Raw genomic sequence first — 72,089 nt, forward strand, 5'->3', positions numbered from 1 at the left:
TACGCTCAACTCACGTGATGATCGGATTTGAGTTAGTGAATTTGGATAATGCCACACTCAAGTAACTAGAGGGATGTCTATTTGAGTGGGAGTTTATTAGTAATTTGATTAGTTAAAATCTAATTATCTTGAACATATTCTAAGTCCACTTTGCAATATTTTATGTTGTAGATCTATGGCTCATGCAGTAGCAACCCTGAATTACAATATGTTCCTAGAGAAAGCTAAGCTGAAAGATGATGGTACAAACTTTGTAGAATGGGCTCGTAATCTTAGGCTCATCCTACAAGCTGGGAAAAAGAATTATGTCCTTGATGCTGCGCTAGGAGATGAACTACCCGCTACGTCTGACCAAGATGTTTTGAACGCTTGGCAATCGCGTAAGGAGGACTACTCAGTAGTTCAATGTGCATTCTTGTATGGCTTGGAACCGGGGCTTCAACGACGCTTTGAACGTCACGGAGCACATGAGATATTCCAGGAGTTGAAGTCTATCTTTCAGAAGAACGCCCGGATCGAGAGGTATGAGACCTTCGATAAATTCTATGCTTGCAAGATGGAGGAGAATTCGTGTATCAGTGAACATGTGCTAAAAATGTCTAGGTACTTAAACCGTCTAGATGAGCTGGGGATTGAACTCCCGCAAGATACTATCGCTGACAGAATTCTTCAATCACGGCCACCTAGCTATAGGAGCTTTGTGTTGAACTATAACATGCAAGGTATGAACAAGTCACCCGGCGAGTTATTCGAGATGCTGAAAGTCGCAGAGTCAGAACTCCGGAAAGAGCATCAAGTGCTGATGGTCAATAAGACCACTAGTTTCAAGAAAAACGTCAAAGGCAAGAAGGGTAACTCCAAGAAGAGCGGCAAGACTATTGCCAATCCGACGAAGAAACGCAAGGTTGGACCTAAGCCGGAAATAGAGTGCTATTATTGCAAGGGGATGGGTCACTGGAAGCGCAACTGCCCCAAGTATTTGGGTGATAAGAAGGCGGCCAACGCCAAACCAGGTATATGTGATATACATGTTATTGATGTGTACTTAACCAGCTCTCGTAGTAGTGCCTGGGTATTTGATACCCGTTCTGTTGCTCATATTTGCAACTCGAAGGAGGGACTGCGGAATAAACGAAGGCTGGCAAAGGATGAAGTGATGATGCGCGTGGGAAATGGTTCCAAGGTTGATGCAATCGCCGTCGACACAATGTCACTTCCGTTACCATCAGGATTATTTATGAACTTAAATAATTGTTTTTTTAAGGGAAACCCCCCACAACGAGTTTTTTTTGAAATAATAAGAACTCAAATTCACGCCCGTGGGGACTTGAACTTAAATAATTGTTATTTAGTGTGTGCGTTAAGCATGAACATTATATCTGCATCTTGTTTATTGCGAGACAGTTACTCATTTAATTCAGAGAATAATGGTTGTTATACTTTTATGAGTAATATCTTTTATGGTCATGCACCCAATGTGAGGGGTTTGTTCATATTGAATCTTGATTGTGACGACACACATATACATAACATTGAGACCAAAAGATGTAGAGTTAGCAATGATAGCGCCACATTTATGTGGCACTGCCGCTTAGGTCATATTGATGTAAAGCGCATGAAGAAACTCCATGTTGATGGGCTTTTGGAGTCATTTGATTTCGAATCACTTGACACGTGTGTTGGGGATATTACCTGCGGTGTAACCCACCCTAGATGGGCCGGGTCATTAAAGGGGCGACTCAACCATTGGTAATACAGGCCTTGGCCCAGGAGTCGGATGGCGGTTCAGTAGCTATACAGAAGATAGACCGTCAGGGAGGTTTCCAGTCTTGGAAGGCATGGCGACTTAGAGATAGGGAAAGCTACGATTTGTAGCATAGCCAGGACTCTTGTAAATCCTAGGGCCTCGACCTGTATATAAAGGCGAGTCTCCGGGGAAGATAGGGCAAGTTAGAAATCATCGAGAGCTAGGTCAGGCGAGTTACGCCCTCCTTGTAATCGAAACCATCATCAATCTACACAAAGGAGGACGTAGGCTTTTACCTCCACACGAGTGGCCGAACCTGGGTAAATCTGAGTCTCGCTTTCGCTCACCCCCTTTGAGTCGCCACCAAGGTGCAATGGCTCCATCCTTAAGTCCTTTCATGAGGACATCTGCCGTGACAAAACCACGACAGTTGGCGCCCACCGTGGGGCTAGCGCATGGTGGAGTTGAGTTTTCAAAGGGAGCCCTACCAGGGCCAGAGAGCTATGCGGTCGGCATCATGACAAAGAGCCGCCGCGGAAGGCACTACATCGACAAATCGCTATGGGGGCCAGAAGCCAATTCAGTCGAATCTGGTAACAGAGTCCCTTTCGGCAAGATCAACATCTTCATCGGAATGATTGGAACAACGGTGCCTGACTCGGACACCTCCACCGACATCGTCGAGCCGGCCAGGTACGTCCTCCCCATCACGCGACAGGAGGAGAGACGCCACGTTTTTGTCGTTTTTACGCAAGGAGCGAGCATACAACACGAACCGGCAGTCCAGGAGGTCACCGCCGTCAACTCTGACGGCGAGTCATCCATGGGCGAGACGGATTCAATTCATCCTCTTCATGAAGGACAACTCGGGGGGTTGTCTCTAGCCATGGACCCCGAGATTCTTGAAAGATCCCGTCGACAAATCGCCATCTATATGGCACGAGCGGCGCAACCTCGGCAAAACATCACCGGCAACAATGAAACCGGCGGGACGTCGAAGACCCCGGCTCAAAACATGGCGGACTTAACGGCGGAAGTCACCAGGCTCATGACAACCGTTGTGACGCCAGAGAATCAAGAATCGATCAATACTGAGCTGGCGAAGCTGCAGGAGGCGATGGCCAAGGCCCAGCGAGACATGGAAGCGGAAGCCGACAAGATAGAGACGCAAGAGGCCATGATCGCTGCAAGAAACGCTTCCAAACACTGCCTCAACCAATGGATGCCCATGCAACTCGCTTCCAAACACCGCGAGGCCACTTCTCAAAAACCGTGGATAACGTGCTGTCGGCAACCCGCCACCTGGAGTCCCTCCCCATCTATGGAAACACCCCGGCCGAGCTAGAAGCAAGAAACGCCATCGAGATGCTGAAGACAGCAGTGGTCCAACATGTGCAATACTCACACAGCCTTGACCGGTTACACTCCACGCCCCAGGCGAGTCACACCAAGAGTCGCCACGAGGACCAACCCGTAGTGACCAACGGGCAACGACGTTCCCTCAGGCCAACCCGCTCGGGATGCCCGATACGCGAGCCCAAGACATTGTGAACGCACCGCGAGCCGCGCGTCAGGTGGAGACGGCAGCCGCGGCGGGTCAGGGTCATCCGGCTTATACACAGACACCTCCCGCACCACTCGATGCCGGAGGGAGGCACATTAGGGTCTCGTGTCTCATGCCCGCTCTACACAATGAGCAGATGCCTAAGGATTTCAAAGGACCCAGGAAGGTACCCAATTACACACCAGATCTCGAACCAGGGTCATGGATCGAGAGCTACGAGCTTGCAATGGACATGCTCGACGTAAATGAGGCGGTTTGCGCCAAGTATTTCACTATGATGCTCGAAGGAACATCGCGTGCGTGGTTGAAAAGCTTGCCGCCTAATCCCGACAATACTTGGGCAGAGTTGAAGGAGCGCTTCATCAAAAATTTCAGAGCGACTTGCAAACGCCCAATGCCCATCGTCGACCTACAGCACTGCATCCAGCGGCCGGATGAGTCGGCCCACCACTGGACTCGGCGAGTCACAGAAGTTATTCGTTCATCGGATGGCATCTCGGCGGCTCAGGCAGTACTGATTCTGGAGAAAAACTGCCATTACGAGCCTCTGGTGCTGAAGCTGGGGTGACTCAAGCGTAGAGTGCACGACATGGGTGAGTTGATGGATACCCTCACCAGATATGCCGAGTCAGATGACACCAAGGATCCTGGAGAGGACAATGACAAGGCTAGCACCGCCAGGAGGGGCGAGTCGTCGAAAGGTCACTCTCAGTTTCAAAGCTGGGGCAACCACCACCATGGGGGGCAAGGTAAAAATAGACAACAGGGAGGTCCCACAAATTTCGTTGCTAACACCAATACCGACAACGGAAACCAGCGCCAGAAGAAGCGGGGTTTCAGTGGGAAGAAACCGTGCAACTATCATGAGATGCTCAAAGGCCCCTGCCCACAGCACGCTACGGCTGAGGGGCCGGCGACTCACTCTTGCGAGGATTGCTACGTGATGCAGGAGTTCCGAGCTGAGGCGCTCAAGAAATGCCAAGGAGGTGATCAGATCCAGCGGCAGGAACAGTTCGACACGCCCGGGTCACGCCACAGCCCGTTCAGCAGTTTTCCTAACCCGGGTCCGCAGGGCGGGCCACAACCCAACAACGGATAGTATCAAGTTCACAACCAACAACAGTATAACCCGCCGGACAGTGGGCAGTATCATGTGTTCACCACCAGCACCTGCAAACGGGATCAGAAGGTGAAACATAGAACTTTCAGCGTGGCTAAGCCTGCGCTCCCCAGGAACCTTCACTAGTCTGAACAACCTATAATCCGGAGTAGGGAGGATCACCCGCCATGAGTTTATAACCCTGGCGACTTAGCTCTGGTCGTGGCTCCCCAAGTCGGAGGATACACCCTTTCCAAAGTCCTTATGGATGGAGGCAGCAGCATTAACATCCTATATTTCGATACCTTTCGAAGGATGAATCTTTTGGAGAAAGACTTGATGCCATCATCCACGGTTTTCCACGACATTGTTCTGGGTAAGTCGGCGTATCCAATTGGGTGGAACATAGCTTTTGGCACAAAGTCTAATTACAGGAGCGAGTCACTCATGTTCGAGGTGGTCAAAATCAAGAGCCCTTACCATGCATTGTTTGGAAGGCTGACTTACGCCCGATTCATGGCTCGCGCATGCTATTTTTACCTCAATCTCAAAATGCCTGGTCCCAAGGGGCCTATCACAATCAGTGGGGATAGGAAGATAGCCCAGGAGTGCGAAGAAGGAGACGCAGCCTATGCCGAGACGGCTTGCGAGGCCGAGGAGCTTAAGTTTCACCAAGCCAACGTTGATCCGGCAGATATGACGCCACTCAAGAGGCCAACAACCGACTCCGAGCCACCCCTCAAGTTTAAACTACCGGATGACACCAAGGTTATAGACTTCACGCCTGGCGACTCAACTAAGCAGTTCACTATTGGGAGGGATATGGATCCCATATAGGAAAGCACGCTCGTCGAATTCATCTTCACGTGGAACCCTTCTGACATGCCAGGTGTACCGAGAGAATTTGCTGAGCACCACCTTAATACTGACCCCAAAGTAAAGCCAGTTCGACAGTACCTTTGCAGGTTTAATGAGGAGCGTCGTAAGGAAACCGGAGAGGAAGTCGCCCAGCTCTTGGCCGCCACGTTCATCATCGAGGTTTTCCATCATGAATGGTTGGATAACCCGGTCTTGGTTCTCAAAAAGAATGGCACCTTCCGCATGTGCATCGACTACACCGACCTCAACAGAGTCTGTCTGAAGGATCCCTTCGCCCTTCCCTGCATTGATCAAATCATTGACTCAACGGCGGGTGATACGTCTCCAACGTATCTACTTTTCCAAACTCTTTTGCCCTTGTTTTGGACTATAATTTGCATGATTTGAATGGAACTAACCTGGACTGACGCAGTTTTCAGCAGAATTGCCTTGGTGTTATTTTTGTGCAGAAATCAAAGTTCTCCAAACGTCCTGAAAATTTACGGGGAGCAGTTTTGGAAAATATCAAAAATATCTGTGCCAAGTTCCACCTCAGGGGGTGAGCTAGTGGGCCAGAAGCCCCTGCTCCGCCACCACCCCCTGGTGGCGGTGGGCAGGCTTGTGGGGCCCACAGGCACCTGCCGCCCCCAACTCGAGCTCTATAAGTTGCCTTTCGTCCCAAAAAAATAAAAAGAGAAGTTTTCGTCGCGTTTTCGATACGGAGGCGCCGCCACCTCTTGTTCTTCATCTGGAGGGCAGATGTGGAGTCTGTCTTGCACTCCAGAGAGGGGAAATCGTCACCATCGTCATCATCAACCTTCTTCCCTCTCCAATTCCATGAAGCTCTTCGTCGTTCCTGAGTAATCTATTCATAGGCTCGCTGGACGGTGATGAGTAGGATGAGATCTATCATGTAATCGAGTTAGTTTTGATGGGGATTGATCCCGAGTATCTACTATGTTTTGAGATTGATGTTGCTACTACTTTGCCATGCTTAATGCTTGTCACTAGGGCCCGAGTGCCATGATTTCAGATCTGAAATTATTATGTTGTCACCAATATATGTGTGTTTTAGATCCGATCTTGCAAGTTGTAGTTACCTACTATGTGTTATGATCCGGCAACCCCGGAGTGAAAATAACCGGAACCACTCCTGGTGATGACCATAGTTTGAGGAGTTCATGTGTTCACCAAGTGCTAATGCGTTGGTCCGGTTCTTTATTAAAAGGAGAACCTTAATATCCCGTAGTTTCCTTTTGGACCCCGCTGCCACGGGAGGGATGGACAATAGATGTCATGCAAGTTCTTTTCCCTAAGCACGTATGACGACACACGGAATGCATGCCTACATCAGATTGACGAACTGGAGCTAGCCACATATCTCTCCGTGTTATAGCTGTTGCATGATGAATATCGTCCAAACAAATCACCGACCCATTGCCTACGAGTTTGTCCTACTGTTGCTACTGCTGTTACTTGTCTTGCTCTGCTGCTACTACTGTTGCTACCGTCGTTACTTGTCTTGCTCTGCTACTGCTACCACTGTTGTTACTGTTGTTACTTGTCTTGCTCTGCTGCTACTGTTGCTATTACTGTCGCTTGCTACTGTTGCTACTTGCTACTGCTATCACTACTGCTGTTCCTTGCCGCTGCTATTGCTCGTTACACTGCTACTACCTGCTACACTAATGATTCGCTGACCGTTGACGGGAATTGACAACTTCCGTCAACGCGACAACTAGGCGCCATTGATACAATTGTTAGGAATAGTCTGCCGTCAACTGATCGTTTCGGACACCGTTGTTATCATACTACTTTGCTGTTACTACTGTGCTTGCAGATACTAATCTTTCAGGTGTTGTCGAATCCGACAAATTCAGCTGCTAATACTCGAGAGTATTCTCTCACCTCCTTTAGGCGATCTACAAATTTGGGTCGAATACTCTACCCTCGAAAACTGCTGCGAACCCACGCGCTGGTGGGCCATCAACAACATTCTTCTATTTCCATTGTCGGGGAGTGCTAGCAGCATTCTGCTGGTGCCGTTGCAGGAGAAGGTTCGTTGTCATAAGCATTCGTCTAGCTAACACTAGAGATTGCAGGATCGTCACTTTTCTGGCGCCATTGCCGGGGAAGCACAGCTGATGTCAGCGGGTTGCGAGCGTTTGTGTTTCTTGGATGCTTATTCAGGATACCACCAGATCAAGATGGCGGTGGCAGACCAGGAGAAAACGTCCTTTATAACCCCCTTCAGAGCCATATGTTATGTGTCTATGCCGTTCGGGCTCAAGAGTGCAGGGGTCACTTATCAGCGTTGCATCCAAAATTGTTTGCATAACCAGATAGGTCGCAATGTCCACACTTATGTGAATGACATCATATTAAGATCTCAGAAGAAAGAGTCGCTCCTGTAGGATCTCTAGGAGACTTTCGAAAATTTGCATGTATACCAGATGAGGCTTAACCCCACCAAGTACGTGTTTGGTGTTCCTGCAGGAAAGTTATTGGGTTTTTTGGTATCAGAACGCGGCATTGAAGCTAACCCGGACCAAATTGCAGCGATTACTTTGCTAGGAAAGCCGTCTAATATTAACCAGGTCCAGCGCATGGCGGGTCGTATCGCGGCTCTAAGTCGTTTTATAAGTCGCCTTGGGGAGAAGGCCATCCCCCTTTATCAGCTGCTCAAGAAAACTGATCAATTCGTATGGACGGATGAAGCCAACGAAACCTTTGAAGCCTTGAAGCGACAACTGGTTAAGCCACCACTGCTGGCGGCTCCGACGGACAAGGAGCCTATGCTTTTGTACACCGCGGCCAATTCCAAGGAAGTGAGTGTGGCAGTGGTTGTCGACGGAAGGAAGAAGGGAAGGAATACCTGGTTCAGCAACCAGCATATTTTATCAGCAAAGTCCTGACCCGCTCCAAAAAACGCTACCCGCATTTGCAGAAGCTGGTCTTTGGGGCGTTTATGGTGAGTCAGAAGCTGAAGCACTACTTCCAAGAGCACCCCATCACGGTAGTCAGTTCTGCCCCCTTGGTGACATTATACAAAATCGAGAGGCAACAGGACGGATTGCTAAGTGGGCCATTGAGTTGGGGCCTCATCACGTGCGATACACTGCCCGTACGGCCATTAAGTCTCAAGCACTAGTGGATTTCATCAACAATTGGACCGAGTTGCAAATTCCAAAGGATAGGCCCGATCACACCTATTGGACCATCTATTTCGACGGATCCAAACAATTGGAAGGCTTGGGGGCTGGTGTGGTGATAACCACGCCTCAAGGTGACAAATTTTGCTATGTCCTCCGGCTCATGTTACCATGTACCAACAACGCAACAGAGTATGAAGCCTTGCTCCATGGATTGCGACTCGCCAAAGAGATGAATCTCATGCGAGTGAGATGTTTGGGCGACTCAGATTTGGTGGCACAACAGGTTTCTGGCACCTAGGATTCTAGAGATCCCTTGATGGCGGCTTACAGGCGAGCTGTGTTGAATGTAGTGGGTCACTTTCATGATTATCAAGTGGATCACATTGACCGATGACTCAATGAAGCAGCAGATGCTCTTTCCCGTATTGGTTCACAACGTAAGCCGGTTCCTTCCAATGTCTTTTTGGATGTATTACATAACCCTTTGGTGAGGCTACCTTCAGAGGAAGACTTGGAGGTGCCGGACCCCGAGTCTCAACTTGTGGCGGCTCTTCGTGCCACTCCGGATTGGGAGATTCCCTACATGGCGTATCTCACACGAGGCAAGTTACCCGCGGATGAGTTATTGGCTCGCCAAATTGTCCTTCGGTGCAAATCCATGGTCATACACAATGGCGAGTTGCACAAGCGAAGCAACTCAGGGGTATTTCAAAGGTGTGTCTCTTCTGAAGAAGGATGCATGATCCTCAATCAAATTCATGCAGGCGAATGTGGCCATCATGTCGGGTCATGATCCTTGGTCTCTAAGGCTTTTCGACATGGGTTTTACTGGTTGACGGCTCATGCAGACGCGGAAGAGATAGTTCGCCGATGTGATGGTTGCCAGAAATTTGGACGTCAGATGCACGTACCGGCTCACGAGTTGCGGATGATCCCAATCACTTGGCCGTTTGCAGTCTAGGGGTTAGACATGGTTGGCCCTTTCAAGATGTCGTCCAACAAAAAGACTCACCTATTGCTGGCGGTTGACAAGTTTACTAAGTGGGTCGAGGCAGAGCCCGTTAGATACGGCTGTCAAATTCTTGAAAAAATTGATTTTTCGGTTTGGATACCCTCATAGTATCATTACTGACAATGGTACTAATCTATCGAAGGGTGCAATGCAAGAGTTTTGTAGTCGAGAGCATATCCGGCTTGACGTTTTTGCAGTTGCACATCCCGAGTCTAATGGGCAGGCAGAAAGGACGAATCAGGAAATACTGCGGGGAATCAAGCCCCGGCTTATGGTGCCTTTGGAGCATACTCCAGGATGTTGGGTGGAAGAGTTGCCCTCGGTATTACGGAGCATCAGGACCACCCCAACCGCTCCACGGGTTTTCCTCCTTTCTTTCTGGTCTACGGGGTAGAAGCAGTGTTGCCAAGTGACATTTGACACGATTCACCGCGAGTCACCGCCTATGTTGAGCAGGACAATGAGTTGACACGACAAGATTCATTGGACGCTTTGGAGGAAGAGCGAGACTTGGCTGCGTCGCGATCGGCGATCTATCAACAAGAATTGCAACGCTACCACAGCCGCCGCGTCAAGAGCCGGACTTTTCAAGAGGGCGACTTAGTGCTCCGGTTGATTCAAGATCACACTTGTATGCATAAGTTATCACCTCCATGGGAAGGATTGTTTGTCATCAGCAAGAATCTTTGGATCGGCTCATACTACTTGGTGGACCTTTGCCCAGATAGGCCAACTACAGAGGTTGAGACAACTCGCCCCTGGAATATAGCCCACCTGTGGCCTTAATACACCTAGATCCATGGGCTCCTTTCTTTTTTACAGATCCCAGAACTTGTAATCTTTTATTTATAAAGCAATAAAGCCGACACCCACGAACTTCGGGGTACTTTGCCGTTTCAGCTTCTGGAAAGCATGAGTCTTTATTGTTCTCTGAGTCGTTCAAACATGGACGCTATCAGTACCAAAGAGCGTAAGTCGCCATGATGAACTTATTTCAAAATTGGGTACTGATAAGCCAAAGAGGACCAGTCGCCACGTTGCACGGTTCAAACATGGGCGCCTTATATGATTTTGAGAATTAAGCCGGCTTACTTGGGGGCTGCAAGTCCCCAAGTCGTTTTGCAGTAATAGCGCACACGCTTCTGCAATCCTATGTCCGACTTTTCCCTAATCATAGGTCACTTGGGGGCTTCCACTCACTGAGTTCAGCCTGAATACCCTCTTGGCTAGCGAAAATTACCGCATTACAAATGGTTATACTGGACTATGTGTTGGACAAGTCGCCACATGGACCTATGTACTCTGGGCGAGTCAATCCGTTATTTGGACCCTGAACTCGCCTTGGTTAAAACATACAAGGTACCAGCCGGAGTGTGGTGACCCCGACTAGCAAGTCGAGTTCGCCGTGCCCAGTGACCCCAAGGATTAATGTTCACTGAACACAGATACTGAATAATAGAGTCTTACATCCAAGTACCGAAATTATTACATCGAACGACCAGAAGGTCGGGTTCAAGAGCGAGGCCTAAGGCCAAATTAAACAGATACATCGAGTAGCGGAAACTCGTAAGGGCTAAGCGGTGCCAATGCCATCAAGCCTACACCGACAGGCATTCTGACTTGGAAGCGTGCTAGATCGCAGGTTCATCTCCAACGGCGTATTCGTCGCCAAACTCCGGTCCTTCCATGTCTGGTCAATAATATAACCAGTGGCAAGCCAATGAGTACTTTGAATGTACTCGCAAACAGCCCATGAAATGAATGTATAGTAAGGAATAACAGGAATATGTATCTATAGTGGAATGCAATGTGGGACATGATCAGGTATATGCAACAGGTTAAAGAATTACTCTTTAAGAACAGGTTACAGATATCGACATATCTGACAAGGGTTTAACACACCGGGTTCACCCTATATGCCAAGTCATCGGACTTGTCATAACCTCAAGGTTTTAATAAGGGCTAAACCATCTGGGTTTACCCTATATGCCAAGTCACCGAACTTGATCATATTCTTGTGATTATCATAACAACACCTTTTTAACACCACACACATGCACTCTTGGTTTATGCGGAAACACTAGACGTAGTTTAAGCAGAACCACCCAACTGTCCTTGACCGTGGACACGGCTATTCGAATAGTTTGACACTCTGCAGAGGTAGTACGCTGGACCCACGAGAAACGGGAAACTTCCGTGTCATCCACGACTCGCGGTATATCACATATACCCGAGGTAAGTACCCGATCATCATCTTTCCCCTAACGATACTAGACAAAGAGGTCCACTCGATTGGTACCCATCCCACATGTTGTACGTCTTACGAGCACCGACTCTGGACCGTATCAACCATGCAGGGACCAACGGTGTGCCTGGAACTCATAATAATGGCATAGTCGTCCTACCTGGCACGACCCCATCACGAGAGTGACATCGATCACTCCCACCACTAGTAATGTGGCTCTTTGCTAGTACCGACCAGAGTAATCAACAAAGCCCCGTCCCATAAAGGGGTATCGTGGTTGTACTGGTAAGGTTGGGACGGTCGACACATCATAAATCTAATCCCATTTCCGAAACCACACTCACACAAAATCACCGGTGCATCACTTCACCAAAAGTGATCACCAACTCATCATCACCCTGGGGCAATAGTGGCACCCGACGGGGTTTTCATAAACTCTTTATTTAACTCAACATCATGCTTGTGATAATATGCTCTATCTTTACTTGTGAATATGGTAATAACACGACCCTCACGGGGTAGGGTCAAGCTCAATGCAATGATCTTGCTCTACTAGTCAACATGACAGTAGCATGATCCTCATAGACAGTAGGGTCAGCTCATCATGTTTGTGCTCCGAGGAGCCATGTGAATATCATTATCAACATGCAAGTGCTTCGAAGAAGCCTCCGGTACCATCACATCAATGATGAACCGGCACTGTGATCACATGCAACGGGAAAAGTACTTGCTATTCTAGCATGCATCATTTCATATGCTCAAGTCATGGTCAAAGGGTTGCTTGCCTTGGTCAGCTAGGTATCCGGGGTCTTCGAGGTCTTCCGCTCCGGATCCTCCATCACTCGGTAACTCTCCCGTCGAGAAAGGAATAAATAAATACTAGCTCTCACTAAAGCAGATCACAAAGTGCCTTTAAAAATGTTGCAAGGCTTGAATAAATTCAGTTTATTATTTTGGAAAATGTTACCTATAGTTTTTTAGCTAGGCATATTTATTTAAAAGCAAACAGAAGTAAATAAGTGCTTTTTAATATCATTTTATTGTATCAAAATAGTTTCTGTTTTTGATAAATGTCAACTAATACAGAATCAAATACTACTCATTTTTAGAAAATTACTGGTGGAAGAATCATATTTTTCTACTGGCTAAATCTTTATATAAAAATCATTTAAGTTACTGGATTAAAACAAAAGAAAAAGGCCAGGGGAACATATCCAGCCGGCCCAGCCAGCAGGACTGGCCACCAGGCGCGCGCGGGCCAGGTTCAAACCTGACCTGCGGGCCCCTGGGGTCAGCGTTAACGGCTGCGCGCGCTGGCTGCCCCAGGACACCGACAGGTGGGCTCCACCTGTCGGGTCCTTCTCCTACCTCCAGCCAGAGAGGTGGAGATGGACGCCGGCGAGGCTGCCGTTGTCCTCAGGCCGATCTAGGAACGGGAACGGGTCCCTCATGCCTCCGCCAACCTGTTCGTGGTCGGGACGTCATCGGAGGTGGTCTGGGTCGCCGGCGACGAGGTGCCCGTGGCGGAAGGGTTTCGGGTTGGTGTTGAACTAGGGGCTAGGGGCACGGATTTGCTCGGGGAAGTTAGGGGAAATGTTCCTGGTGTCAAGGGGAGTGTAATGGGAGGTCGGGCAGCGCAGGAGCCGACGTGTAGCCGGAGATCGACCGGAGCTCCGAGGTGGAGGGGCCTCGGTCGATCTCGAGCACCGGGGCTCTACGAGCTCGACTAGGTGGCTAGGGAGTGTCTACTGGTCGTGCTGAAGCTGCTTGGAGGGTGCTGGGGTGCCGGGGGGACCTATTTATAGGCCAACGAAGGTGACCCGACTCGGGTGCGCAGGTGACTCACCGTGGCGTGCGTGCGAGCACAGTGAGGTGCTGGCCGTGAAACCACGGGTTCGGGATGTGGTTTAGAACCTCCTGGTGCAATGGCCGCAGAGGGAAAGCAAGTGGGGTCGAGCCGCAGCGACCGTGCATGCTCGGCCGCGTCGGGCGCGCACGGGCACGCGTCGCCTGAGCTCTTGCGCGAGGGGGAGAGGGTCCCTGGGGTAGCTTTGCACTGAATGGTTGTCGGGGGAGTGTTTGGACATAACTAGGGAGGTTGGGACCGACCGGAGCGTCGTCCCCTTACTGATGGCTCTCTGCAGCGCGCCCAGAGCGCAGTTTTGGCATGCCACGGCATGCTGGCTCGCTCTGGGGCACTTGGGACGTGTCCTCCATGTCCTGAGTGTTGCTGGGAGTGAGCCTAGCCGTTGTGGCTTAGTGGGAGCTCGACCTGGTCTAGCGAGCAAGGAACACTAGTGTTGCCAGTACTGCCCTGCGGCTTAAATTGGAGTTCTTGTCACTTGTGCTTGGAGTTGGGGAGGGGCTGATTGACTGGGTGCTCAGGGTATTCTGGTGCTCTATCCCACCAAGTTTGGGGCCTTGACATTGGGTAAAACAGTGGCTAGGAGGGTTTTTACTTTCCTGTCAGTAGGTGTTCGACAGTGACTTGGGGTGCTTCCACCCCACCACTGGAAATGAAACTTAACAGGTTTGGTCTTGGGGTAAAAACATGGGGTTCCACCAAATCCGAGCTCCATTGAACAAGTTTGGTTTTGTAAACTTGAAAATGTCTCAAAATGACCAGTATTGTCCTTTATAAAGGGAGTGTGGCCAAACAGAGTCTCACAAATCCCATCTTTGGTGTGGAGTCCTCATTTGGGGTGTCAAACACCTGTGCAAAGTTTCAGCTCCATTGGAGAAACTTTACAATGTAGAGTTGTTCCAACTCTACTCTGGATAGAGAGGGTTTTGGTCTCATTAGGTGCACTTCCCCACCTTGGATCAAGGTGAGATATTAGGTGAGCACCTAATATGGCTTGGGAGGGCTCCTGAAATTTTAAGGGATTTTATTGAGACAATTTCCTTTGGAAACATCTCAAAAAGCTAAAACAGACAGAAATGGTTTTCAGGGTTTTACTCAAATAATATTAATATAAAATAGGGTATAAAATCTTACATATGGAAAATATATTTCCTTCTGAGCTTCCATGAATTTACTCAGAATTTTCTAAGGCAGGAAAGCAATTTTCCTTGTGGGAATATCCTTACTGGCCTTAGAATCACACATAGTTATAAAATAGGAAAATAATATTTTAAATCACAAATTAGAGTTTTTAATGAATGAAAATAATATTTGGATCAGACCACCAACTTTGGTTGGAAGTTCCACTTGGCTTCATGAGCTAGTAGTGTATCCCAACATGATGAAGGTGATCATGATATAAAGGAAAAAGGGTTTTTGAAGAGAGCAAAATAATAAGTTTTCATAGGTTTGAGTCATCAAACAAACAAGCATACACTCAAACAAGGGTTCACATTGCACTCACAACATTATTTGAAAAAGTTTTAACAAGCTTTGATTTTTGCAACATAAAATACTTGTGGTGAAAAATAGGGTGTGACAGACCTATCCCTCTTACAAGAATCTCGTCCCCGAGATTCCTAAGCTAAGCGCTAAATAGCTCGGGAAATTCTGATCGGAGATAGTCTTCACGTTCCCATGTGGCTTCTGCTTCGGTATGGTTGCTCCACTGAACCTTGAAAAACTTGATGGTGCGGCTTCTGGTACAACGTTCGGCTTCATCCAAAATGCGGATCGGTCTCTCGCGGTAGGTAAGATCTGGTTGAAGGTCAATAGCTTGATGATCAATGTCCTTGTACAGATCGGGACGGTTCGGCACTTGCAAACACTTCCGGAGCTTTGACACATGGAACACGTTGTGCACACCCGAAAGCTCAGGAGGTAGCTCCAACTGATAAGCTACTTCCCCGCGCCTTGACGTGATCTTGAAGGGTCCAATGAACCTTGGAGCTAGCTTCCCCTTGACGGGGAAACGCTTGGTCCCCTTGAGAGGCATGACTCGCAAGTACACCTGGTCTCCGGGAACAAACTCCACGTTTCTGCGGCGAGGGTCAGCGTAACTCTTCTGCCTTGACTTAGCTGCCTCCAAGTTCTCTCGGACAAGTTGAACCTTGTCCCCTGCTTCCTGCAGTGCTTCTGGTCCAAAGACTAGTCCTTCACCGGTTTCGGTCCAATTGAGCGGGGTGCGGCACTTCCGCCCATATAACGCTTCGAATGGGGCCATTTGAAGACTGTACTGGTAGCTGTTGTTGTAAGAAAACTCAGCAAACGGCAGGCAGTCTTCCCACTTGGCACCATGGGCCAAAACACAAGCGCGGAGCATGTCCTCAAGTATCTGGTTTACCCTCTCGGTCTGTCCGCCCGTTTGCGGGTGGAAAGCCGTACTGAAGGAGAGTTTGGTCCCGAGAGCTTCTTGAAACTTCTTCCAGAATCTTGAGGTGAATTGCGTGCCGCGGTCGGACACGATCTCTTTGGGAACTCCATGGAGACTCACCACTCGATGAATGTATAGACTGGCCAGCTGGCTGCCATCATAGGTGGTGTTGACGCGGATGAAATGGGCCACCTTGGTCAAATGATCGACGATGACCCAAATGGAGTTATGACCCTTATTCGACCGGGGCAACCCGGTGATGAAATCCATGCCGACTTTATCCCACTTCCATTCCGGCACTTGAAGAGGTTGTAGCAATCCAGTAGGTCGCTGGTGTTCAGCCTTGACTCGCTGACTTACATCGCATTTAGCGACATAGGAGCCGATTTCCCTCTTCATGCCATGCCACCAGAATCATTCTCGGATGTGTTGGTACATCTTGGTACCACCTGGATGGATAGAGTACGGTGTGTCATGAGCCTCTTGCAGGATCAAGTCCTTAAGTTCGGCCTTGTTAGGTACGCATAAGCGCTTCCCGTACCACAGTACTCCTTGCTCATCAATTGAGAATCCTGGGGCATTGCCTTGTCGCACCTTCCTCTTGAGGCCTTCGATACTCTTGTGCCCCTTCTGGGCTTCCTTGATGTCGTCTGCCAGAGTAGGCTTGATTTCGAGGTTGGCCAGGTACCCTGGTTCGACTATCTCAAGCCCAAAGTCCTCCATCTCTTCATACAAGATGGGTAACCTTTCCTTGAGCGCGACGTTCAAGGAGCGTGCCTTCCGGCTCAAGGCATCGGCTACCACGTTCGCCTTGCCGGGATGGAACTGAATGCTGAGGTCGTAATCCTTGATTAACTCAAGCCATCTCCGTTGTCTCATATTCAGCTCCCTTTGAGTGAAGATATATTTCAGACTTTTATGGTCTGTATATATCTCACATCGCTTTCCCAGAAGGTAATTTCGCCACGTCTTCAGAGCATGCACTACAGCTGCTAGCTCGAGATCATGGGTGGCGTAGTTCTCCTCATGCGGTCGCAGTTGCCGTGACAAGTACGCCACGACCCTGCCATCTTGCATTAGGACTCCACCGAGCCTGGTTCCAGAGGCATCACAATATATCACGAATTCCTTGCTGATGTCTGGGGTAGCCAACACCGGGGCGGTAGTTAGCCTCTTCTTCAACTCTTGGAAGCTTGCTTCAGACGCCGGTGTCCACTCGAACTTCCGGCCCTTCCTCAAGAGCTGAGTCATAGGTCGGGCGATGCTGGAAAATCCTTCGACAATCTTGCGGTAGTATCCCGCGAGCCCGAGGAAACTCCTAACATCCTTCACGTCCTTTGGTGATTTCCAGTTGGTCACTGTAGTAATCTTGGACTGATCTACGGCCAAGCCGCGTGCCGTCAGGGTATGACCCAGAAATCCAACTTCGTTCAGCCAGAACTGACACTTGCTGAATTTGGCATAAAGTTGGTGCTCTTGAAGCTTCCCCGGAACTAGCCTCAGATGCTGCTCATGCTCTTCTTCGGACTTGGAGAAGATTAATATGTCATCGATGAACACGACGACAAACTTGTCCAAATATTCCATGAAGACCTTGTTCATGAGGTACGTGAAGTAGGCTGGGGCATTAGTCAAACCGAAGGGCATGACAGTGCATTCATATAGACCGTATCGGGTCACGAATGCAGTCTTGGGTATGTCTTCGGGTCGGATCTTCAACTGGTAGTATCCCGATCGAAGTTCGATCTTGGAAAATACCCTGGCCCCGTTTAACTGGTCAAACAGGTCTTCGATCTTGGGGAGCGGGTACTTGTTCTTAATTGTGACTTCATTAAGAGAACGGTAGTCGACGCAGAGTCGAATGGTACCATCCTTCTTTGAAACAAATAGAACAGGTGATCCCCAAGGTGACGCACTCGGACGGATGAACCCTTTCCTGAGTTGCTCATCCAGCTGTTTCTTCGGCTCTGCCAGCTCTTCGGAACCCATCCTGTAAGGCTTTTTATATATAGGCCTTGATCCGGGCATGAGCTCAATGATGAACTCGATGTCTCGGTCAGGAGGCATTCCGGGTAGCTCGTCAGGAAAGACGTCCGGGTATTCACAGACTATAGGCACTTGATCAAGCTCTATCTCGGATAGACTCTTGACTCGAGATGCGTGAGCCGATACTGGCTTGGAGACAAACTTGACCTTGACCCCTTGGTTGCTTATCATGGTAATGGCCCTGTTGGCACAGTCCAAAAGACTCTGGTGCTTGGCCAACCAATCCATGCCAAGGATTACTTCTACACCTTGTGACTGAAGCACAATGAGGTCTGCCAAGAAACTTGTCCCATTGATAACTATCTCGACCCTTCTACACCCTAGGTTGGTCCTCAATACTGCTCCCGGGGTTTGAATTGCCATCTGCCCACGGAGTAAAGTGGGTTTTAAGCCGCACTTCTCCGCAAACACTTGAGTAACAAAAGAATGCGATGCACCACAATCAAACAACTCTGTTGCTGGAGTTGAGTTGAAGAGGAGTGTACCCAGAATGCAGTCTGAGTCTTCGTGTGCTTCTTCTGCAGTGATGTGATTGATCCGGCCCCTGCCATTGAACTGTTGGTTGCGGGGGGCCTGGTTCCTTCCCGGTGCACCTTGACCGGGGTTGGGTGCATTGGGACGCGGTGCGTCGGGCTTCTTGTTGGGACACTGCCTGGAATAGTGCCCAGTCTGACCACACCCAAAGCAGGTGACTTGCCCCGGAGGGTGGGTCTTGACTCCACCGTTGTTCGGCGGGTTGACTGCTGGCTTGGCTTTATGCTGAGGCTGATAATTCTGGCGGAACACAAGATACTTATACCGTTGCTGCTGATAGTTGGGTCTTGCAGGTGTTGTCTACCATGGTCTTGGTCTTGCGTTACCGGGTCCTCCACTACCTATCAGTTTGCGCTTGCGGGTGTCGTCCATCACATGACGCTTGTCTTCCAGCATAAGCGCCTTGTTGACCAGCTCGCTGAAAGTCTAGCAGTCGCAAACCACCAGCTGGTATTGCAGGGACTGCTGTAACCCTTCCATGAAGCGTTCCACCTTAGCGACCTCAGTGTTAACATCTTCAGGCGCGTACCTCGACAAGAGGTTAAACTTCTGCAGGTACTCCTTAACAGTTCCACTGCCCTGCCTCAAGGCTCGGAATTCCCGCATCTTAATGGTCATTAGTCCAGGTGGAATGTGAGCCGCACGAAATCCTTCCTTGAACATCTCCCAAGTGATGACTTGCCCTGCCCGCATGATCTGGAATCCATCCCACCATGCCCTGGCGGTGCCTCCGAGACAGTGAGAAGCATAAAGGACCTTCTCATGATCATCGGTGCACTTGACCAGCGCGAGGAGGTCTTCAATGGTGCGAATCCAGTCATCGGCGTCCAGGGGTTCAGTTGACTCCGTGAATATGGGAGGCGTCATCCGCATGAACTCAGAAAGAGTAGAGCGACCACCGCCATTCCCATTCCGCGGCGGGTTGTCCACCACAACTTGAGTCAACTGCTGGATAGTGGCATTGCTGGCTTGACGCTCCTCCCGAAGAGCTTGAAGGAACTGAGCCATCGTCAAGTTCTCAGGAGGAGGTGATGGCGGAAGGTCTCTAGGCTGCTCGTGGTGACCTCCAGCGTGAGCTTCTCCTTCGGTTCCCTGCGGCGTCCCTGAGGAGCCGACACCGGGGTTGCCGAAGGTGCTGTTGCGGGTTGCATTCACCATCCTGTCATAGAAACAGACAGGTCAAAATGCCACCTTGCTTGGGAATACAAGGATTCGTTCCTAGTAAGAGGGGGTCCAATATGTGCATGTGCCAAGTTTTCAAAACCAAGTTTTTGACAAACTGGAAATTGCATTCATAACGACTAGGTGATGTAGTCACTTACAGGCTGCCTACGGCAATAGGTGACTTACATCAAGCACACATACGCAAATTAGAAACGGATACACGGATACCCTATGCTCGGGGTACTCCTAATTGTCTATGCAAAAACCTACGCGGCGGACTGCTCGGTCTCAAAGGCGGACTCAACAGGATCCTCATCTTCATCAACATCTTCTTCCTTTATAGGAGTGGAAGAAAGAATCCGCACATCATGGCGTCTCTTGGGCGAGGCGGCGAAGATATCAGTGTACTCTTGTGCTGTCAGACAGCGACTCCGAAGAGGGACTGGCTGGATGCGTAACACACCACCCCTAGTGGCAATAGCTACCCTCCCTTCAGGTGCGCCTGCCTTCTTTACTTTGCGGTTCTGCATCTTCTCAGTGTGGAGCAGGCCCTTGACTAGGTGCAGCTCTTGGCGAAGCTTGACGGATTCCTTAACCAGGAAGTGTGTCAGGGTGTCCGACGAGAGGCTGAAGTAGGTCTGAAACCTTAATGGCATTCCATCCTCCGCGGCTGGGGTGAGCGTCCAACTCCCATCCAATCCTTCCTTAACGAAAGGTAGGTGACGAGTGACAGGCTCATTAGCCATCTCAGGCAGGATGCTGCGGAGTTGCACGAGCGCCTCTCGTGCAGCCGTCTCCACTGCCAACATCAGCTCTCCCATCTGTGGTCCTTCGAAGAACCAACTAGACGGGGAGTCATTAGCCTTACCTATCACGTCCACGTGATATTCCTTGGTGTCGGCGTTGACCCAATGCTCGTGGTAGAGGAAGATGGGTGTGCGTCGTACGTGGCACTTCTCGAGACAATCCACCAGTAGTAGTGGAAACCCGGTCTCCAGAAGCGTCTCAGGTACGGCAGCGATCTACAAGGCATAGGAGAGAAGTTAGAAGGTTGTATGTGCAAAAGTCTTGTGCAAGGCTGGCGTTCTAACGTTCTCGGCTAACGTCCATGCTATCTAAGGCTTCATGTAGTCAAGATGGCTCTGATACTAGTTCTGGGGTGACCCCGACTAGCAAGTCGAGTTCGCCGTGCCCAGTGACCCCAAGGATCAATCTTCAGTGAACAAAGATACTGAATAATAGAGTCTTACATCCAAGTACCAAAATTATTACATCGAACGACCAGAAGTTCGGGTTCAAGAGCGAGGCCTAAGGCCAAATTAAACAGATACATCGAGTAGCGGAAACTCGTAAGGGCTAAGCGGTGCACATGCCATCAAGCCTACACCGACAGGCATTCTGACTTGGAAGCGTCCTAGATCGCAGGTTCGTCTCCGATGGCGTATTCGTCGCCAAACTCCGGTCCTTCCATGTCTGGTCAATAATATAACTAGTGGCAAGCCAATGAGTACTTTGAATGTACTCGCAAACAACCCATGAAATGAATGTATAGTAAGGAATAACAGTAATATGTATCTACAGTGGAATGCAATGTGGGGCATGATCAGGTATATGCAACAGGTTAAAGAATTACTCTTTAAGAACAGTTTACAAATATCGACATATCTGGCAAGGTTGAACACACCGGGTTCACCCTATATGCCAAGTCATCGGACTTGTCATAACCTCAAGGTTTTAATAAGGGCTAAACCATCCGGGTTTACCCTATATACCAAGTCACCGAACTTGATCATATTATTGTGATTATCACAACAGCACCTTTTTAACACCACACACACACACACTCTTGGTTTATGCGGCAACACTGGACGTAGTTTAAGAAGCACCACCCAACTGTCCTTGACCGTGGACACGGCTATTCGAATAGTTTGACACTCTGTAGAGGTAGTATGCTGGACCCACGAGAAACAGGAAACTTCCGTGTCATCCACGACTCGCGGTATATCACATATACCTGAGGTAAGTACCCGATCATCATCTTTCCCCTGACGATACTAGACAAAGAGGTCCACTCGATTGGTACCCAGCCCACATGTTGTACGTGTTACAAGCACCGACTCTGGACCGTATCAACCATGCAGGGACCAACGGTGTGCCTGGAACTCATAATAATGGCATAGTCGTCCTACCTGGCACGACCCCATCACGAGAGTGACACCGATCACTCCCGCCACTAGTAATGTGGCTCTTTGCTAGTACCGACCAGAGTAATCAACAAAGCCCCGTCCCATAAAGGGGTATCGTGGTCGTACTGGTAAGGTTGGGACGGTCGACACATCATAAATCTAATCCCATTTCCGAAACCACACTCACACAAAATCACCGGTGCATCACTTCACCAAAAGTGATCACCAACTCATCATCACCCTGGGGCAATAATGGCACCCGACGGGGTTTTCATAAACTCTTTATTTAACTCAACATCATGCTTGTGATAATATGCTCTATCTTTACTTGTGAATATGGTAATAACACGACCCTCACGGGGTAGGGTCAAGCTCAATGCAATGATCTTGCTATACTAGTCAACATGACAGTAGCATGATCCTCATAGACAGTAGGGTCAGCTCATCATGTTTGTGCTCCGAGGAGCCATGTGAATATCATTATCAACATGCAAGTGCTTCGAAGAAGCCTCCGGTACCATCACATCAATGATGAACCGGCACTGTGATCACATGCAACGGGAAAAGTACTTGCTATTCTAGCATGCATCATTTCATATGCTCAAGTCATGGTCAAAGGGTTGCTTGCCTTGGTCAGCTAGGTATCCGGGGTCTTCGAGGTCTTCCGCTCCGGATCCTCCATCACTCGGTAACTCTCCCGTCGAGAAAGGAATAAATAAATACTAGCTCTCACTAAAACAGATCACAAAGTGCCTTTAAAAATGTTGCAAGGCTTGAATAAATTCAGTTTATTATTTTGGAAAATGTTACCTATAGTTTTATTACCTAGGCATATTTATTTAAAAGCAAACAGAAGTAAATAAGTGCTTTTTAATATCATTTTATTGTATCAAAATAGTTTCTGTTTTTGATAAATGTCAACTAATATAGAATCAAATACTACTCATTTTTAGAAAATTACTGGTGGAAGAATCATATTTTTCTACTGGCTAAATCTTTATATAAAAATCATTTAAGTTACTGGATTAAAACAAAAGAAAAAGGCCAGGGGAACATATCCAGCCAGCCCAGCCAGCAGGACTGGCCACCAGGCGCGCGCAGGCCAGGTTCAAACCTGACCTGCGGGTCCCTGGGGTCAGCGTTAACGGCTGCGCGCGCTGGCTGCCCCAGGACACCGACAGGTGGGCTCCACCTGTCGGGTCCTTCTCCTACCTCCAGCCAGAGAGGTGGAGATGGACGCCGGCGAGGTTGCCGTTGTCCTCAGGCCGATCTAGGAACGGGAACGGGTCCCTCATGCCTCCGCCAACCTGTTCGTGGTCGGGACGTCATCGGAGGTGGTCTGGGTCGCCGGCGACGAGGTGCCCGTGGCGGAAGGGTTTCGGGTTGGTGTTGAACTAGGGGCTAGGGGCACGGATTTGCTCGGGGAAGTTAGGGGAAATGTTCGTGGTGTCAAGGGGAGTGTAATGGGAGGTCGGGCAGCGCAGGAGCCGACGTGTAGCCGGAGATCGACCGGAGCTCCGAGGCGGAGGGGCCTCGGTCGATCTCGAGCACCGGGGCTCTGCGAGCTCGACTAGGTGGCTAGGGAGTGTCTACTGGTCGTGCTGAAGCTGCTTGGAGGGTGCTGGGGTGCCGGGGGGACCTATTTATAGGCCAACGAAGGTGACCCGACTCGGGTGCGCAGGTGACTCACCGTGGCGTGCGTGCGAGCACAGTGAGGTGCTGGCCGTGAAACCACGGGTTTGGGATGTGGTTTAGGACCTCCTGGTGCAATGGCCGCAGAGGGAAAGCAAGTGGGGTCGAGCCGCAGCGACCGTGCATTCTCGGCCGCGTCGGGCGCGCACGGGCACGCGTCGCCTGAGCTCTTGCGCGAGGGGGAGAGGGTCCCTGGGGTAGCTTTGCACTGAATGGTTGTCGGGGGAGTGTTTGGACATAACTGGGGAGGTTGGGACCGACCGGAGCGTCGTCCCCTTACTGATGGCTCTCTGCAGCGCGCCCAGAGCGCAGTTTTGGCATGCCACGGCATGCTGGCTCGCTCTGGGGCACTTGGGACGTGTCCTCCATGTCCTGAGTGTTGCTGGGAGTGAGCCTAGCCGTTGTGGCTTAGTGGGAGCTCGAGCTGGTCTAGCGAGCAAGGAACACTAGTGTTGCCAGTACTGCCATGCGGCTTAAATTGGAGTTCTTGTCACTTGTGCTTGGAGTTGGGGAGGGGCTGATTGACTGGGTGCTCAGGGTGTTCTGGTGCTCTATCCCACCAAGTTTGGGGCCTTGACATTGGGTAAAACAGTGGCTAGGAGGGTTTTTACTTTCCTGTCAGTAGGTGTTCGACAGTGACTTGGGGTGCTTCCACCCCACCACTGGAAATGAAACTTAACAGGTTTGGTCTTGGGGTAAAAACATGGGGTTCCACCAAATCCGAGCTCCATTGAACAAGTTTGGTTTTGTAAACTTGAAAATGTCTCAAAATGACCAGTATTGTCCTTTATAAAGGGAGTGTGGCCAAACAGAGTCTCACAAATCCCATCTTTGGTGTGGAGTCCTCATTTGGGGTGTCAAACACCTGTGCAAAGTTTCAGCTCCATTGGAGAAACTTTACAATGTAGAGTTGTTCCAACTCTACTCTGGATAGAGAGGGTTTTGGTCTCATTAGGTGCACTTCCCCACCTTGGATCAAGGTGAGATATTAGGTGAGCACCTAATATGGCTTGGGAGGGCTCCTGAAATTTTATGGGATTTTATTGAGACAATTTCCTTTGGAAACATCTCAAAAAGCTAAAACAGACAGAAATGGTTTTCAGGGTTTTACTCAAATAATATTAATATAAAATAGGGTATAAAATCTTAGATATGGAAAATATATGTCCTTCTGAGCTTCCATGAATTTACTCAGAATTTTCTAAGGCAGGAAAGCAATTTTCCTTGTGGGAATATCCTTACTGGCCTTAGAATCACACATAGTTATAAAATAGGAAAATAATATTTTAAATCACAAATTAGAGTTTTTAATGAATGAAAATAATATTTGGATCAGACCACCAACTTTGGTTGGAAGTTCCACTTGGCTTCATGAGCTAGTAGTGTATCCCAACATGATGAAGGTGATCATGATATAAAGGAAAAAGGGTTTTTGAAGAGAGCAAAATAATAAGTTTTCATAGGTTTGAGTCATCAAACAAACAAGCATACACTCAAACAAGGGTTCACATTGCACTCACAACATTATTTGAAAAAGTTTTAACAAGCTTTGATTTTTGCAACATAAAATACTTGTGGTGAAAAATAGGGTGTGACAGACCTATCCCTCTTACAAGAATCTCGTCCCCGAGATTCCTAAGCTAAGCGCTAAATAGCTCGGGAAATTCTGATCGGAGATAGTCTTCACGTTCCCATGTGGCTTCTGCTTCGGTATGGTTGCTCCACTGAACCTTGAAAAACTTGATGGTGCGGCTTCTGGTACAACGTTCGGCTTCATCCAAAATGCGGATCGGTCTCTCGCGGTAGGTAAGATCTGGTTGAAGGTCAATAGCTTGATGATCAATGTCCTTGTACAGATCGGGACGGTTCGGCACTTGCAAACACTTCCGGAGCTTTGACACATGGAACACGTTGTGCACACCCGAAAGCTCAGGAGGTAGCTCCAACTGATAAGCTACTTCCCCGCGCCTTGACGTGATCTTGAAGGGTCCAATGAACCTTGGAGCTAGCTTCCCCTTGACGGGGAAACGCTTGGTCCCCTTGAGAGGCATGACTCGCAAGTACACCTGGTCTCCGGGAACAAACTCCACGTTTCTGCGGCGAGGGTCAGCGTAACTCTTCTGCCTTGACTTAGCTGCCTCCAAGTTCTCTCGGACAAGTTGAACCTTGTCCCCTGCTTCCTGCAGTGCTTCTGGTCCAAAGACTAGTCCTTCACCGGTTTCGGTCCAATTGAGCGGGGTGCGGCACTTCCGCCCATATAACGCTTCGAATGGGGCCATTTGAAGACTGTACTGGTAGCTGTTGTTGTAAGAAAACTCAGCAAACGGCAGGCAGTCTTCCCACTTGGCACCATGGGCCAAAACACAAGCGCGGAGCATGTCCTCAAGTATCTGGTTTACCCTCTCGGTCTGTCCGCCCGTTTGCGGGTGGAAAGCCGTACTGAAGGAGAGTTTGGTCCCGAGAGCTTCTTGAAACTTCTTCTAGAATCTTGAGGTGAATTGCGTGCCGCGGTCGGACACGATCTCTTTGGGAACTCCATGGAGACTCACCACTCGATGAATGTATAGACTGGCCAGCTGGCTGCCATCATAGGTGGTGTTGACGGGGATGAAATGGGCCACCTTGGATTTCTGGGTCATACCCTGACGGCACGCGGCTTGGCAGTAGATCAGTCCAAGATTACTACACCGACTTAGGGTCTTTGGGGCTCCCTTCCGGGTGGCTGATCTCTTCAGCTCCTCCACTCGAGGAGGCAACGTGGACAGGTAGGTGAGCGTGTTCTTGATGGACTTAACTGGCTCTTTGCTTCCCATCACTGCTTTAATCGTCAGCACGCTCGATGTATACAACTGCTCGGTGAAGGTATACATCGCCTTTAGTTTCAGCATGCAGTCATCTTGGAGATTGGTGGCTCATGGACCTACAAAGGATACATCCGTGTTTGTTAGTCTTGTCATGTTGGAGATGTGTTTTTTCAAGCCGGAGAGCTCTTGCTGGGCGGCTTCTAGTTTCTCCTCGGCTTGCTCAGCCCGCTTCAGGATGGCGGCTTGGTCAGCTTTGGCTTTCTTTTCATGCTTCTGGTGATCAGCCTTCATTCTTTCTAGTTCAGCCAGAACCACCTGATACTTCTTCTCAGACTCAGACCGAGCATTCTGCTGTTCGGCTAAATTCTTCCTCAATTCAGCGAGGGGTGACTCGGTCTGGGTCACAGATTCGTGCAAAGCAAAATTTGGGGAAACAAGTTTCAAAACTATTGCAAGCAATATTCCTCACACTTGGGGGCTAATGTATGATTCTATTCGAAGTCATACAAAATTCAAGACCCGGCTCATCTTTCAAAAGATGACCCGGCCCTTGGGGGCTACATCTTGAAGTTTTTATCTAAATACAAGACCCGGCCAAAAGATGACCCGACCCTTGGGGGCTACAGGTTGAAGATTTTAAACTATATACAAGACCCGGATCATCTTTCAAAAGATGACCCGGCCCTTGGGGCTACAGGTTGAAGTTTTTCACTAAATAGAAGTCCCGGCTCATCTTTCAAAAGATGACTCGACCCTTGGGGGCTACAGGTTGAAGATTTTGAACTATATACAAGACCCGACCCTTGGGGGCCACAGGTTGAAGTTTTTCTCTAAATACAAGACCCGACTCATCTTTCAAAAGATGACCCAACCCTTGGGGGCTACATGTTGAAGATTTTAAACTATATACAAGACCGGACTCATCTTTCAAAAGATGACCCGACCCTTGGGGGCTACAGGTTGAAGTTTTTCTCTAAATACAAGACCCGGCTCATCTTTCAAAAGATGACCCGGCCCTTGGGGGCTACAGGTTGAAGATTTTAAACTATATACAAGACCCGACTCATCTTTCAAAAGATGACCCGGCCCTTGGGGGCTATGGACAGATACGGGTCTAACAGACATTGCAACAAAAACTATTTCATCAAGCAAGACTAGTCTATTGGAAGGCTAATGGGTGCAAGAGAATACGTAATAAAGAAAGTACCTTATGTTTTACTTTCATCATGTGGATCAAGCTTTTGTTCATTTCATAACTTGTCTCCATACGAATCGCGAAGCCATAGCAGAGTTAAGCAAATTGTAGCTTCTCATACTCGGGAAGCTCCAACTTACTGACATCTTGTTCGGTGGAAGGATGGGATTCCTTTGAGGTGTGTTTAGATAACTGCTACGGCAAGAAAAGTCCTTCCCTAGCAACGTCGGGAATTCTTCTTGCTACCTCTCTTGTTTGCGTCGGTTTTTCCCTTGAAGACAAAAGGGTGATGCAGCACAGGAGCAGTAAGTATTTCCCTCAGTTTGAGAACCAAGGTATCAATCCAGTAGGAGAATCTCGTCAAGTCCAGAGTACCTGCGCAAACACAAAAGAGCTTGCACCCAACGCTTCAAAGGGGTTGTCAATCCCTTCAAGATTGTTTGCAAAGTGAGATCTGAAGGCGGAAAGTGCAACGAAGTAAAAAGTGTAAGGCTGAAAATATGGTGTGGAGTAGACCCGGGGCCATAGTGTTCACTAGAGTCTTCTCTCAAAATAGCAAATATCACGGTGGGTGAACAAATTACTGTCGAGCAATTGATAGAACCGCGCAAAGCCATGACGATATCTAAGGCAATGATCATGCATATAGGCATCACGTCCGAGACAAGTAGACCGATACTTTCTGCATCTACTACTATTACTCCACACATCAACCGCTATCCAACATGCATCTAGTGTATTGAGTTCATCACGAACAGAGTAACGCTTTAAGCAAGATGACGTGATGTAGAGGGATAATCTCAAACCAATGATGAAAACCCCATCTTTTTATCCTTGATGGCAACAACACGATGCGTGCCTCGCTACCCCTTCTGTCACTAGGTGAGGTCACCGCACGGTATGAACCCAAAACCAAGCACTTCTCCCATTGCAAGAATAATAGATCTAGTTGGCCAAACAAAACCCACAACTCGAAGAGAATTACAAGGATATGAAATCATGCATAAGAGAGATCAGAAGAAACTCAAATAAGATTCATAGATAATCTGATCATAAATCCACACTTCATCGGATCTCGACAAACACACCGCAAAAGAAGATTACATCGGATAGATCTCCATGAAGATCATGGAGAACTTTGTATTGAAGATCCAAGAGAGAGAAGAAGCCATCTAGTTACTAGCTATGGACCCGTAGGTCTATAGTGAACTACTCACGCATCTCAGAGAGGTCATGGTGTTTATGAAGAAGCCCTCCGTATCCGAATCCCCCCAAGGCAGGGCACCAGAACGTGCCCCAGATGGGATCTTGCGGAGACAGAAGCTTGCGGCGGCGGAAAAGTACTTTCGATGATCTCCTGGTTTTTGTGGAATTTTTGGGGATATATAGGCGCAAAACCTAGGGCAAAGGACGTCCAGGGGGCCCACAAGCCTATGGGCCGCTGCCTCGTGGGGGCTTGTGGGGCCCCTGGGCCCCCCCTGCCTTGGCTCTCAAGTCTCCTGATTTTCTTCCATTACGGGAAAAATCTTTTCGTGGATTTTATTCCTTTTGGACTCCGTTTCAAAATCTCCTCTGAAAGGGGTAAAAAACATGGAAAAAGGAACCCGCACTTGGCACTGAGTTAATAAGTTAGTCCCAAAAAATATATAAAAGGCATGCAAAACATCCAAAGTTTGACAAGATAATAGCATGAAATCATCAAAAATTATAGATACGTTGGAGATGTATCAAGCATCCCCAAGCTTAACTCCTGCTCGTCCTCGAGTAGGGAAGTGATAAAGAATGAATTTTTGATGTGGAATGCTACCTAGCATAGTTGTCCTTTGCAACTTCTTTCACGTGACATGAATGTTCAGATCCGTAAGATTCAAAACAATAGTTTGCTATTGACATGAAAACAATAATACTTCAAGCAAACTAGCAAGGTAATCATGAACTTTCAAAATAACAAGGCCAAGGAAAGTTATCCCTACAAAATCATATAGTATGGCTATGCTCCATCATCCTCACACAACAAATGTAAATCATGCACAACCCCAGTATTGGCCAAGTAATTGTTTTCGCACTCTTACTTTCTCAAACTTTTTATAACTATCACGCAATACATGAGCGCGAGCCATGCATATAGCACTATAGGTGGAATAGAGTGTGGTGGTGGTTGTGAGGCAAAAAGGAGGAGATGGTCACGCTGACTCGGTGTATCAAAGGGCTATGGAGATGACCATTAATAGATATCAATGTGAATGAGTAGGGATTGCCATACAAGAGATGCACTAGAGCTATAAGTACATGAAAGCTCAAAAGGAAAACTAGTGGGTGTGCATCCAACTTTCTTGCTCACGAAGACCTAGGGCAATTTTGAGGAAGCCCATCATTGGAATATACAAGCCAAGTTATATAATAAATATTCCCACTAGCATATGGTAGTGACAAAGCAAGGAGCTCTCAATCATGAAGAACATGGTGCTATTATGAAGCACAAGTGTGGAAAAAGATAGTAGCACTGTCCCTTCTCTCTTTTTCTCTCTTTTCTTTTTTTATTTGGGCTCTTGGCATCCCTTTTTTTTCCTTTCTCCTTTTTTTTATTTTTGGGCTCTTTGGCCTCTTTTTTTTATTTCCTCACATGGGACAATGCTCTAGTAATGATGATCATCACACTTTTATTTACTCAGAGCTCAAAGCTCAAAATGATGATGACTCTATAGGAAATGCCTCCGGCGGTGTACCGGGATGTGCAACGATCTAGCTTGGCGTATGACGTTGAAACATCTCGCTAGCTATCTTACGATCATGCAATGGAAATATGAGAGTGAGGGCACAAGTCATGAGACGGAACGGTGGGAGTTGCATGGCAATATATCTCGGAATGGTTATGAAAATGCCATAGTAGGTAGGTATGGTGGCTGTTTTGAGGAAGGCATATGGTGGGTTTGTGCACCGACGAGAGTTGCGTGGCACTAAAGAGGCTAGCAATGGTGGAAGGTTAAAGTACATCTATATCATGGACTCACATTAGTCATTAAGAACTCACATACTTGTTGCGAAAGTTTTTATTAGTAATCGAAACAAAGTGCTAAACGCATACTCCTAGGGGAAGGGTTGGTAGGTGTTAACCATCGCGCGATCCCGACCTCAACACAAAGGATGACAATCAATAGATCAATTATGCTCCGACTTCCTAACATAGCGGTTCACCATACGTGCATGCTACGGGAATCACTAACTTCAACACAAGTATTTCTAGATTCACATCACCCTACTAACATAGCTCTTAATATTACCAAATCCACGTCTCAAAACTAATTGAGAGGAATCAAGACTTCTCTTTCTACTCAATGCACATGAAGATGGAGGTTTTTGCATCCTATTTGGGTACCTATCACCTTTGGGACTACTTTCATAGCATAAGCCAACTACCAAGTTGCGCACCGCCGTGCTCTAAAAGATATAAGTGAAGCACATAGAGCAAAAGTATCTAGCTCAAAAGATATAAGTGAAGCACTATGAGCATTCTAGCAAAATCACGATGAGTGCATGTCTCTCTCTCTCAAAAAGGTGTGCATCAAGGATGATTGTTACACAACAAAAAGAAAAGACTCCTAATATACAAGACGCTCCAAGCAAAGCACATATCATGTGGTGAATAAAAATATAGCTCCAAGTAATGTTACCGATGGATTGAAGACGAAAGAGGAGATGCCTTCCCGAGGCATCCCCAAGCTTAGGCTTTTTGGTGTCCTTGAATTTGGCTTGTGATGCCTTGGGCATACCCAAGCTTAAGCTCTTTCCACTCCTTATCTCTTTGTCCATGAGAACATCACCCAAAACTTGAAAACTTCACAACACAAAACTTAAGCAGAAACTTGTGATAACATTAGCACAAGAAAACAAACTACCACCTCTTTTGGTACTGTAGAAAACTTGAATTCTATCTATATTGGTGTTGGGGTACTGTATTCTCACTTTTCCATGGCTAGTACCCCCCGTACTAACCATAGTTTCATCAAAACAAGCAACCAACTCAACAAAAACAGGATCTGTCAAAAACAGACTAGTCTGTAGCAATCTGTATACTTCATATACTTATGTTACCTCAACAAATCTGAAAAATTACGACTGCCTGGGAAAAAGTAAAATCAACCAGCAGCAAAAAGAATCAACTCAAAATCTATTTCTGAATAAAAATGAAAAATCATCTCGTGAGCAAAAAGTTTCTGTCTTTTTCCACCAGGATCAAACAACCATTACCAAGACTAGTCATAAAGGTTTTGCTTGGCTCAAACACAAAAAAAAACACAAAAAACACAATCACAACAGAATTATGATGGTGTGGACGCAACAAAACAGAAAGAAAAATATAAATTCATTGGGTTGCCTCCCAACAAGCGCTATTGTTTAACGCCCTTAGCTACGCATAAAAGCGATAGAATCACGTATCGTCGTCTTTGGTGCTCAAACCATGAGTGGCCCTCATCATGGATTCATAAGGCAATCTTATTTTCTTTCTAGGAAAGTGTTCCATGCCCTTCCTTAAAGGAAATTGAAATCTAATATTCCCTTCCTTCATATCGATGATTGCATCGATAGTCCTTAGGAAAGGTCTACCAAGAATAATAGGGCTTGTAGGATTGCAATCAATGTCAAGCACAATGAAATCCACGGGTACATAGTTCCTATTTGCAACAATAAGAACATCATTGATCCTTCCCATGGGTTTCTTGACAGTAGAATCAGCAAGATGCAAATTAAGAGAACACTCTTCAATCTCATTAAAACCCAGAACATCACATAAAGACTTTGGAATCGCGGAAACACTAGCACCCAAATCACACAAAGCATTGCATTCATAGTTTTTAATTTTGATTTTGATGGTAGGTTCCCACTCATCATGAAGCTTTCTAGGGATAGATACTTCCAATTCAAGTTTCTCTTCAAGAGACTTTATCATAGCTTCAACGATATGATCGGTAAAGGCCTTGTTTTGGCTATAAGCGTGTGGAGAGTTTAACATGGATTGCATCAAGGAAATGCATTCAATCAAGGAGCAACTATCATAATTGAATTCCTCGAAATCCATGGTAGTAATTTCATTACTACTCAAAATTTTAATTTCTACTCCACTTTCAATGCTTTTAGCATCAAGATAGATGGACTCCGAATCATTGGGGCACTTTTCAACCAAAGTGGATTCATATCCAGCCCCATAATTATTAGGTTTGACACAAGAAAACAAAGATTCAATGGGAGTCACACCAAGCACTTTAAGATCTTCGTGATTCTTATCACGAGAACACACCTTTTTTAAGCCATTCATGTCTAGCACGAATTTGGGCGGTTCTTTCTTGGCTCTCAATCATGGAAACACGCATAGCTTTCAAAGTTTCCTCGATGTTGATTTTAGGAAGAGCACATCTAACTTTCAAAGCATCAACATCACTAGACATTCTATCAACGCTTTTAGCCAAATCGTCAATTTTGAGTAGCTTTTCCTCTATGGACGCATTGAAAATCTTTTGAGAGTTGATAAACTCTTTGATATTACTCTCTAGATCAGAGGGTAATCTATTGTAATTTCCATGTGTATTGTTGTAGGAGTTGCCAAAATTATTAGAGTTACTAGGAAAAGGCCTAGGAACATAGTTTCCTCTAAAAGCATTGTTGTTGCCAAAGTTATTCCTACCAACAAAATTAACGTCCAAGCTAGCGTTGCTACTCTCAATCAAGGAAGACAAGGGCATATCATTAGGATCCAAAGGACCACTTCTACTAGCAACCAAATTCATTAACTCGTCCATCTTAGCACTTAACGAGTTAATTTCTTCTATAGCATGTACCTTCTTACTAGTAGTTGACCTTTCAGTGTGCCACTGACAGTAGTTTGTCATGATGTTGTCTAAGAGCTTTGTGGCTTCCCCTAACGTGATTTCCATGAATGTTCCACCTGAGGCAGAGTCCAAGATATTTCTAGAAGCGAAATTCAAGCCAGTGTAAAATATTTGAATAATCATCCAAAGACTCAAGCCATCAGCGGCACAATTTCTAATCATCAATTTCATTCGCTCCCAAGATTGTGCAACATGTTCATGATCAAGTTGCTTGAAATTCATGATATCATTACGGAGAGAGATGATCTTAGCCGGCGGAAAATACTTGGATATATAAGCATCTTTGCACTTATCCCAAGAATCGATACTATTTTTGGGCAAAGAAGAAAACCAAGTTTTTGCGCGATCTCGCGACGAGAAAGGAAAAAAGCTTCAATTTAATCACGTCATTATCCACATCTTTCTTCTTTTGCATATCGCAAAGATAAATGAAGGTATTGATATGGGATGCGACATCTTCACTAGGAAGGCCGGAGAATTGCTCTTTCGTAACAAGATTCAGCAAAGCGGCATTAATTTTGTATGACTCCGCACTAGTGGCGGGAGCAATCGGACTACTAATAAAATCATTATTATTAGTATTCGAGAAGTCACAAAGTTTGGTGTTATCATTCATGGTGACTTCGGCAAGCAAGCAAGAACACGAGCGAACAGAGAGCCAGCGAGAAAAAGGGCGAACGAAAAGGCGAACGAAAAAGGCAAACCGAAAAGGCAAAATGAAGAAGTGGGGGAGAGGAAAACGAGAGGCAACTGGTAAACAAAGTAAATGCAAGAGATGAGTCTGCGACACTTACTTGGATGAGTTCTTGACTTGATCCTCCCCGGCAACGGCGCCAGAAATTCTTCTGCTACTGCTACTGCAACAAAAGACCTTCCAAAGGCGCCAGAAACAAGCGTGCTGACGGGAGACTATTCTTGTCCTGATACTCCTCAGCAACGGCACCACGAATCCTTCTGCTACGGCTACACCTTTAGGGACTTCCTTGGCAAATATGCAAAGGATTCCCTCGTGGCCTTGGAGCCTTGTGTTGGTGTTCCCTCGAAGCGGAAAGGGTGATGTAGCACAGCGGCGGTAAGTATTTCCCTCAGTTTTGAGAACCAAGGTATCGATCCAGTGAAGGAATATCACAAGTACCTGCACAAACACAAAAAGCTTGCACCCAATGATATGAAGGGGTTGTCAATCCCTTATAGATTGTTTGCCAAGTGAGAACTGAAAGAAAAAAGAAACAAAGCAAAGTAAAAGCGAAAGTGGAAACAATAGGTGTGAATAGACCCGGGGGTCGTAGTGTTCACTGGTGGCTTCTCTCATGAAAGCAAGTAGACGGTGGGTGAACGAATTACTGTCGAGCAATTGATAGAACCGCGCAAAGTCGTGACGTTATCTATGGAAATGATCATATCTATAGGCATCACGTCCAAAACAAGTAGACCGATACTTTCTGCATCTACTACTATTACTCCACACGTCGACCGCTATCCAGCATGCATCTAGTGTATTAAGTTCATGAGAACACAGTAACGCCTTAAGCAAGATGACATGATGTAGATGGACAATCTCATATCTACGATAAAAGCCCATCTTGTTACCCTTGATGGCAACAACACGATGCGTGCATTGCTGCCCCTTCTGTCACTGGGAAAGGTCACCACACGGTATGAACCCAAAACCAAGCACTTCTCCCATTGCAATAATCATAGATCTAGTTGGCCAAACAAAACCCAAGACTCGGAGAGAATTACAAGGATATCAAATCATGCATAAAAGAAATCAGCAAAGACTCAAATATATAACACAGATATTCTGATCACAAATCCACAATTCATCGGATCTCGACAAACACACCGCCAAAGAGGATTACATCGGATAGATCTCCATGAAGATCATGGAGAACTTTGTATTGAAGATCCAAGAGAGAGAAGAAGCCATCTAGCTACTAACTACGGACCCATAGGTCTGAAGTGAACTACTCACGAGTCATTGGAGGGGCGATGATGTTGATGAAGAAGCCCTCCAACTCCAAAGTCCCCTCCGACAGGGCACCGGGAAGGGTCTCCACATGAGATCTCGCGGAAACGGAAGCTTGCGGCGGCGGAAAAGTGTTTTCGTCGATTCCCTGATTTTTTCAGGATTTTTAGGGAATTTATAGGCCAAAGACGTTGGGCACGGGAGTGCCAGAGGGGCCACAAGCTTGGTTGTCGCGGCCTCCCCCCTGGCTGCGGCAACAGGGCTTGTGGGCCCCCTGGGGGCCCACTTGCTTGGCTCTCAAGCCTCCCGATATTCTTCCGTTATGGAAAAATATATTTTGGGGATTTTATTCTGTTTGGACTCCATTCCAAAATCAGATCTGAAAAGAGTCAAAAACACAGAAAAAACAGGAACTGGCGCTTGGCACTGAATTAATAAGTTAGTCCCAAAAAAGATATAAAAGGTAAAAAAAACATCCAAAGTTGACAAGATAGCAGCGTTTGAGACGTATCAAGCATCCCCAAGCTTAACTCCTGCTCGTCCTCGAGCAGGGAAGTGATAAAGAATGAATTGTTTATGCTTTCATGCTACCTAGCATAGATGTCCTTTGTAACTCCTCTTAAGTGGCGTGAATGTTCAGATCCATTATATTCAAAACAATAGTTTTCTATTGACGTGGAAACAATAATACTTCAAGCAAACTAGCAAGGTAATCATGAACTTTCAAAATAACAAGGCCAAAAGAAAGTTATCCCTACAAAATCATATAGTCTGCCTATGCTCTATCATCATTGCATAACGAATTTAAATCATGCACAACCCCGGTATTGGCCAAGTAATTGTTTTCACACCTTTACTTTCTCAAACTTTTTCAACTCTCACGCAATACATGAGCGTGAGCCATGGTTTCAGCACTATAAGTGGTGTGGAGTGTGGTGGAGGTTGCAAGACAAACAAGGAGAAGAAGGTCACATTGACTAGGCATATCAATGAGCTATGGAGATGCTCATCAATAGATATCAACATGAATGAGTAGGGATTGCCATACAAATGATGCACTAGAGCTAAGAGTATGTGAAAGCTCTTAAAAGAAAACTAGTGGGTGTGCATCCAACTTGCTTGCTCATGAAGACCTAAGGCAAATTTGAGGAAGCCTATCATTGGAATATACAAGCCAAGTTATATAATGAGAATTTCCCACTAGCTATATGGTGGTGACAAAACGAGAGACTCTCAATCATGAAGATCATGGTGCTTAATATGCACAAGTGTGGAAAGGTGGTAGCATTGTCCCTTCTCTCTTTTTCTCTCATTTTTTTTGGATGGGCTCTTTGGCCTCTTTTTTTTATTTTTATTTTTATTTTGGTGGGTATCTCTGGCCTCTTTTATTTCCTCACATGGGCCAATGCTCCATCAATGATGATCATCACACTTAAACTCAAAACTTAGAGCGATGATGACTCTATATGGAATGCCTTCGGTAGTGTACCGTGACAATGATCTAGCATGGAATAGACATAAATGGAAACATCATGCTAGCTATCTTACGATCATGCAATGGCAATGTAGACGTGGTGGCACATGTCATGGTGGTAGTTGCATGGCAATATATCTCGGAATGACTTTGAAAAAGCCATAGTAGGTAGGTATGGTGGCTATTTTGAGGGAGGATAATGGTGGGTTTTTGTGCACCGGCGAAAGTTGCACGGCACTAAGAAGATAGTGATGGTGGAAGGTGAAATTGCATCTAAACCATGGACTCAACATTAGTCATGAAGAACTCATATAATTGTTGCAAAAGTTTTATTAGTAATCGAAACAAAGCATTCAATGCATACTCCTAGGGGAAGGGTTGGTAGGTATAAACCATCGCGCGATCCCGACCGCCACACAAAGGATGACAATCAATAGACTAATCATGCTCATACTTCATCACATAGTGGTTCACCATACGTGCATGCTACGGGAATCACTAACTTCAACACAAGTATTTCTAGATCCACAACACCTTACTAGCATAACTTCAATATTACCACAACCACAACTCAAAACTAATTGAGATGAATCGAACTTCTCTAACTATTCAATGCACATGAAGGTGGAAGTTTTCATATCCCTTTGGATAACCACCCCTTTTGAGACTATTTTCAAAGCATAGATCAACTACCAAGACACGCACCGCCGTTCTCTAAAGGATATAAGTGAAGCACATAGAGAAAAAGCAACTAGCTCAAAAGATATAAGTGAAGCACATGTGAGGTGAATTGTCTAACCAAAGGATATAAGTGAAGCTCGACAAAATAACGGTGAGTGCATGTCTCTCTCTCTCTAGGTGTGCAGCAAGGATGATTGTGACACAACAAAAATAAAAGACTCTTACGATACAAGACGCTCCAAGCAAAACACATAACATGTGGTGAATAAAAATATAGCCCCAAGTAACGTTACCGATGGATTGAAGATGAAAGAGGGGATGCCTTCCCGGGGCATCCCCAAGCTTAGGCTTTTACGGCATCCTTGAATCATCTTGGTGTGCCTTGGGCGTCCCCAAGCTTGAGCTCTTGCCACTTGATGACCCACAAGTATAGGGGATCAATCGTAGTCCTTTCGATAAGTAAGAGTGTCGAACCCAACGAGGAGCAGAAGGCTCTGATAAACGGTTTTCAGCAAGGTAATATCTGCAAGCACTGAAATTAGCGGTAACAAGTGATGGTGTAGTGAGGTGAAATGTAGCAAGCGAAAAGTAACAAGTAACAAGTAGTAGCAATGGTGCAGCAAGTGGCCCAATCCCTTATAGGAGGAAAAACGCTCCCGAGGACACACGGGAATTTCTGTCATGCTAGTTTCATCATGTTCATATGATTCACGTTCGTTACTTTGATAGTTTGATATGTGGGTGGACCGGCGCTTGGGTACTGCCCTTACTTGGACAAGCATCCCACTTATGATTAACCCCTCTCGCAAGCATCCGCAACTACGAAAGAAGAATTAAGACAACGTCTAACCATATCATTAAACTAGTGGTTACAAATCAGCCCCTTACGAAGCAACGCATAGACTGGGGTTTAAGCTTCTGTCACTCCTGCAACCCATCATCTACTTACTACTCCCCAATGCCTTCTTCTAGGCCCAAGTATGGTGAAGTGTTATGTAGTCGACGTTCACATAACACCACTAGAGGAAAAGACAACATACAGCATATCAAAATACCGAACGAATATCAAATTCACATGACTATTATTAACATGACTTATCCCATGTCCTCAGGAACAAAAGTTACTACTCACAAAGCATAATCATAATCATGATCAGAGGTGTAATGAATAGCATCAAGGATAGATACGTCTCAAACGTATCTATAATTTTTGATGGTTTCACGATGTTATCTTGTCTTCTTTGGTTATTTTATGTACCTTTTATATCTTTTTTGGGACTAACTTATTAATTCAGTGCCAAGTGCCAGTTCCTGATTTTTTCCGTGTTTTGACACTTTTCAGATCTGATTTTCGAACGGAGTCCAAACGGAAGAAAAACCCTGAAATGATTTTTTCCCGAACGGAAGAAGATCAGGGGGACTTTGGGCCAAGCCAGGTGGGCTCCAGGGAGCCCAGAAGCCCCCACTTCGCCACCAGGGGAGGCGGCGGTGGGCAGGCTTGTGGCCTCCCTGGCCGCCCCCTGACCTAGATCTTTGGCCTATAAATTCCCAAATATTCCGCAAAAAATCAGGGGAGCCTCAAAAATACTTTTCCGCCGCCGCAGGCTTCCGTTTCCGCGAGATCTCATCTGGAGACCCTTCCGGCACCCTGACGGAGGGGACTTTGGAAATGGAGGGCTTCTTCATCATCATCATCGCCCCTCCAATGACTCGTGAGTAGTTCACTTCATACCTACGGGTCCGTAGTTAGTAGCTAGATGGCTTCTTCTCTCTCTTGGATCTTCAATACAAAGTTCTCCATGATCTTCATGGAGCTCTATCCGATGTAATATTCTTTGGCGGTCTGTTTGTCGAGATCCGATGAATTTTAGATTTGGGATCAGATTATCTATGATATATATTTGAGTCTTTGCTGATTTCTTATATGCATGATTTGATATCCTTGTAAGTCTCTCCGAGTCTTGGGTTTTGTTTGGCCAACTACATCTATGATTCTTGCAATGGGAGAAGTGCTTGGTTTTGGGTTCTGCCATGTGGTGACCTTTCCCAGTGACAGTAGGGGCAGCAAGGCACACATCAAGTAGTTGCCATCAAGGGTAAAAAGATGGTGTTTTTATCATTGGTTTGAGATTATCCCTCTACATCATGTCATCTTGCTTAAGGCGTTACTCTGTTCTTATGGACTTAATACACTAGATGCATGCTGGATAGCGGTCAACGTGTGGAGTAATAGCAGTAGATGCAGACAGTATCGGTCTACTTGTTTTGGACGTGATGCCTATAGAAATAATCATTGCATAGATATCGTCATGACGTTTCGCGGTTCTATCAATTGCTCGACAGTAATTTGTTCACCCACCGTCTACTTTCTTTCATGAGAGAAGCCACTAGTAAACACTATGGCCCCCGGGTCTATTCACATCCATCATTTACATCTCCGCTTTTACTTTGCTTTGTTACTTTATTGCTTTCAGTTCTCACTTGGCAAACAATCTATAAGGCATTGACAACCCCTTCATAGCGTTGGGAGCAAGCTTTCGTGTTTGTGCAGGATCTTGTGATACTCCTCCACCAGATAGATACCTTGGTTCTCAAACTGAGGGAAATACTTACCACCGCTGTGCTACATCACCCTTTCCGCTTCGAGGGAACACCAACGTAAGGCTCCAAGGCCACGGGGGAAATCCTTTGCATACTTGCCTAGGAAGTCCCTTAAGGCGTAGCCGCGGCTGAAGGATTCCTGGTGCCGTCAACACGACAATTTTTGGCGCCGTTGCAAGGGAAGCACAGCTGACATCAGAAGTATTTCTGGCGCCGTTGTCGGGGAGGAGAAATCAAGATCTATCCAAGTAGGTCTCACAAACTCTTCTCTTGCATTTACTTTTGTTGCCAGTTGCCTCTTGTTTTCCTCTTCCCCACTTCACATTTGCCGTTTTCATTTGCCTTTCTCCTTCGCCGTTTTCTTTTGCCTTTGCCGGTTTTCTTGCTTGCTTGTGTGCTTGTTTGTTTGTTGAAGTCATCATGGCAGAAAACACCAAACTTTCCGACTTCTCGAGCACTAATAATAATGATTTTATTAGTACTCCGATTGCTCCCGCCACTAGTGCGGAATCGTATGAACTCAACGCAGCTTTGCTGAATCTTGTTATGAAAGAGCAATTCTCTGGCCTTCCTAGTGAAGATGTCGCATCCCATCTCAATACCTTCAATGAGCTTTGCGATATGCAAAAGAAAAGAGATGTGGATAATGACGTGATTAAGTTGAAACTTTTTCCTTTCTCGTTGCGAGATCGCGCAAAAACTTGGTTTTCTTCTTTGCCTAAAAATAGTATCGATTCTTGGGATAAGTGCAAAGATGCTTACATATCCAAGTATTTTCCGCCGGCTAAGATCATCTCCTTACGTAATGCTATCATGAATTTCAAGAAACTTGATCATGAACACGTTGCACAATCTTGGGAGAGGATGAAGCTTATGATTAGAAATTGTCCCGCTCATGGCTTGAGTTTGTGGATGATTATACAAATCTTTTACGTTGGCTTGAATTTCGCTTCTCGCAATATCTTGGACTCCGCCTCAGGTGGAACGTTCATGGAAATCACGTTAGGAGACGCTACAAAACTCCTAGACAATATCATGACCAACTACTCTCAGTGGCACACTGAAAGGTCGCCTGCTAGCAAAAAGGTGCACGTTATAGAAGATATTAAATCGCTTAGTGCTAAGATGGACGAGTTGATGAATTTGGTTGCTAGTAGAAACGCTACCGTAGATCCTAATGACATGCCACTATCTTCTTTGATTGAGAGTAGCAACGCTAGTTTGGACGTGAATTTTGTTGGTAGGAACAATTTTGGCAACAATAATGCTTTTAGAGGAAACTATGTTCCTAGGCCTTTTCCTAGTAACTCCTCTAACAATTATGGCAATTCCTACAAAAACACTTATGGAAATCACAACAAATTACCCTCTGATTTAGAGAGTAATATCAAAGAGTTCATCAACTCTCAAAAGATTTTCAATGCGTCCATAGAGGAAAAACTACTCAAAATTGACGATTTGGCTAAGAACGTTGATAGTATGTCTTGTGATATTGATGCTTTGAAAGTTAGATGTGCTCCTCCCAAGGTCAACTTGGATGAAACTTTGAAAGCTATGTGTATCTCCATGAATGAGAGCAAAGAAAGAACCGCCCAAATTCGCGCTAGACATGAATGGTTTAAAAGGGTCCGTTCTAGTGATGCAAATCATGAAGATCTTAAAGTGCTTGGTGTGTCCCCTCTTGAATCTTTGTTTTCACGAGTCAAACCTACTTATGGAGGGGCTGGATATGAATCCACTTTGGTTGAAAAACACCCCAATGATTCGGAGTCCACCTATCTTGATGATAAAGGTGTGGAGAGTGGAGTAGAAGAAGTCAAAATTTTGGGTAGTAATGAAACTCCCACTTTGGATTTCAAGGAATTCAATTATGATAATTGCTCCTTGTTTGAATACATTCCTTTGATGCAATCCATTGCAAACTCTCCACATGCTTATAGCCAAAGCAAAGCCTTTACCGCGCATATCGTAGATGCTATGATGAAATCTCTTGAAGAGAAGCTCGAACTAGAAGTCTCTATACCTAGAAAACTTCATGATGAGTGGGAACCTACTATCAAAATCAATATCAAAAACTATGAGTGCGATGCTTTATGTGATTTGGGTGCTAGTGTTTCCGCGATTCCAAAGTCTCTATGTGATATTCTTGGTTTTCATGAGATTGAAGAGTGTTCTCTTAATTTGCATCTTGCGGATTCTACTGTCAAGAAACCCATGGGGAAGATCTATGATGTTCTTATTGTTGCAAATAAGAACTATGTACCCGTGGATTTCATTGTACTTGACATAGATTGCAATCCTTCATGTCCCATTATTCTTGGTAGACCTTTCCTAAGGACTATTGGTGATATCATCGATATGAAGGAAGGGAATATTAGATTTCATTTTCCTTTAAATAAGGGCATGGAGCACTTTCCTAGAAATAAAATAAGATTGCCTTATGAATCTATGATGAGGGCTACCTATGGTTTGAGCACCAAAGATGACTATACGTGATTCCATCACCTTTCGCCTAGCTAAGGGCGTTAAACAAAAGCGCTTGTTGGGAGGCAACCCAACGAATCTATCCTTTTTCTTTCTGTTTTATGTTTTCCACACTTTCATAATTCTTTTATGATTGTGTTTTTTGTGTTTCTTTTTGCATTTGTGCCAAGCAAAACTGTTATGGTTAGTCTTGGGGATGATCGTTTGGTCATGCTGGAAAAGACAGAAACTTTCTGCTCACGAAACGAATTTTCATTTTTATTATGTAAGAGATTTTGAGTTCATTCGTTTTTCTGCTGATTGATATGCAAATTCTACATACTGTCGTAATTTTTCAGAATTTTTTAAGTAACATAGGTATACGAAAATATACAGATTGCTACAGACTGGTCTGCTGTTAACAGATTCTGTTTTTGTTGTGTTGGTTGCTTATTTTGATGAAACTATGGATAATATCGGGGGGTATTAGCCATGGAAGATTGAAAGTACAGTAACCCAACATAAGCACAAGTAGAATTTAAGTTTGCTACAGTACCTCAGGAAGTGGTGGTTTGCTTTCTTGTACTAATGTTATCACGAGTTTCTGTTTAAGTTTCGTGTTGTGAAGTTTTCAAGTTTTGGGTGAAGTTCTTATGGACAAGGAGATAAAGAGTGGCAAGAGCTCAAGCTTTGGGATGCCCAAGGCACCCCAAGAGATTCAAGGATGCCGTAAAAGCCTAAGCTTGGGGATGCCCCGGGAAGGCATCCCCTCTCTCGTCTTCAATCCATCGGTAACGTTACTTGGGGCTATATTTTTATTCACCACATGTTATGTGTTTTTGCTTGGAGCGTCTTGTATCGTAGGAGTCTTTTTTTTGTGTCACAATCATCCTTGCTGCACACCTAGAGAGAGATACATGCACACACCGTGATTTTGTCGAGCTTCACTTATATCTTTTGGTAGACAATTCAGCTCACATGTGCTTCACTTATATCTTTTGAGCTAGATAATTTTGCTCTATGTGCTTCACTTATATCTTTTAGAGCACAGCGGTGCATGGCTTGGTAGTTGATCTATGCTTTGAAAGTAGTCTCAAAAGGGGTAGTTATCCAAAGGATACGAAAACTTCCACCTTCATGTGCATTGAATAGTTAGAGAAGTTTGATTCATCTCAAATAGTTTTGAGTTGTGGTTATGGTAATATTGAAGTCATGCTAGTAAGGTGTTGTGGATCTAGAAATACTTGTGTTGAAGTTAGTCATTCCCATAGCATGCACATATGGTGAACCGCTATGTGATGAAATATGAGCATGATTAGTCTATTGATTGTCATCCTTTGCGTGGTGGTCGGGATCGCGCGATGGTTTATACCTATCAACCCTTCCTCTAGGAGTATGCGTTGAATGCTTTCTTTCGATTACTAATAAAACTTTTGCAACAAGTATATGAGTTCTTATGACTAATGTTGATTCCATGGTTTAGATGCACTTTCACCTTCCATCATCACTATCTTCTTAGTGTCGTGCAACTTTCGTCGGTGCACAAAACCCACCATTAGCCTCCCTCAAAACACCCACCATACCTACATACTATGGATTTTTCAAAGTCATTCCGAGATATATTGCCATGCAACTACCACCATGACATGTGCCACCACGTCTACATTGCCATTGCATGATCGTAAGATAGCTAGCATGATGTTTCCATTGATGTCTATGCCATGCTAGATCATTGCCACAGTACACTACCGAAGGCATTCCATATAGAGTCATCGTTACTCTAAGTTTTGAGTTGAAAGTGTGATGATCATCATTAATGGAGCATTGTCCCATGTGAGGAAATAAAAGAGGCCAAAGAACCCCATCAAAAAAAAAGAGGCCAAAGTGCCCACCAAAATAATAATAATAAATGAGAGAAAAAGAGAGAAGGGACAATGCTACCACTTTTTCCACACTTGTGCATATTAAGCACCATGATCTTCATGATTGAGAGTCTCTCGTTTTGTCACCACCATATAGCTAGTGGGAAATTTTCATTATTAACTTGGCTTGTATATTCCTATGATAGGCTTCCTCAAAATTGCCTTAGGTCTTCGTGAGCAAGCAAGTTGGATGCACACCCACTAGTTTTCTTTAAGAGCTTTCACACACTCATAGCTCTAGTGCATCAATTGTATGGCAATCCCTACTCATTCACATTTATATCTATTGATGAGCATCTCCACAGCTCATTGATATGCCTAGTTAATGTGACAATCTTCTCCTTTTTGTCTTGCAACCCCCCACCACATTCCACACCATCTATAGTGCTATAACCATGGCTCACGCTCATGTATTGCGTGAGAGTTGAAAAGGTTTGAGAAAGTAAAGGTGTGAAACAATTACTTGGCCAATACCGGGGTTATGCATGATTTAAATTTGTTGTGCAATGATGATAGAGCATAGCCAGACTATATGCTTTTGTAGGGATAACTTTCTTTTGGCCTTGTTATTTTGAAAGTTCATGATTACTTTGCTAGTTTGCTTGAATTATTGTTGTTTCCACGTCAATAGAAAACTATTGTTTTGAATCTAATGGATCTGAACATTCACGTCACATAAGAGGAATTATAAAGGACACCTATGCTAGGTAGCATGAAAGCATCAAAAATTCATTCTTATCACTTCCCTACTCGAGGACGAGCAGGAGCTAAGCTTGGAGATGCTTGATACGTCTCAAATGTATCTATAATTTTTGATGGTTTCACGCTGTTATCTTGTCTTCTTTGGTTGTTTTATGTACCTTTTATATCTTTTTTGGGACTAACCTATTAATTCAGTGCCAAGTGTCAGTTCCTGTTTTTTCCGTGTTTTTGACTCTTTTCAGATCTGATTTTGGAACGGGGTCCAAACAGAAGAAAAACCCCGAAATGATTTTTTCCCGAACGAAAGAAGATCAGGGGGCCTTTGGGCCAAGCCAGGTTGGCTCCAGGGAGCCCACAAGCCCCCACTCTGCCACCAGGGGGAGGCGGCGGTGGGCAGGCTTGTGGCCTCCCTGGCCGCCCCCTGACCTAGATCTTTGGCCTATAAATTCCAAAATATTCCGCAAAAAATCAGGGGAGCCTCGAAAATACTTTTCCGCCGCCGCGAGCTTCCGTTTCCGCGAGATCTCATCTGGAGACCCTTCGGGCACCCTGCCGGAGGGGACTTTGGAGTTGGAGGGCTTCTTCATCATCATCATCGCCCCTCCAATGACTCGTGAGTAGTTCACTTCAGACCTACGGGTCCGTAGTTAGTAGCTAGATGGCTTCTTCTCTCTCCTGGATCTTCAATACAAAGTTCTCCATGATCTTCAAGGAGATCTATCCGATGTAATCTTCTTTGGCGGTGTATTTTTCGAGATCCGATGAATTGTGGATTTGTGATCAGATTATCTATGATATATATTTGAGTCTTTGCTGATTTCTTATATGCATGATTTGATATCCTTGTAAGTCTCTCCGAGTCTTGGGTTTTGTTTGGCCAACTAGATCTATGATTCTTGCAATGGGAGAAGTGCTTGGTTTTGGGTTCTGCCATGTGGTGACCTTTCCCAGTGACAGTAGGGGCAGCAAGGCACACATCAAGTAGTTGCCATCAAGGGTAAAAAGATGGGGTTTTTATCATTGGTTTGAGATTATCCCTCTACATCATGTCATCTTGCTTAAGGTGTTACTCTATTCTTATGGACTTAATACACTAGATGCATGCTGGATAGCGGTCGACGTGTGGAGTAATAGTATTAGATGCAGACAGTATCGGTCTACTTGATTTGGACGTGATGCCTATGGAAATAATCATTGCATAGATATCGTCACGACTTTGCACGGTTCTATCAATTGCTCGACAGTAGTTTGTTCACCCACCGTCTACTTGCTTTCATTAGAGAAGCCACTAGTAAACACTACGTCCCTCGGGTCTATTCACATCCATAGTTTAAATCTCCGCTTTTACTTTGCTTTGTTACTTTGTTGCTTTCAGTTCTCACTTGGCAAACAATCTATAAGGGATTGACAACCCCTTCATAGCGTTGGGAGCAAGCTTTTGTGTTTGTGCAGGATCTTGTGATACTCCTTCACCGGATTGATACCTTGGTTCTCAAACTGAGGGAAATACTTACCACCGTTGTGCTACATCATCCTTTCTGCTTCGAGGGAACACCAACACAAGGCTCCAAGGCCACGGGGGAAATCCTTTGCGTACTTGCCTAGGAAGTCCCTAAAGGCGTAGCCGCAGCAGAAGGATTCCTGGTGCCGTCAACACGACAATTTCTGGCGCCGTTGCAAGGGAAGCACAGCTGACATCAAGGATCTGAACATAAACTCTTCCACCAAGTAATCCAACTAGCATCAACTACAAAGAATAATGATCACTACTAGCAACCTTACAAGTACCAATCAGAGTCGCGAGACGAAGATTGGTTACAAGAGATGAACTAGGGATTGGAGAGGAGATGGTGCTGATGAAGATGCCTCCCCTCCGACGAGAGGAGTGTTGGTGATGACGATGACGACGATTCCCCCTCCGGGAGGGAAGTTTCCCCGGCAGGATCGTCCTGCCGGAGCTCTAGATTGGATCTGCTCAAGTTCCGCCTCGTGGCGGCGACGAAACCACGAAAAAGCTCCTGACTGATTTTTTTCTGGAACGAAACCCTTCATATAGCAAAAGAGGGGGGTCAGTGGGCCGTTAGGGAGCCCACAAGCTTGCCAACCGCCACCAGGGGGGTGGCGGTGGCAGGGATTGTGGCGCCCTGGTAGCTCCCCTCTGGTACTTCTTTAGCCCAGTATTTTTTATATAACCCCAAAAAATTCCACGTAAATTTTCAAGGCATTTGGAGGTGTGCAGAAGACTGGACTAAGATTTGCTCCTTTTCCAGTCCAGAATTCTAGCTGCCTGAATTCTCCCTCTTCAAATAAACCTTGCAAAATAAGAGAGAAAAGGCATAAATATGGTACCACAAAGTAATATAACGGCCCATAAATCAATAAATATCAACATGAAAGCATGATGCAAAATGGACGTATCAAATCCCCCAAGCTTAGACCTCGCTTGTCCTCAAGTGAAAACCAAGTTCCATAAATATGTCCACATGTTTAGGAGCGGAGGTGTCGATAAAACATAATACAGACATGAGGGCATCATGATCACACATAGAACAACAATACATCATAAAGGTTCTTATGGGAAAGTAACAATTCCTTCACAAAGCAAAGCATGAAGCAAAAAACCTTACCGAGAAGTAACCAACAACAGTCCAAAGTCATTGAAGCAATTGCAATTTATCACAACATCAGAAAGAGTCAAATAAGAGCTTGTAAGGCAAACCCACATACTCAATCATCTCTTTTGTTTTCCACAATTGTTACAACTCACGTGGTACTCATGGTGTCAAAGTTTCAGCTGGACACAGAGGAAGATAGGGGCTTATAGTTTTGCCTCCCAACTATTTACCTCAAGGGTAAAGTCAACAATAATAAAGCATAAGTCTTCAACTCCAAGTTGATATATGAATATAGATCTTTCCCAAGCATGTGACGATAGCCAAGACAAAGGCAAAAATAGGGAATTGGTGAAAGATCACCATGACTCTTACAAGGGCAAAAAGTAAAGGTACAAGATAGGCCCTTCGCAGAGGGAAGCAGAGGTTGTCATGCGCTTTTGAGGTTTGAATGCGTGTCCTCTTAGTGCGGAGGAACGTCACTTTATATTGCCTCCTGTGATAAAGAACTTTATTATGCAGTCTGTCGCTTTTATGCCTTCCTCATCACAGGTTCGTACAAAGCTTATTTTCCACACACTAATAGATCATACATATTAGAGAGCAATTTTTATTGCTTGCACCGATAACAACTTACTTGAAGGATCTTATTCAATCCATAGGTAGGTATGGTGGACTCGCATGGCAAAACTGGTTTGAAGGTTTATGGATGCACAAGTAGTATCTCTACTTGGTGCGGGAGTTTTGGCTAATATGAGGTGGAAGCAATCGTCACATGCTAAGGGATCTCTAATCATATAACATTGTTTGGAACCAAGCAAACACAATTCATTATGTTGTCTTCCTTGTCCAACATCTACTCCTAAGCATGTAATAGTTTGGTGAGTGCTCACAATTGTAAAAAGTGTCTAAGATGATATATTTATATGTGAACCTCTCTTTCCTTATTACTTCTTATTAATTGCAGCAATGACTGAGGTCTATGTTGATTTATTCTCAACAAGTTTCAATGATCATACGTGTCATATGTGAAGTTATCACTTTCCATAAGATCGTCTCATGATCTTTCATGCTATCGTTCTTTTCATACTTTTGATCATGGCACAAAGCAAAGCCCTTGACTAAGATACTCTTTATTATATAGCTCGCAAGCTCGAATACATCGGGGGAGAGACAAGGCAAAAGACTCAAACTAAACACTAAAGACTTATTCCTCTAAGAGAATAAATAAAAACTGAAAAGGAAAGAACTAAAACAAAGGTAAAAGCAAAAGATATAAAGGTGATACGATACCAGGGCAACTCCCCCAAGCTTGGCAGAAGCCAAGGGGATTGCCCATACCAATGCTTAGTTGTCTTCCTTAGGTGGTGAAGGTGGTAGAGTTGTTGACTTTGATTCCAAGAGAGCTATCAATCTTTGATTTGTACCTTTGAGATGTGCGACATGGTTTTCCAGCAAAACAACTTCACGAGAAAGGGAAATATTGCGAGCACGAGTTGTTTCGCAAAACCTCAGGAGTTCAATCAAGGATGGAGACAACACATGGAGGAAGGGTTGGAGAAAATCTACTCCTTCAACATCTTCAATGTTGAACATAGGTTGAACTTCCTCCCTAGCTTGGGTTTTCTCCTTAGCTTTGTCCCTGGCTTCCGTGACTTCTACTCTTTTCAGATCAGCATCTACTTCTTCATGAACTTGGGGAAGATCATTCTCCCCAACAGATTCCTGAGACATCTTTGCTCTAAATCTGCGGCAGACAACAGGCTCGAAACGAAAACAGAGGAAAACTGCACGATACGGAGATCGAAACCTTCGGGCGAATATATATTGATTTTTTCTGGACCAGAAGGAGTGCTCCGCAGGAAAACGGGGTCCGGGAGGCACACGAGGTGCCCACAAGCCCTCCATCTGACACCAGGGGGTAGGTGGCGGCTTCCAAGCTTGTGGCCGCCTCGTGCGCTCCGGCCTGCTTTTTATTTTTCTAATTTTCCAAAAATTCCAAAACGGATGAAATTTCCTATTGGAAAAGCATCGGAGACCAATTTCTTACCGAAACAGATACCTCTTCGTTTTCAGGGTCTGAAACAGGCTGATAAACATCCCTTATGTAGTCCTGTGGAGTTATGACATTGATGATATTGGTCTCAACATTTATGGGAGTACCAGAGATGTAATGCTTGATTCTTTGCCCACTTACCACTCTAGGAAAATTTCCTTCCGTGTTATTGATTTTGATGGCATCGGAACGATATACTTCCTCGATAATGTAAGGACCTTCCAATTTAGAGAGAAGCTTGCGTGCGAAGAATCTTAAGCGAGAATTGTATAGCAGGACATAATCACCTACATTGAACTCTCGTTTCTGTATTCGTTTGTCATGCCATCTCTTAACCTTTTCCTTGAACAACCTGACATTCTCATATGCCTGGGCCCTCCATTCATCTAATGAGCTGATATCAAACAACCGCTTCTCACTGGCAAGTTTGAAATCGAAGTTGAGCTCTTTGATTGCCCAATAAGCTTTGTGTTCCAGCTCAAGAGGTAAATGACAGGCCTTACCGTAAACCATTTTATACGGTGACATGCCCATTGGATTCTTATAAGCAGTCCTATAAGCCCATAGTGCATCATCAAGTTTGCTAGACCAATTCTTTCGACATCTATTGACGGTCTTTTGTAGGATCAATTTGATCTCCATATTACTCAACTCCACTTGACCACTAGACTGAGGATGATAAGGAGATGCAACTCTATGGTTGACATCATACTTAGCGAGCATCTTGCGGAAAACACCATGAATGAAGTGTGAACCACCATCAGTCATCAAATATCTAGGGACTCCAAATCTTGGGAAAATGACTTCTTTAAGCATCTTAATAGAGGTGTGGTGATCAGCATTTTTAGTGGGGATAGCTTCTACCCACTTGGTGACATAATCCACAGCAACTAAGATGTGAGTGTACCCATTGGAACTCGGGAAGGGTCCCATAAAATCAAAGCCCCAGACATCAAACGGTTCAATGACAAGTGAATAGTTCATAGGCATTTCCTGACGCTTACTTATGTTCCCTATTCTTTGGCATTCGTCACAGGACAAGACAAACTTACGGGCATCCTTAAAGAGAGTGGGCCAATAGAAACCTGCTTGCAATACCTTATGGGAAGTTCTATCTCCAGCGTGGTGTCCTCTGTAGGCTTCGGAATGACACTTCTGCAAGATCTGTCCCTATTCATGTTCAGGAACACAACGTCTAATAACACCATCTACTCCTTCCTTATAGAGGTGAGGATCATCCCAAAAGTAGTGTCTCAAATCAAAGAAGAATTTCTTCTTTTGCTGATAGGTGAAACTGGGTGGTATGTATTTGGCTACGATATAATTTGCGTAATCAGCATACCACGGTGCACTATGTGAAGTGCGGATTTCATCCCTACCAGACGACTCTTTTTCATGGGGTTGTCTTCCAAACTTGGAGAAGTTAAATTCATGAGACACACCCTCGAAACTAACTGTGACGGTCTGCTGAATGCAATCAATGTGAGCATTGACAGTGTTGAGAAAGGGTCTACCAAATATGATGGGACAAAAGCTATCTTGTGCAGTACCAAGGACGAGGAAATCAGTAGGATACTTCGTCTTACCACACAGGACTTCTACATCTCTCACAATTCCCAGAGGGCATATAGTGTCTCTATTAGCTAGTGTAGTGGTGACATCAATGGGTTCTAGCTCAGCAAGTGCAATCTCATCTTTGATTTCATCATATAGAGAACGGGGTATTGCACTAGCACTAGCTCCCATATCACATAAACCATGGTAACAGTGATCTCCTATCTTGACAGAAACAACGGGCAGGCCAACTACAGGTCCATATTTGTCTTTCGCGTGACATTTAGCAATTCTAGCAGAGTCCTCGCTGAATTTGATAACATGCCCATCTACGTCTTCGGTTAAGAGATCTTTGATAATAGCAACACTAGGTTCAACTCTAATCTCCTCAGGGGGTGCAAGTGGTCTAATGTAACCCCTACGTATCACAGTTGGAGCTTTAGAATAATCCTTTATCCTAGCAAGGTATGGTGGTTTCTGAGCATAGGCACAAGGAACAATAGGATCACTAAAAGCCATGACTTTCTCCCCAATTAAATTGGTTTTGACTATGTTGTTTTCTACAGGAGGATGATACTTAAACCACTTCTCTTTGGGAAGATCAACATGAGCAGCAAAAGATTCACATAGAGAAGCTACTATCTTAGAGTCAAGTCCATACTTAGCGCTAAAATCTCTAGAGGTGTTTGTCGCAACAAAAGATTTAACGCAATCAAACTCGAAATTCATACCTGACTCCTTACCTTCCTCCAGCTCCCAATCTTCAGAGTTACGTTTGATTCTTTCCAATAAATTCCACTTGTGGTCAATATCCTTCTTCATAAAAGAACCGGTACAAGAAGTGTCAAGCATGGTACGATATTCATGAGAAAGCCGAGCATAAAAGTTTTGAGTGATAATTTCTCTCGAGAGCTCATGATTGGGGCATGAATATAGCATTGATTTAAGCCTCCCCCAAGCTTGAGCTATGCTTTCCCTGTCACAAGGCCAAAAGTTATAAATAAAGTTCCGATCACGATGTACTAAATGCATAGGATAGAACTTTTGATGAAATTCCAATTTCAACCGATTGTAGTCCCATGATCCAGTATCATCACATAGCCTATACCATGTCAACGCCTTATCCTTCAAAGATAAAGGAAAGACTTTCTTATTTACCTCATCCTCGGGCAAACCTGCAAGCTTAAATAAACCACAAACTTCATCTACATAGATCAGATGCAAGTTTGGATGTGAAGATCCATCTCCTGTGAAAGGATTAGCTAGCAGTTTCTCAAGCATACCCAAAGGAATTTCAAAAAAGATATTTTCAGTAGGTACCTCACGTTGAGGAACAACTCCTCGTGCTTCCGTTCGTCGTGAAGATACCCCGAACAAACTCCTCAAAGGAATAGTTTCCATAGTGACAAGTGACAATAAATTTCAGCACAGTATATAAATATTTCCTTACCAACTTCACCTTACCAAAGGCACTTCAATCCCCGGCAACGGCGCCAGAAAAGAGTCTTCATGAACCACAAGTATAGGGGATCAATCATAGTCCTTTCTATAAGTAAGAGTGTCGAACCCAACGAGGAGCAGAAGGCTCTGATAAACGGTTTTCAGCAAGGTAATAACTTCAAGCACTGAAATTAGTGGTAACAAGTGATGGTGTAGTGAGGTGAAACGTAGAAAGCGAAAAGTAACAAGTAACAAGTAGTAGCAATGGTGCAGTAAGTGGCCCAATCCCTTTTGCGGCAAGGCACAAGCCTGAACAAAGTCTTATAGGAGGAAAAATGCTCCCGAGGACACACGGGAATTTCTGTAATGCTAGTTTCATCATGTTCATATGATTCGCGTTCGTTACTTTGATAGTTTGATATGTGGGTGAACCGGCGCTTGGGTACTGCCCTTACTTGGACAAGCATCCCACTTACGATTAACCCCTCTCGCAAGCATCCGCAACTACGAAAGAAGAATTAAGACAACGTCTAACCATAGAATTAAACTAGTGGATCCAAATCAGCCCCTTACGAAGCAACGCATAGACTCGGGTTTAAGTTTCTGTCACTCCAGCAACCCATCATCTACTTACTACTCCCAAATGCCTTCCTCTAGGCCCAAGTATGGTGAAGTGTTATGTAGTCGACTGACGTCGGTTGTGCTTCCCTGGCAATGGCGCCAGAAAAGTGTTGATGCTGCAATCTCTAGTGTTAGCTAGACGAATGCTTATGACAACGAACCTTCTCCTGCAACGGCACCAGAAGAATGCTGCTAGCACTCCCCGGCAATGGAAATAGAAGAATGTTGTTGATGGCCCACCAGCGCGTGGGTTCGCAGCAGTTTTCGAGGGTAGAGTATTCGACCCAAATTTGTAGATCGCCTAAAGGAGGTGAGAGAATACTCTCGAGTATTAACAGCTGAATTTGTCGGATTCAACCACACCTGAAAGGTTAGTATCTGCAAGCACAGTAGTAACAACAAAGTAGTATGATAACAACGGTGTCAGAAATGATCTGTTGACGGCAGACTATTCCTAACAATTGTATCAATGGCTCCTAGTTGCCGCGTTGACGGAAGTTGTCAATTCCCGTCAACGGTCAGCGAATCAACAGTGTAGCAGGTAGTAGCAGTGTAACGAGCAATAGTAGCAGCAAGGAACAGCAGTAGTGACAGCAGTAGCAAGTAGCAACAGTAGCACAAACTCATTGGCAATGGGTCGGTGATTTATTTGGATGATATTCATCATGCAACAGCTATAACACGGAGAGATATGTGGCTAGCTCCCGTTCGTCAATGTGATGTAGGCATGCATTCCGTGTGTCATCATACGTGCTTAGGGAAAAGAACTTGCATGACATCTATTGTCCATCCTTCCCGTGGCAGCGGGGTCCAAAAGGATACTACGGGATATTAAGGTTCTCCTTTTAATAAAGAACCGTACCAACGCATTAGCACTTGGTGAACACATGAACTCCTGAAACTATGGTCATCACCGGGGGTGGTCCCGGTTATTGCCACTCCGGGGTTGCCGGATCATAACACATAGTAGGTAACTATAACTTGCAAGATCGGATCCAAAACACACATATATTGGTGACAACATAATAATTTCAGATCTGAAATCATGGCACTCAGGCCCTAGTGACAAGCATTAAGCATGGCAAAGTAGTAGCAACATCAATCTCAGAACATAGTGGATACTAGGGATCAATCCCCATCAAAACTAACTCGATTACATGATAGATCTCATCCTACTCATCACCGCCCAACGAGCCTACGAATAGATTACTCACGAACGACGAAGAGCTTCATGGAATTGGAGAGGGAAGAAGGTTGATGATGACGATGGCGATGATTTCCCCTCTCCGGAGCCCAAGACGGACTCCAGATCTGCTCTCCAAATGAAGAACAGGAGGTGGTGGCCCCTCCGTTTCGAAAACGCGATGAAAACTTCTCTTTTTTTTCTGGGACGAAAGGCAACTTATAGAGCTGGAGTTGGGGGCGGCAGGTGCCTGTGGGCCCCACAAGCCTGCCCACCTCCACCAGGGGGTGGTCGCGGAGCAGGGGCTTGTGGCCCACTGGCCCACCCCCTGAGGTGGAACTTGGCGCAGATATTTTTGATATTTTCCAAAACTGCTCCTCGTAAATTTTCATGACTTTGGAGAACTTTGATTTTTGCACAAAAATAACACCAAGGCAATTCTGCTGAAAACAGCGTCAGTCCAGGTTAGTTCCATTCAAATCATGCAAATTATAGTCCAAAACAAGGGCAAAAGAGTTTGGAAAAGTAGATACGTTGGATACGTATCAACTCCCCCAAGCTTAAAACCTTGCTTGTCCTCAAGCAACTCAGTTGACAAACTGAGAGAGAAAGAAAAACTTTGACAAATTCTGTTTGATCTTGTTGTTGCAACTATGTCTAACTCATAACCAGAATTTCAGCAAGATCACAAGTTAACCACAAAAGCAAATGACACAAAGGTCTCACGGTAAACTAATATCAGTGGCATAATCAGCTAACGAGCACATAATAATGAGTTTCAAATACCAACACTTCAATCAAAACAAGCATGAAGCAATATGAATAGGTGGTATCTCGCTAGCTCTTTCTGAGACCGCAAAACATAAATGCAGAGCACTTTCAAAGATCAAGGGCTGACTAAACATTCTAATTCATAGCAACGAAGATCCAGTCATAGTCATACTCAATATCAATCAAAAGCAAAGCATAAAAATGACAGAGGTGCTCTCTAATTGCTGCTTATATAAGAGGAGGATGACTCGACAGGAAAATAAATAGACAGACCCTTCGCAGAGGGAAGCATTGATTTGCACAGGTGCCAGAGCTCAAGCTTTTGAAAACAAAGATAATAATTTTGGGTGGCATGCTTTCATTGTCAATGCAATGACCAAGAGTTCTCAATATCTTCCATGCTACTCATGATATAGGCGGTTCCCAAACAGAAAAGTAAAGTTTTAACTCCCCCACCACCAATCAATCACACTCCACGGCTAGCCGAATCCTCGGGTACCATCCATACTAACATCAATCGAGGGGGAGTCTTGTTTTACAGTTATGTTTTTTATTTAAGCATGGAACTGGGCATCCCAAATACCGTTGGGGGCGGCAGGTGCCTATGGGCGCCACAAGACTGCCCAGCGCCACCAGGGGGGTGGTGGCGGAGCACGGGCTTCTGGCCCACTGGCCCACCCCCTGAGGTAGAACTTGGCGCAGATATTTTTGATATTTTCCAAAACTGCTCCCCGTAAATTTTCAGGACGTTTGGAGAACTTTGATTTCTGCACAAAAATAACACCAAGGTAGTTCTGCTGAAAACAGCATCAGTCCAGGTTAGTTCCATTCACATCATGCAAATTATAGTCCAAAACAAGGGCAAAAGAGTTTGGAAAAGTAGATACGTTGGAGACGCATCATCGACGTTCACATAACACCACTAGAGGAAAAGACAACGTACAACATATCAAAATACCGAACGAATATCAAATTCACATGACTATTATTAACATGACTTATCCCATGTCCTCAGGAACAAAAGTAACTACTCACAAAGCATAATCATAATCATGATCAGAGGTGTAATGAATAGCATCAAGGATCGAAACATAAACTCTTCCACCAAGTAATCCAACTAGCATCAACTACAAAGAGTAATCAACACTACTAGTAACCTTACAAGTACCAATCGGAGTCGTGAGACGGAGATTGGTTACAAGAGATGAACTAGGGATTGGAGAGGAGATGGTGCTGATGAAGATGTTGATGAAGATGCCTCCCCTCCGACGAGAGGAGTGTTGGTGATGACGATAGCAATGATTTCCCCCTCCGGGAGGGAAGTTTCCCCGACAGGATTGTCCTGCCGGAGCTCTAGATTGGATCTGCTCAAGTTCTGCCTCGTGGCGGCGGCGAAACCACGAAAAATCTCCCGATTGTTTTTTTCTCGAACGAAACCCTTCATATAGCAAAAGAGGGGGGCCAGTGGGCCGTCAGGGAGCCCACAAGCTTGCCAACCGCCACCAGGGGGGTGGCGGTGGCAGGGCTTGTGGCACCCTGGTAGCTCCCCTCTGGTACTTCTTTAGCCCAGTATTTTTTATATAATCCCAAAAAATTCCACGTAAATTTTCAGGGCATTTGGAGATGTGCAAAATAGTGTACTAAGATTTGCTCCTTTTCTAGTCCAGAATTCCAATTGCCTGAATTCTCCCTCTTCAAATAAACCTTGCAAAATAAGAGAGAAAAGGCATAAATATGGTACCACAAAGTAATATAACAGCCCATAAAGCAATAAATATCAACATGAAAGCATGATGCAAAATGGAAGTATCACCACTCTTTATCTTTTTGTCCATAAGAACTTCACCCAAAACTTGAAAACTTCACAACACGAAACTTAAACAGAACCTCGTGATAACATTAGTATAAGACAGCAAACCACCACTTCCTTAGGTACTGTAGCAAACTTAAATTCTACTTATGTTGATGTTGGGTTACTGTATTTTCAATCTTCCATGGCAAATACCCCCGATACTATCCATAGTTTCATCAAAATAAGCAACCAACACAACAAAAACAGAATCTGTTAACAGCAGACCAGTCTATAGCAATCGGTATACTTCGTATACTTATGGTACTTCAACAATTATGAAAACTTACGAGAGTCTGAAGAATTTGCGTAGCAATCAGCAGCAAAAAGAATCAAATCAAAAGATCTTACATAAAAAAAATGAAAATTATTTTCGTGAGCAGAAAGTTTCTGTCTTTTCCAGCATGACCAAACGATCATCCCCAAGACTAATCATAACGGTTTTGCTTGGTACAAACGCAAAAAGAAACACAAAAAACACAATCATAACAGAATTATGAAAGTGTGGAAAACACAAAACAGAAAGGAAAAGGATAGATTCATTGGGTTGCCTCCCAACAAGCGCTATTGTTTAACGCCCTTAGCTAGGCATTGATTTCAATGATGCTCGCATAAAAGGTAAGGATTGAAACACAACGAGAGCATAGTGGAGCATATGGCTAGCACATTTAAGTCTAACCCACTTCCTATGCATAGGGATTTTGTGAACAAACAACTTGTTGGAGCAAGAATCAACTAGCATAGGAAGGCAAAACAAGCATAGCTTCAAAAATTTCAACACATTGAGAGGAAGCTTGATACTATTGCAATAAGTAGAAGCATATGAGCCTCTCTCATAGTAATTTTCAGTAGCATCATGAATGAATTCAACAATGGAACTATCACATAGGATATTCTTTTCATGATCAACATGCATGCAAAGTTGACGCTCTTCAAAAATAGTGGGATCATCATCAACCAAAGTCATGAATTCTCCAAACCCACTTTCGGTATTATTGCAAATATCATATTCATCATGAGGTTTAAAAAAAATTCAAGATCATAAGAATGATCATCACCCCAATCATGATTATTGCAATAAGTAGTGGTCATAGCAAAACTAGCATCCCCAAGCTTAGGGTTTTGCATATTTTTAGCATGATTGTCACTAATAGAATTTATAGTGAAACCATTGCAATCATGCTTTTCATCCAAGGAGCCCTCGTGAATCACTTCATAAGTTTCTTCATCACGATTTTCAGATTCACGCATCTCAAGCAAAACTCCATAAAGATAGTCAAGCGCACTCAATTCACTAGCAATTGGTTCCACATAAGTGGATCTCTTAAAGAGATTAGCAAGTGGATGAGGATCCATATCACTAGATTTTCAGCAAGCAAAGATGCAAGCATATTGAAGGCACATAGAACACAAGCAAAGGAAAGGCAAGCGAGGAAAAAGGGCGAACGAAAAGGCAAACGAAAAGGCGAACGAAAAAGGCAAATGAAAACAGCAAGGGAAAAAGGCAAATGAAAACGGAAAATGTGAAGTGGGGGAGAGGAAAACGAGAGGCAACTGAAAAAAAAGGTAAATGCAAGAGATGAGTTTGTGACACCTACTTGTATAGATCTTGACTTGATCTCTCCTCCCCGGCAACGGCGCCAGAAATACTTCTGCTACTGCAACAAAAGACCTTCCAACGGCTCCAGAAACAAGCGTGCTGACGTGAGACTATTCTTGTCTTGATACTCCTCAGCAACGGCACAAGGAATCCTTCTGCTACGACTACGCCTTTAGGGACTTCCTTGGCAAATATGCAAAGGATTCCCCCGTGGCCTTGGAGCCTTGTGTTGGTGTTCCCTTGAAGCGGAAAGGGTCATGTAGCACATCGGCGGTAAGTATTTCCCTCAGTTTTGAGAACCAAGGTATCGATCCAGTGAAGGAATATCACAAGTACCTGCATAAACACAAAAAGCTTGCACCCAACGCTATGAAGGGGTTGTCAATCCCTTATAGATCATTTTCCAAGTGAGAACTGAAAGCAAAAATAAAGAAAGCAAAGTAAAAGCGAAGTGGAAACAATAGGGGTGAATAGACCCGGGGGCCGTAGTGTTCACTAGTGGCTTCTCTCATGAAAGCAAGTAGACGGTGGGTGAACGAATTACTGTCGAGCGATTGGTAGAACCGCGCAAAGTCGTGACGTTATCTATGGCAATGATTATATCTATAGGCATCACGTCCAAAACAAGTAGACCGATACTTTCTGCATCTACTACTATTACTCCACACGTTGACCGCTATCCAGCATGCATCTAGTGTATTAAGTTCATTAGAACAGAGTAACGCCTTAAGCAAGATGACATGATGTAGATGGACAATCTCATATCTACGATAAAAGCCCATCTTGTTACCCTTGATGGCAACAACATGATGCGTGCCTTGCTGCCCCTTCTGTCACTAGGAAAGGTCACCACACGGTATGAACCTAAAACCAATCACTTCTCCCATTGCAAGAATCATAGATCTAGTTGGCCAAACAAAACCCAATACTCGGAGAGATTTACAAGGATATCAATTCATGCATAAAAGAAATCAACAAAGACTCAAATATATAACATAGATAAACTGATCACAAATCCACAATTCATCGGATCGACAAACACACCGCCAAAGAGGATTACATCGAATAGATCTCCATGAAGACCATGGAGAACTTTGTATTGAAGATCCAAGAGAGAGAAGAAGCCATCTAGCTACTAACTACGGACCTGTAGGTCTGAAGTGAACTACTCACAAGTCATTGGAGGGGCGATGATGTTGATGAAGATGCCCTCCAGCTCCAAAGTCCCCTCCGGCAGGGCACCGGGAAGGGTCTCTGGATGAGATCTCGCGGAAACGGAAGCTTGCGGCGGCGGAAAAGTGTTTTCGTCGATTCCCTGATTTTTTCTGGATTTTTAGGAAATTTATAGGCCAAAGATCTAGGGCAGGGGAGTGCCAGGTGGTCCACAAGCTTGGTTGCCGCGGCCTCCCCCCTGTCCGCGGCAACAGGGCTTGTGGGCCCCCTGTGGGCCCACTTGCTTGGCCCTCAAGCCTCCCGATCTTCTTCCGTTCTGGAAAAATTTATTTCGGAGATTTTATTATGTTTGGACTCCATTCCAAAATCAGATCTGAAAAGAGTCAAAAACACAGAAAAAACAGGAACTGGCGCTTGGCACTGAATTAATAAGTTAGTCCCAAAAAAGATATAAAAGGTAAACAAAACATCCAAAGTTGACAAGTTAACAGTGTGAAACCATCAAAAATTATAGATACGTTTGAGACGTATCAGCTACAGCAACAAAAGTCCTTCCCTAGCAACGCCAGGAATTCTTCTTGCTACTTCTCTTGTTTGCGTCGATTTTTCCCTTGAAGAGGAAAGGGTGATGCAGCACAGGAGCAGTAAGTATTTCCCTCAGTTTGAGAACCAAGGTATCAATCCACTAGGAGAATCTCGTCAAGTCCAGAGTACCTGCGCAAACACAAAAGAGCTTGCACCCAACGCTTCAAAGGGGTTGTCAATCCCTTCAAGATTGTTTGCAAAGTGAGATCTGAAGGCGGAAAGTGCAACGATATCCGGGGGCTAGTCACTAGATCCGGGGGCCATAGTGTTCACTAGAGGCTTCTCTCAAAATAGCAAATATCACGGTGGGTGAACAAATTACTGTCGAGCAATTGATAGAACCGCGCAAAGTCATGACGATATCTAAGGCAATGATCATGCATATAGGCATCAGGTCCGAGACAAGTAGACCGATACTTTCTGCATCTACTACTATTACTCCACACATCAACCGCTATCTAGCATGCATCTAGTGTATTGAGTTCATGACGAACAGAGTAACGCTTTAAGCAAGATGACATGATGTAGAGGGATAATCTCAAACCAATGATGAAAATCCCATCTTTTTATCCTTGATGGCAACAACATGATGCGTGCCTCGCTACCCCTTCTGTCACTGGGTGAGGTCACCGCACGGTATGAACCCAAAACCAAGCACTTCTCCCATTGCAAGAATCATAGATCTAGTTGGCCAAACAAAACCCACAACTCAAAGAGAATTATAAGGATATGAAATCATGCATAAGAGAGATCAGAAGAAACTCAAATAAGATTCATAGATAATCTGATCATAAATCCACAATTCATCTGATCTCGACAAACACACCGCAAAAGAAGATTACATCGGATAGATCTCCATGAAGATCATGGAGAACTTTGTATTGAAGATCAAAGAGAGAGAAGAAGCCATCTAGTTACTAGCTATGGACCCGTAGGTCTATGGTGAACTACTCACGCATCATCGGAGAGGTCATGGTGTTGGTGAAGAAGCCCTCCGTATCCGAATCCCCCCAAGGCAGGGCACCAGAACGTGCCCCAGATGGGATCTTGCGGAGACAGAAGCTTGCGGCGGCGGAAAAGTACTTTCGATGATCTCCTGGTCTTTTGTGGATTTTTTGGGGATATATAGGCGCAAAACCTAGGGCAAAGGACGTCCAGGTGGCCCACAAGCATGTGGGCCGCGCCCTCCCCCTGGCCGCAGGGTGGGGGCTTGTGGGGCCCCTGGGCCCCCCCTGCCTTGGCTCTCAAGTCTCCTGATCTTCTTCCGTTATGGAAAAAATATTTTCGGAGATTTTATTCCGTTTGGACTCCGTTTCAAAATCTCCTCTGAAAGAAGTCAAATCATGGAAAAAACAGGAACTGGCACTTGGCACTCAGTTAATAAGTTAGTCCCAAAAAATATATAGAAGGCATGCAAAACGTCAAAAGTTTGACAAGATAATAGCATGAAACCATCAAAAATTATACATACGTTGGAGACGTATCAATAACACCGTCGTCGCAGGTTTGGAGTAGCCAGTACCAGTGATAATGAGGGCATCTGGATCCTCAGTCGCCTTGGGAGAGCCCGGCGGGTTAGCATTGCCAGCAGTTTCCTTTAAGGTGTCTGGCGAGTCGTCCCGGACGTCAGGGATGTCATCCACAGGAGCATCATGAGCCGCCACTTGGCCCTTGTCAAGCTCTGGGGCAGAGGTGCTTGTGCCTAAGACCTCAGTCGTCTTAGGATCGGAAGATGAGTCGTCGGTTTTTATCTTCTTCGCTTGTGCTCTGAGATGACGACATGAAAAGATAGGGCAAAGATCATTATTGGGAAGAGAAAGGGTTAATGAAAGAACTCACCCTTGTACACGAATCATTGGCGGAAGATCCGACATCGCTGAGTTGCCAGATGAAGGAGGAGAAGTCTGAGAGAATAAAAGTTCAAAGAGTGAAGGAGTTGTGAATCACATTTTCTACAAGGAAAAGATTATGGTTAACAAGAGTATACCTTACTTGTGCGCTTCCGACCGGTTGTCCTTTCAGGCAACCCGGAAATTAAGTCGCCAGAGCGGCTTCGGGTTTTGCGCTTGGGAGTATATTTTGCCTTCTTCAAAATTAAATTAGGGTCCATATAAGCATCTGGGTGAGACATGGGAACTTTCCCACAGATCCACCTAGCTGGCCTAGGTGAAGAGGAAGTTGAGTCGGAGGAAATAGAAATTACCTCAACCGCGTCATCTTGGCTCTCATAGTCATCGCCCTACGCATAAGGATACATGGTATAAGCATGAGTCGGAACATAAGGATGATAAGTAAAGGGGAAGTTTTTATCTCTAACTGTTCTTCAACAGCTTGTGACTCGCCAGGACGGATGAATCCTTGACGACAGTTTTGCCTTTGCTTGCTTTCATTCTTCTTCTTCGGTGGTGGTTTGGTTGTTTTCTGGGCTGTCACTTTTGGTCCCCTTCACCAAAAAGGATCACCTTTCTGATGGATAGAATAAAATTTCAAACCCGGAGCGTTGGCTCGTATATTTACAAGGTAAAGGAAGGTGGCTTAGATTCTTACCGGTGGAGCCGGGTTGGAGCGACAGAAGGGCTTCAGCCCGATTTTGGCACAGTCTTCCAAAGACTCGCCCGGTTAGCTTCTTGATTATCCCAACAATGTCCTTCTCTGGGAGTTTTTTATGGTGAAAGCATTGCGGATGGTTCACGCTACCATCATATTCACACATCAGTCCGTTCCGGCGGCTCAGAGGAAGAAAGTTCCATTCCACCCAGCAGCGGAACAAATCAATCCTGATGAGCCCGTTATTGGTCAAGGACCATAACTCGGAGAAGATGGGGATGAATTTTGATTCTTCTTCTTCTGTGAGCTTCTCGGGCAGCTTGAAATCCATGGGCAGGCGATCTTCTCTATAGCCCGGAAGTGGGTTCTCACGAGGAGGAGTCTCACAACAGTAAAACCAAGACTCGACCCAGCCTTTGGGGTGGCTGGGCAGAAGGACTGATGGAAACCCACGTTCGCGGCATCTCTCGATGTTGACTCCATCGAGTTCATGATTGGGTCCGTTGGAGAATTCAGTCTAGCGATTCAGATGGAAGAAGTTCCAGAATAATGGAACTATGGGCTCTCTTTGCAGGTATACCTCGCAAAATACTTGAAACTCGCACAGATTGTTTATGAATTGGGTCCCGGGTCTTGAGGATGGACGTTAAGGAAATGCAGGGTGTCTCTGAAAAACTTTGACCCGGGCGGTTTGAAGCCTCATTCAAGATAATCAGTGAAAATGACTACTTCTCCTTCGGCAGGGTTGGGGATCAACTCGCCTGGGGCGGGTCACCAACCGATAACTTCCTTGCTGTCGAGATGACCCGACTTAACAAATTTCTCAATAATGGCGTCGTCAATCTTGGTTGGTAACCAATCGCATTTCGAAACAATGACCATGACTACAAAAAGAGGAAACAAGGTGGCTCGGTAGGGACCATGAAATATGGTAACTCTCCACTTGGAGATCTACGATGTGTATGTAAAGGACCTTATGACTTGCCATTAGGTGACAAAGTATGGATATGAAGGTATCCTAACTCGCGAGCTGGGCGATTTATGGAATGTCTACGAAGGTGTTATGACTCGCCCCTCGACCGAAAAAAGGTGTAGCTATGGTGATAATCTAACTCGCCATGGTGGAAGGAACTGAGCGGCGACTCTCAAAGGATTTTTTCCTTAGGGATATTCCCGGAGCAAGGATAAACATATTTCTAAAAACAAGCAGAGAATTATGGATTTACGGATGGATCGAATTTAAAAGATAATACTTGGCAAAATTGTGAAGGCTATGAACGCAAGAATGCGGCGGTACTATCCTCTGGATCTACGGAGTAAAGCGTCAAATGGCCGAGAAATGCAATGAGACTACCGCGGTTTTCTACTACAGAGGATCTACCGCGAGAATATTGAGCAGATCCAGAGTAAAGAAAGATGTTCGTCGTGTTCCGAAGCTAGCTTACAAGAACAATGGAGTTCTTGGTCTAACCCTAATGGGGAAATGCGTTTAGCTGAGAGAGGAGGACGGCGCCGGAGATGGATGCGGAGAACTTCGCGCCTTCGATTGGCCCGGAGACGCTGAGGAATCCACGGCTGGCGACGGAGCTTCGGGGGCCAGTGAGGAGGCCGAGGCGCTGGCACGAGGAAGACGAAAGGCGCGAGGAAAACGAAGGTCGCGAGGAGGCCAAAGTGGGGGTAGGTGACGGTGCCCCCACTCCCCCTGCGGCTATTTAAAGAACCAGAGCTGGAATCGAGGCGGCCAGCACGGGAATCGAGGCGACAAACCGAAAATTTGCAATGATGGCGCCTGGATTTTCGGGATAAGTAAATGGTGGTGCAAAACATCTGTTGGGTGGTTACGGCATTAAAACCCCGGAATTAAAGGGATAAGGTGATGTCATCAAAGACTGCATGGCAGTTCAAACAATTCATGATGAATGGCCGCTTCTCATCTGTCAAAAAGCAAGGGTGGTACAAGTCGCCCCAAATGAATGAAGGTTTATTGGCGTGAATAAATTCAAGACAATCTGGGGCCTAATGTTGGGGATATTACCTGCGGTGTAACCCGCCCTAGATGGGTCGGATCATTAAAGGGGCGACTCAACCATTGGTAATATAGGCCTTGGCCCAGGAGTCGGATGGCGGTTCAGGAGCTATACAGAAGATAGACCGCGAGGGAGGTTTCCAGTCTTGGAAGGCACGGCGACTTAGAGATAGGGAAAGCTACGATATGTAGCATAGCCAGGACTCTTGTAAATCCTAGGGCCTCGATCTGTACATAAAGGCGAGTCAGAAATCATCGAGAGCTAGGTCAGGCGAGTTACGCCCTCCTTGTAATCGAAACCATCATCAATCTACACAAAGCAGGACGTAGGCTTTTACCTCCACACGAGGGGCCGAACCTGGGTAAATGTGAGTCTCGCTTTTGTTCACCCCATTTGAGTCACCACCAAGGTGCGATGGCTCCATCCTTAAGTCCTTTCATGAGGACATCTGCCGTGACAAAACCACGACAACGTGCGAACCATGCCTCATGGGCAAGAGGACTAAGACTCCGTTCTCCGGAACAATGGAGTGTGCAAGTGACTTGTTGGAGATTAGACATACTGATGTTTGCAGTCCGATGAGTGTGGAGGTGCGTGGCGGATATCGTTATTTTCTCACCTTTAGTGACGATTTCAGTAGATATGGTTATGTCTACTTGATGAAGCACAAGTCTGAAACATTTGAAAAGTTCAAGCAATTTCAGAGTGAAGTTGAAAATCATCATAACAAGAAGATCAAGTTCCTACGATCTGATCGAGGGGGTGAATATCTGAGTTTCGAGTTTGGTGCTCACTTAAGACAATGTGGAATCGTTTCACAGTTGACACCGCCTAGAACACCACAGCGTAATGGTGTGTCCGAACGTCGTAATCGTACTTTCTTAGATATGGTGTGATCTATGATGTCTCTTACCGATTTGCTGTTATCTTTTTGGGGTTATGCATTAGAGACAACTGCATTCACTTTAAATAGGTGATACGTCTCCATCGTATCTACTTTTCCGAACTCTTTTGCCCTTGTTTTGGACTCTAACTTGCATGATTTGAATGGAACTAACCCAGACTGACGCTGTTTTCAGTAGAATTGCCATAGTGTTGTTTTTGTGCACAAATAAAAGTTCTCGGAATGTCCTGAAAATTTACGAAGATTTTTTCTGGAATAAAAGAAAAATACCTGCGCAAAGATCCACCGGAGGGGGCGTGCCAGTGGGCCACAAGCCCACAGGCTGCGGCCACCCCCCTAGGTCGCGCCGTGAGGGCTTGTGGGGCCCACATTGCACCACCGCCCCCAAAATCAGAGAGAAGGTTTCATCGCGTTTTACGATACGGAGGCGCCGCCATACCCTATTCTTCATCTGGAGGGCAGATCTGGAGTCCGTTTCGCGCTCCGGAGAGGAGAAATCATCGCCATCGTCATCATCAACCTTCCTCCATCGACAATTCCATGATGCTCTTCATCGTTCGTGAGTAATATCATCGTAGGCTTGCTGGACGGTGATGAGTTGGATGAGATCTATCATGTAATCGAGTTAGTTTTGACGGGGATTGATCCCTAGTATCCACTATGTTCTAGATTGATGTTGCTACTACTTGGCAATGCTTAATACTTGTCACTAGGGCCCAAGTGCCATGATTTCAGATCTGAACCTATTATGTTGCCGCTAATATATGTGTGTTTTAGATCCTATCTTGCAAGTTGTAGTCACCTACTATGTGTTATGACCCGGCAACCCCGGAGTGACAATAGCCGGAACCACTCCCGGAGATGACCATAGTATGAGGAGTTCATGTATTCACCAAGTGTTAATGCGTTGGTCCGGTTCTTTATTAAAAGGAGAACCTTAATATCCCGTAGTTTCCATTGGGACCCCGCTGCCACGGGAGGGATGGACAATAGATGTCATGCAAGTTCTTTTCCCTAAGCACGTATGACTACATACGGAATACATGCCTACATTAGATTGACGAATGGGAGCTAGTCACTTATCTCTCCGTGTTATAGCTGTTACATGATGAATCACATCCGTCACACTCATCCATCACCGATCCACTGCCTACGAGTCTTTTACTACTAGTCCTTGCTACGTTACTTTGTCTAGGCTTGTCCCTTGCTACAAAAGGGATTGGGCCACTTTGTTGTTTGTGTTGTTACTCTGTTGCTATTGCTGTTACTCTGCTGCTACTGTTGTTCCTTGCTACTTCGATGTTACTTGTTGCAAGATCTTTTCCGACACTGTTGTCGGGGAAGAATAGTTACTCGCCCACGTGCAACACTAGCACCATTGATACAACAGTTAGGAATAGTCTGCCGTCAACAGTTATGTTTCTGACACCGTTGCTATCATACTACTTTGCTACTGATACTTTGCTTGCAGACACTAATCTTTCAGGTGTGGTTGAATCTGACAAACTCAGCTGCTAATACTCGAGAATATTCTTTCGCTTCCCCTGTCGAACCAACAAATTTGGGTTGAATACTCTACCCTCGAAAACTGTTGCGATCCCCTATACTTGTGGGTCATCAAGACATTTTTCTGGCGCCGTTGCCGGGGAAGCACAACTATATTCTCTGAGTCACTTGGGATTGATGTCTGCTGGTCACTATGAGGAATCCGAAAGATCCAAGAACTAACATCTTGCCTTCCACTATGAGGAGAGGTAAGGAACTGCCATCTAGCTCTGCACTTGATTCACCTTCAGTTTTGAGTAAGTTGCGACTTCGCCTCCTGCTAGAAATCCTGATATGTCGCCTATGCTTGATAATGCTACTTCTTATGCTTATGATGCTATGCTTGATACTATGCCTGATGATGCTATGCTTGATACTATGACTGATGATGTTATGCTCGATAGTATGCCTGATGATGCTATGCTTGATACTATGCTTGATGATGCTATGCTAGATACTGCTTTGCCACTAGGTGCCCTTGATGCACAAATTGCTAGAATTGCTCCTAGATGTGATGATACTTCTGAAACTGCTGATACTATTGAAGTAGAACCTACTATGCCTGAATTGCCTGTTATGCCTGATACGCGCTATGTTATGGAAGGAGAGATAGCTGATGATTTTCTTGCGTGTAAGGATAGCTATGATGTTGATAAATTACTGCACAAGTGGAAAGAAAAATCTCTAAACGCTAGGATGAAATACGACCCGAAGTTTTCTACTTCGCCTATCTTTGTGACCGTTAAGGATTATGAATTCTCTGTCGACCCTGAGTTAATCACTTTGGTCGAATCTGATCCCTTTCACGGTTATGAGTCTGAAACGGTTGTAGCTCATCTTACCAAACTGCACGATATAGCCACCCTATTCACTAGTGAGGAAAAGATCCGCCAGTACTATATCCTCAAGCTGTTTCCTTTCTCGCTAAAGGATGATGCTAAGAGTTGGTTCACTTCTCTTGCTCCTCGATGTGTGCGTAGCCCCCAGGATATGGTCTACTACTTCTGTGAGAAATATTTCCCTGCCCATAAGAAGCAAGCTGCCTTGCAGGAAATATACAACTTTGCTCAAGATGAGGAAGAGAGTCTCCCACAAGCATGGGGGAGGCTCGTCCAGCTACTGAATGCTTTGCCTGATCACCCTCTTGAGAAGAATGAAATACTTGATATCTTGTATAATGGACTTACCGATGCTTCCAAAGACCACCTAGATAGTTGTGTCGGTTGTGTTTTTAGGGAACGAACTGTAGAACAAGCTGAGATTCTACTGAATAAAATCTTGTGCAATGAGAATGCTTGGACTATTCCCGAACCACCTCCTAAGCCAACTCCGAAGAAAAGAGGTATTCTATTCCTCAGTCCTGAAGATATGCAAGAAGCCAAGAAATCTATGCGAGAGAAAGGCATTAAATCTGAAGATGTCAAAAATCTACCACCTATCGAAGAGATCCATGGTCTCGATAACCCCATACAGGTAGTAGAAGTAAATTCTCTGCGTAGGTTTGATGAAAGTGATATTCCTTTTGGTAAACCTGCTAGCTTATGCATGGATGAATTTGATAACTTCGTTGCCAAACAACAGAGTTTCAATGATTATGTTAGCAGACAATTGGAACAAAATGCTCGTATGCTTAGTCATTTAAGTGCTTGTGTGGAAAGAAATGTCAATGATCTTAAGCTTCTGAGTAAACATGCCTCTATGGTTACTACCCAGGTAGAACAAGTACTTAAAGCTCAGAATGACTTGCTCAATGAGCTGAATGACAATTCCGTTAGAGTCGTTACTAGAGGCGGTAGAATGACCCAGGAACCTTTGTATCCTGAGGGTCATCCAAAGAGAATTGAAAAAGATTCTCAAGGAGTTAGCACTGATGCACCTAGTCATCCTAGAAAGAAGAAGAAAGATGATAGGAACCTGCACGCTAGCAACCCTGTTGCTGCTACACCTGAGAGTCCAAACGATGCCTCTGTTTCTGATGCTGAAACACAATCTGGCGATGAACATGAGCCTAATGATGATATCAATAGTGATGTTCATGTTGATGCTCAACCTAGCAATGAAAAGGATGTGGAGATTGAACCTGTTGATCTTGATAACCCACAGCCTAAGAATAAGAGATACGATAGGGATGACTTCACTGCTAGGAAGCATGGTAAAGAAAGGGAACCATGGGTTCAGAAACCTATGCCCTTTCCTCCCAAACCATCCAAGAAAAAGGATGATGAGGATTTTGAGCGCTTCGTTGAAATGATCAGACCTGTCTTTTTGCAAATGCGTTTGACAGATATGCTCAAAATGTCTTCGTATGCTAAGTACATGAAAGATATTGTGACTAATAAGAGCAGGATACCTGAGGTTGAGATTTCCACCATGCTGGCTAATTACACTATACCTTGCTCCATTAAAGGCAACTACATTAGAACTGCTTTATGCGACCTTGGAGCCGGTGTTAGTGTTATGCCTCTCTCTCTTTTTCGTAGACTTGAACTGGATAAGTTAACACCCACTAAAAACTCTCTGCAAATGGCCGACAAATCAACTGTTTTCCCTATCGGCATTTGCAAGGATGTGCCTGTTGTGGTCGCCAATGTCACTATCTTAACAGACTTTGTTATCTTGGATATTCCCAACGATGATGCCATGGCGGTCATCCTCGGAAGACCCTTTTTAAACACTGCAGGGGCTGTTAAAGTTGCAACAAAGGCAATGTCACTTTCCATGTCAACGGTAATGAGCATAGGGTGCACTTTTCGAAAAAACAATATTGAGTACATTGCATCAATTCTATCGAAAATTCTCCGTTCTCTTTTGCGATTCTCAAAGGTTTGTCGAGGAGGCTTGATCAACCTCACTCACGGATTTCTTTCGATGACCATGAGATGGATGAATCGAGGAGTCACAAACCTCTGTTCCAAGCTTTCACCTTCGGTTGCTTAGAAGAAAAATGATAGGTTTAGTTTAGTTTTCCCTGTTTTCTGTTTTAGCGTCCGGTAGAAAAGTACCCCGAAAAGAAAAGTTCTCCGAACGTCCTGAAAATCAAGTATGATTTTTTCCGGAATTTTTGAAAAATTCTGAGACAAACAACTTGTCTGGGGCCCACAACAGTGGGCCACAAGCCCTAGGGGCGCGGGCACCCCCCTGGCCGCGCCACCCAGGCTTGTGGGGCCCACAGGCACCCCCTTCACTCATTCTTGCTCTCATCTGTTTCTCCTACCTCCAGAAAAAATCGTTTCGCAGCTCAAACCCGTGTTCTTGCTCCTCTTGATGGGATTTTTGATCTCTTTGATCAAAGCACCATTCTCTGAACTGTTTTGGGGAAATTACTCCTTGGTAAGTGACTCCTCCATTGGTCCAATTAGTTTTTGCTCTAGTGCCTTATACTCCGCGTATTTTTGTTGCCTTGGTGACCATGTTCTTGAGCTTTGCATGCTAATTTTAGCTGGTTCCAAGTAGTTTTGATGTGTAATATGGCCTCTTGGCACTTGTGGGAGTAGTTGCTACGAGTTTCGTTGGGCCTTATTCACTTTTCCTTAGAATCACTAAAAATTTCAGAAATTTTCAGAGATAGAAAAGGGAAAAGATGAGGAGGTTCTTAAGAGGCTATTCAAGCCGTGACCCCAAGGATGATGGGAGTGAGAAGAAGCCCAAGTATCTGGTTCCTCGAGTCGCGGAAGTTCGAGCATGCGAGTGGCCAAGCGACGTGTTCTTATGTGCTGCTGGAATTTATGACGACTTTTATTACTTGGTGGAAAACGCAGGCCTTACCGCCTTCGTCGAAGATAAGTGTCTGCAATACCTCCTCCTCACTAATATCTTCATACAAAGCTTTAACTTCTATCCGAGGAAGAATCCTCCTATGGTTGAGTTCAAACTTTATGATATCCCCCAGCGCATGTCACTCCAAGATTTTTGCAATGTTTGCAAATTACCTTACATTGGGGATATTCATGAACCTCGTCCACGGGACTTGGGAGCTTCCATCGATACAATTGTCGTAGGAGAGGAGAGAGGAGTGTCTTGCGCTAGACCTGCTAGCATTCATTTTCCCGTGCTTCGGTACTTCTCACTTTTTGTGGGAAAATGTTTGATTGGCCGTGGGAAAGCTGGGTCACTTAGTTCCCCAGATCTTGCGGTCTTGCGCGAAGCCCTTTATAACGATAAAACTTATAGCTTGGGCGCTATAGTAGCTCAACGGTTGAACCTGAACCGTTCTAAAGGTGTTGTCTATGGAGGTATCTATGCTACTCGTCTTGCTAGACACTTTGAGATACCCATTAGACTGGAGGAAGAAGAAGAGCTTCTTCTTCCCGAGAAGTATCTAAATTACGATAGCATGGTTCGCCATGA

The sequence above is a fragment of the Hordeum vulgare genome, chromosome 2H, assembly GCF_904849725.1.
Source record: "Hordeum vulgare subsp. vulgare chromosome 2H, MorexV3_pseudomolecules_assembly, whole genome shotgun sequence".
NCBI lineage: Eukaryota > Viridiplantae > Streptophyta > Magnoliopsida > Poales > Poaceae > Hordeum > Hordeum vulgare.